The 56,552-nt window shown below is 49.7% G+C and overlaps 1 pseudogene; it reads right to left on the reverse strand.

Moving 5' to 3' along the window:
- Nucleotides 1-10,440: 10,440 nt before the first annotated feature.
- Nucleotides 10,441-52,411, reverse strand: LOC102526935 (uncharacterized; annotated as a pseudogene).
- Between the last annotated feature and the right edge of the window lie 4,141 nt (nt 52,412-56,552).

Consider the following 56,552-nt stretch of genomic DNA (forward strand, 5'->3'; position numbering starts at 1 on the left):
AATTCATGAAAAAGTAATCTCCAGGCCGAGATGATTTCACCAGAGAATTCTACCAAACAGTTAAATAAAAATTAACAAAAATTCTATACAATAGATTCTAGAAAATAGAAGAGGAGATAACAGTTCCCAGCTCACTTTATAAAGTCAACATTAACCTGACACCAAAACCAGACTAAGACAGCAAAAAAAAAAAAAATTACATTTGAGGCCATATTCCTCATGAATACTGATGGAAAAAATCCTTGGCAAAACATTAGTAGATAGAATTTAGCAATATATAGAGGTATATAGCATGACCATTTCAAGATATGCAAGGCTGTTTAAATATTTGAACATCAGTGCAATTCATTATGTTAAAACCACATTAACCATCATGTGGAAAACCCCATGGTCATATCCATTGATACAGAAAAAGCACTGGACAAAATTCAATATCCATTCATGATAAACATGCTCAGAAAACTAGGAATGGAGGGGAACCTGCCCAACTTGATGAAAAACGTCTACAGCTAACATCACACTCAATGGTAAAAGACTGAATGTTGTCCCTCTACAATCTGCAGTCAGAGCTGTCCGTCTCACTCTCCTATTTGATATAGCGCTAGAACCCCCCTAACCGGTGTGATAAGGTAAGAAAAGGAAATAAAAAGCAGGTGGATCAGACAGAAAGAAAGCTGTCCCTATTTGCAGATGATATGATAGCCTACATAGAAAATCCTGATGGAAGAAAAGATCCTGGAACGAATGAGTAAGTTCCACAGGGTCACAGGATACAAGATAAACATTAAAAGTCAATCATATTTCTTCATACTAGCTATGAGCACGTGAAGACCAAAATTAAGATACAGTAACATTTACAATCACTGAGAAAGTGAAATACTAGTGAATCTAACAAAACACATACAGAACTGTAGGCTGAAAACTACAGAGCACCAGTGAAAGAAAGCAAAGCAGACCACAGTAAATGGACATACTATCAAGGATTAGAAGATTCAACATAGTGAAGATGTCAATTCTTCCCACGTGGATGGACACAAGTTTAACATAATTCCCCTCAAATCCTAGAAGGACTTTTTTTTTTTTTGGTAGAAATACAAGTTTATTCTAAATATGAAACGGAATGGCAAAGGGACTAGAATAGGCCTTTTTCTTAAAAAGAATCAAGTGAGAGCAATCACTCTGACAGGGACTGACAGTGACTTACTATCTAAATCCAGACAATGTGGTGTTGGCACAGGGATAGATAGACACACAGATCAAGGGAACAGAACACAGAGCCCAGAAACAGCCTCACACAAGTGTGGGCAACTGATTTTTTGTTGTTGGGGGTGGTTTTCTGAGGGGGAGGTATTAAGCTTTATTTATTTCTTTATATTTGGAGGAGGTACTGGGGATTGAACCCAGGACCTCGTGCACACTAAGCATGCACTCCACCACGTGAGCTATCCCCTCCTCTGCAATGGGCAATCGATTTTTGACAAAGTGCAAACGCAATTCAATGGAAAAAGCTTGGCTTTTCAACAAACAGTGTTGGGGCCTCTGCAGAGCCATTAGCAAAAACAAATAAATAAACCTTGACCCAAACTTCACACTTAATTTTAAAGAACTAACTCAGAATGGATCCTAGGTGATCAAAAAGCACATGAAAAAATGCTCAATATCACTAATTATCAGAGAAATGCAAATCAAAACTACAGTGAGGTATCACCTCATACCAGTCAGAATGGCCATCATTCAAAAATCCACAAATGACAAATGCTGGAGAGGCTGTGGAGAAAGGGGAACCCTCCTACACTGCTGGTGGGAATGCAGTTTGGTGCAGCCACTGTGGAAAACAGTGTGGAGATTCCTTAAAAGACTAGGAATAGACTTACCATATGATCCAGGAATCCCACTCCTGGGCTTGTATCCAGAAGGAAATCTACTTCAGGATGACACCTGCACCCCAATGTTCATAGCAGCACTATTTACAATAGCCAAAACATGGAAACAGCCTAAATGTCCATCAACAGGTGACTGGATAAAGAAGATGTGGTATATTAATACAATGGAATACTACTCAGCCATAAAAACCGACAACATAACGCCATTTGCAGCAACATGGATGCTCCTGGAGAATGTCATTCTAAGTGAAGTAAGCCAGAAACAGAAAGAAAAATACCATATGAGATCGCTCATATGTAGAATCTAAAAAACAAAAACAAAAACAAACAAACAAACAAAAACAAAGCATAAATACAGGACAGAAATAGACTCATGGACAGAGAATACAGACTTGTGGTTACCGGGGGGGGGGTAGAGGGTGGGAAGGGATAGACTGGGATTTCAAAATTGTAGAATAGATAAACAAGATTACACTGTATAGCACAGGGAAATATACACAAAATGTTATGATAAATCACAGAGAAAAAAATGTGACAATGAGTGTGTATATGTCCATGAATGACTGAAAAATTGTGCTGAACACTGGAATTTGACACAACATTGTAAAATGATTATAAATCAATAAAAAATGTTAAAAAAAAGAAAAGAAAATAAACACTTGAGATGTGAGACATCATTAGCCATCAGGGAAATATAAAATAAAATCACAAAGAGATATCCCCACACATTTGTTACAACAGTAATGTTTGGGGAAAAAAAAAAAGGAGTGACAGGACCAAGTGCTGACAAGGAAGCAGAGAAAACTGGATCACGCACACACTGCTGATGGGAAGGTGAAATGGGATGGTCACTCCAGAAAACAGTTTGGCTGTTCCCTATAAAAGAGAGAACAAGTGGGGAGGCTATAGTTGTAGAGCACATGCTTAGGATGCACAAGGTCCTGGGTTCAATCCCCAGCACTTCCAGTAAATCAATCAATCAATCAATCAATCAATCAATAAACCGTTACCACACCTCAAAAAACAAAAGAAAAAAACACGACCCATTAATGGCACACCTGAGCATCAATCTGAGACAATGAAAATTTATGTCTACATAAAAATCTGTACCTGCATGTTTATAGTAGTTGTATATGTAATATACAAATTGGAAGCAACCTAAATGTCCTTCAGCAGGTGAGTGGCTGAACAAAAGTGAGCCATCCCAGCCACGCCGTGCCAGCCAGCCACGGAAAGGAAGGCGCTACCCATCCCAACAATAACCCAGAAGAACACAGGGGCATGGAGCTGAGTGACGAAATGGCCAAGTTCCCAAGGTCACACACTGTGTGATTCCATTTACACCAAATTCTCAAGTGACAAAGTTACAGGCAGGGAGAACCAGTGTTAAGGATGGCTGTGGGGAGGGAGGCGGTGTGACCCTGAGCAGGGAGAGACCTTGGTGGTGATGGAAATGTTCTGTATGTAATGTCACGTGTGGATGGTTACACGAATCCACCATGTGATGAGGTGGCACAGGACTACACACTCGGTGCTCCAATGTCCGTTTCCTAGTCTGGGTGTCACACTAGTTTTAAGATGCAACAGAAACCCCGTGGGAAACTGTGTGGAGGGTACAGGCTGCTTGATTCCACAGCTCACACGCATGCAATCAGCAGTCTATCAATTCTATCTCCAGAAAGCTGAAAAAATATTAAATAAGTAAATAAACAAAACCTAAGTCACTCCCAATCTCTGCTTGGAAATAAACCGTCAGTCTTTTGCAGTACATCCCTCCAAATTTTTCCCTAAGCAGGTACCAGCCTGGGAATGTGTTATTTTCCAATCAGAGGCTCGCACTTCCAATTCCAGATGTGCTCTGGCCTCCCCTGGGCCTGAAACCAAGCACGGAAAAGACTGCAAGCGGGAGAGAAAGAAACTGTGAAGTCTGCCTTGAGTTAATGTGCGAGTGTCTTGTGCTCCTGTGAATTCTTTCTCCCTCTAGGACCTGACACATTTGTAAATATCAAGGAAATAAAAAAAGTTGATGTTGTGTCTGTGAGACTGGGAGCTGGCTCTCCTGTGGGGAGGGCCCACGAGGCTGCCTTTAGGCAGGTATCACACACAGTCATCAGATTTCAGGGTTTTGTGCTGAGTTATTTTGTGTGGGCAGGGCTGACATCTGGGGGGCAGATGTCACCCTCGGCCCTCAGGGCGGCTCAACAGTGGGACGGGAACTCCATCAGTGGAGAATGTTAACCATGGCCAGCTCCTGGCATCTGGCATCGTAATTACAGATTTTCCCCTTTGTCATGCTTTGCTCTTCTTTCCCACAACAAACATACACTTCCTTTAAAAACAAATCCAAATCAAGTCAAGGGAAAATATTGCTAATTTTGAAGTGATACTTGGCTTTCTGAGCGTCTTTCTTGACCCGCCAAAGGGAAGGATATCGCAGGGATGCAAAAACCAGGGGCTGTGCAACCTGAAGTGAGCTGCTTAACTTCTCTGTGCTCCACTTTCCTAGTTAGCGCTCATGAGGATCTAGAAATGTTCATACTCCAAGGAAAGACACCTGGCCCAGAGGGAGTCCTCCAGCTGGCCATCATTGTCCTGAAGCAGACAAGCAGCTGAGATCAATAAGTGTTCCCAAGTCTGCAAAGCACAGAGCTGTGTCTCGGGTCTCCTGCTCTGTCCAGCAGCTTTCCAGATACCAGTGCAGACTGTCCCCAGGTGGGCAGACCTGACCTGGGTCTCGACCACAGTGAGTGACCTTCTACTCAGAAGCTTAGTGGCCAATGGTGACTGTAAGCTGGTCTGACTTATCTGGGGCTGATGGACCTTGGAGCCACCTCAGGTTAGCCTGTCACCTCAAGGTTTACAGTCTCCTCCTGCAGCAACTAAAAGCCACTGACAAAAGAGTGGCACATGCATCACTGTGATGGCAGAGAGGGGAGCCCTCGGCTGCCCCTCGCAGTGGGTGTACCTCAAGCATCCTGATTTAGCGGGGACAGAAAGTGAGTAAAAACCTACTAAACATCAAAGAAACCTTGCAGGATCCTGTAACTCTGTTCACCCTGTAAGAGTCAGAGGAGAAGACCCACCAGACTGACCATCTCAAGAGATGCTGAATAGCATTTTCTAAAATTCAACATCTCATTTTAAAAAGTGCACACACTCACTCACATGGGCTACTTTCTTGAGATAATTTGGTACCTATGACAACTTCTTAACCAAAAGCATTGCAATTAATAGTAAACCTTTGTTTTAGCTAATTAAGGCCAGAATGGAAAAGAATGCCACTCATCAGCATCACTTAATAAAGGATGTAAAAGAGAAACAAAAATGATCAGCATTTAAACATGATACTACTGTGAGCTCTGGAGTTACCCAGCTAGATAAGGATGAAATAGGAGTAGCTGGTGCCTTCCAAATGTGAGCAATGGTTCCCCTTCTAAAAAAAAAAATAAATGTGATACTACTGTAGATCAAAAAAGTCGAAGGAAGTAAAAATTTACTAGAAGCATTTTCAGTAAGGGTGATCCAACCAACATGAACTGGAATTTTATCTTCATTAAATTCAGATACTGGAAAATATATTTTTAAAGAATTCCTAGACATGTTTAAAACAAAAAGCTGGGAGAAGGGGCAGGAAAGGCCCTCTGTGGCTCTGAAACAGGAGAGCAGGAGGGAAGACACAGCACGGAGCCAAAAATACTTCAAATGTGCTGAGCCCGAGGTCGGGGTAGAGCTCAGCGGGAGAGTGCGTGCTTACCAGCAGGCACCAGGTCCCGGGTTTAAGGCCGAGCTGGGCGTTCAGGAGGCTCAGAAAACAAGAGGAGAACGATTTGGTATCAGCTATCAAAAATTAAAATATATACACCATTTAACCCAGCAATTTCACTACAAAGAAGTGGCCCAGGCTTTCCTTATAAAGTTCACTAAGATATATTTAAAAAAAAAAAAAACAACGATCTGTGTCTGCAGGTGGAGGCCACCCGGCCCGCACCGCTAGGATCTCTGATGTCTGTTACTGAGTGAAAAAACAGGGTGTTGGGACAGTCAAATAGGTTAAATCCTATTTCCCGTCACCTTCTGGCACACTGCCAGATTCTTCTGGACGGTAACACAAAATGATAAACAGTTTAGGGGATTTAATTTTTGCATTGTGTCTACATGTTATTTTATTTTTTTTAAATAGATATGTTTAGGTATTTTAAACACAAAGAGAAGGATAGAAGCAGCATTTCAAAAAAAGGAGAGAGAGCAGTGGGGAGGCACGTTCCCCACCTGCTGCTACAGGTTAATGCGGTCTTACCAGCTACAGACTCACTTTCACAGGCACTCGACTCAGAGAATTCCATCACACAAAGTGATCAGAGATGTAAATGCAATTTCGTGGGCAAAAGTGCTGTGAATTACTTACTTTGATTAAAAAAAAACCTCAGAAACAAAAACCAGAAATGACCTAAATACCAATGGAAGTTGAGTAAGTAAGTGGTCTCTCAGGCTGAAAATCTACACGGTGATTAAAGAACCCTATTTTTGAGGAATATTCAGTAAGATAAGGAAATACTGGCAAGTGAAAATAAACAAGCAGCAAACTGTGTATCATCCCATCAATTTTACTGAAAAAATGTATAAATATACACACACTTAAGAAAGACCAAAATGTTAACGATAAATTGATTGCAAGTGGTTGGATTGTAAATGAATGCTTTTCATTGTCTTCTTTGTGCAGTTTTGTATCTTTCTACACTTTTTTCCACCATAAATTCGTTTTATGATCAGAAAGGAACATTGAAGGAAGAAACAGAACAAGCGTAAGCTCGTGGGGGTCGGGGTTTACGGCAGGTGCTTGTCCCTGCACATTAAGGGGAGCAGTCCGGGAAAGCCCAGCTGGCAGTCCTGAGACCAAACCCCAACAGCCCAGGCACTGCCAGGAGGCGCCCTGCACAGCATCGCCCCCTCAGGGCCAACCCACTCTGGGCTCCCACAGCCCTGATCCAGGAGAGGCCAGAGACCAGGTGGACCCAAGAGGGACCGTGATCTGAAGCTAACCACATACATCTGCAGGTCGCTCCCCAGAACTTGAGACACGATTTCTCCAAACACGGTGCGAAGACACAAAAGGCAGGGGAACCCACTGCCCTGATCCCACCGGCTTCCCCTGCTCCATCTCCAAGGTGACCTCGATCAGGCTGTCAGGCCTGGAGATGCAGATGAAGTAAATGGAAGACAGAAACAAGAATGCTGAAACAGACTTCGTCCTAAAGCAGAGGCAGGATCTGAGACCCGCCAGGGAGAGGCAGCAGGTGGATGTGTTGCTCCCCATGCACGTGATCACTTGATGGGTCACTCACATCATCCCCCTACATGCCCAGGCTGGCCCTGTCCATGCACGGCCTCTCCAATCCATCCTTCCAGGACCACCAAGGACCTCCCGCCTCAGGTCACCTGCCTGTCACTGCCCCATCTTCACCCTGATGCCATCCCATGTTGCAGACGCTGCTACCGGCCCCATTCTGGACTCTTTCTCACTAATCACAAGGCTAGTGGCGATGAAGAGGTGCAGAGCCAGGCAGCAGAGGTCCAGGCTCCCAGCTCGGCCCCCAGCCCACGGCACCTTCCTGTGGAGGCTGCACTGTCTGCCCTGCCAGGAGAGGAAATGCCAGGCCCACAGAGGCTGTCCATGGGGCAAGGGGTCAGAGATGGAGACCAAGGCGGAGAAGACGGTGCGTGGCTGAGTCTGGATGTACTAGCCAGCTGTTATCCAGGGTGTGGGAAGGGAGTTAGCGGGGACCCTCCCAGGGCAGGGAGCTCAAATAGGGAGCCTGGAAACCACATGATAGGTGGGAGCTTGGCTTTGGACCCTGGAGTGAGGGCACAAGGTGACAGAAACAATCACTGGGGGAGCAGGCCCTGAGGTACACATGCACCCACTACCCTATAGCTCACTGTAAAGCTTCTTCCAAGGGGGGGAAGGGGCTAGCCAGTCAGAGCTGGGGTCTGGGGGCCTGTGGGAGACTGTGGGACAGAGGGGCCAAAGACGAAACCCAGGACCCCACCTCTCGTGCTCCCAGGGAGGGCGGGAAGGCCACAAAGCCAGGCAGGTGAAAGGCACGCAGGATGCGGGAATCCAGGAAGCCAAACGTGACTCCTGACACTGGTATGAAGTGGGGGAGGGAAGGGGCCCTGCACGCAGGCAGTCTGTGACCTGGGATGGGAGGGATGGAGCTGCAGGTTCCTACAGGGTCCTGGGCCACAGGGTCAGGGGAGGGGGCTGGAGACACTGGCCAGAGAAGGTGGGCCAGTGAGCCCAGGTGTGCAATTCCTCCTGGACCTCAGGAGCCGTGGGAGGAGCAGGGGCGGGTGCTGCTGGAGCTCCGAGGTCCAAGGGGGGACACTGAGGAGGCTGCCCAGCCCCAGCGAAGGAGAGACCCCTAACTGTGTGGGTTAATCAGGTCGAATCCAGGGGTCACAGGTTCCTGCCGCTGGTCAGCGTGCTCTGCCCGGGAAAAGCCCGGACCCTTAGGTCTTGTCAATCCTCCCCTGTGAGGAGTCCTGGGGGGGATCAGCTCTTGCCTCGGGCTCCAGAATGGCTCTGGACTGCCCTGGCTTCACCCGAAATTTGATGTTTTTGTTCCTTGTGGATTCTTTTGGGTTACGTTTGAATTTTTAAAATATTGCACTAATTATTATTACTGTTACTTATCCTGATCCTGCATTTTGGACGCGTTTCAATTGTGCGCCTCACTCCCCTCCCCCCGTTCCATCCCCGAGGGGTCAAGTTCAGTCAAGAGGGCTGGGGGTGGGGGCGCTGGAGGAAGAAGACAGCGATTAAATCCCTGTTTCTACTCTGGCAATATTGGCAATGAGGAAGCCTGAAAGTTGTCCTGTTACAAATTCTAGGTAAATGTATTAACCCACACATACTTTGAAACTCAGCAGTCAAGAAAGTAAGGAAAATGACCGGCGGCCAAAAGTGTCAAGACAGCAGGGATGCAGGCCAGGGAACGGGGCCACCATGGGAGCGGCCCGGGCTGCTGCAGTCTGAGGAGACCAGAGTTTCCTGAGTCCTTTAATGTTTCCCGGGCTCTCACAGAAAAGCTGGGGCCTGAGCAAGATGGGCAGGGAGGTTGAAGCCCTCTGGCTGAACCCCAGGCCCTGAGAGGCTCCATCAGCAAATATTGACCAGGGGAGACCGTGCACTGGGGAAGGCGAAAAAGCTGGCCTGTCTCAGACCCAGCTCTGTCCCGGAGGACCCCAGCAGTGTGTCTGCACCTGCCTGCCATCTGGGGCCAGCTTCCCCACCTGAGACTTCTAGAAACTGAGACCGGAGGGAAGGGGGTAGGGCACAGCCATTAAAAGAAAGACACAGCAATTAGCACCAAGAAGGTGGAAGATTCATCTCCCACTGGACCTCAAGCTTCAATCTACGCTTATTAAAATACAATCACATGATAATTGGCCCTCCCATGGGGGCCAGGACCGTTTCAAGGCTGTGAGAGGGTACGCAGTGGTCTGATTCCTGGGAATCCCCGCCCCTTCCCCAAAGTAGTTGGAATAATCCTGCCACCTGTTAGCATATGAAGTTAACCAAGCCCATAAAAACTGACAACCCCGCACCTCGTGATCACTCTCCCTTCTCATCGTGACGGCCTGCACTCTGTCTCTGAAGTGTATCTCTCTCTGAATGAATCTACCTTCACTCAGCTGTGGCTCACTCTTGAATTCTTTCCTGAGTGAAGCCAAGGACCCACACTCAGCAAGGCACATCCTAGGGACTCAACTGAGACCTGGGACACGGCCATCCTCTTGCTCCACAATTTTCCTGTATCAAAACCACAAGCATTTAGTTTAAAGCCACCGGCATGGCTGACAGAGGAAAGGCCAGTCTTCTTGAGGGAGTTCACCATCATCAGAGCTCTTAAGGGATTTCCAAATTAAGTTTTCCCAAATATGAACTCAAAAGCAAAGTCACAAAAAAAATCCCTCTATGATAAGGCACTACAAGTGAGACAGCAGGAGTTTGCTGCTTCCTGAAAAGGTTTGAAAAAGTGATGAAATTCCTTTCAAAGGCATAAAACCGACAAGGCAGAGAAAACAGGCGTGCAGAAGGTGGCAATGTAACCTCAGGAAACAGGCAATCAGTCACTGCCATGCAGACCCGTGAACACAAAATGATGGGGAAAGAGAGAATGTTTAGGAGGCACAGGCGTCAGTGGAAGGGCAGGGGCTGGAGCGCAGATTGTAATAGAAAAGAAACAGATCTGACTCCATATTAGATCTGCCTGAAATAGTCAGGAAGTCTATTCTCTAGACTCTGATCGTTTTCAGATATTAACACTCTTGCACTTACATAAAGATAACAAGTTGCAGGATAGAAAATACATTTGTTTTACTGGAGGTTTACAGGGACACCATGACCTGACCCACGCGGACAGATAACAAGAGCAAAGAATTCCTGCACCAAGAAGTCTGCAACAATCAACCACACCCCTCCCCTTTTAGCATAAAAGGAGCCTGAATTCTGAAAAGGATGGTTCTCCAGGACATTCGTCTGTCATCCTTTCGGTCTGTCAGCTTTCTGAATAAAGCCGCTACTCCTTGCCCCAACACCTCATCTCCCTATTTACCGGCCTGTCGTATGGCGAACAGAACGAGTTTGGACTTGGTAACACAACGCCAAGAGGATATGTGGAAAATGCGGTCCCAACTGGTATCTGCCGTGTCCCTGCACACTGGGGCTGACCTACCTTGTCATCGTCCTCACAGGTCATGACATTGGAGGAAGGGATCTCCGCCTTGAACATCTTCCGGCAGTGCATGAGCTGCACCAGCAGGCAGCACACGGTCTTGAACTTCATCCTTTTGGCCAGTTTTATGTCCGAGAGAATCAGCCCTGGAAATACCTGTGCAGACGTGGGGCAAAGAGAAACGCTGTGAGTGGACACACTCGTCCTGCCTGTCGGGAAGGGAGCACGAATGTGACAAGCAGGGAGGTCACAGCCACCTGCTCAAGGCCTGCTGCTCGCCAGACACAGCAGGGAGCAGAACCAGCAACCCAGTTCCAAACACACAGCTCTCAGATACCCACAAGGCCTCTGAAAGCCAGATTGATGGTGAATCCGGGGTGGATTCAGACTCGTGTGGATTCAGGGACCTCTCCCAGCTGGGTCAGCATGAGGCTGATGAATGTCACCCATGAGCCCCCGGGGGCCTTCCCGCAGACTCCCCTTTTGCCTTTTGCCTTTTTCTCTCTCTTCATCCCAAACTTCTCCAAAGGGGCTGCTCCTTGTACAGACCTCATCACCCTGCTCACCCCCAAACCGCAGCCATGCCTGACACTGGTGCTTGATTCTGCATGACGCGTAGGGTAGCATCCCTGCAGGGCACCGAGGCTCCCTCTCTGGCTCAGAACCTCCTGCATTCCTGCAGTGGCCCACAGGCCTCCCTCCTCGGCCCCTGCTCTTCGCTCCCAGGTCCCCAGTTTGACCCCCGCTGGTCACCCAAACCTCTCCCCGAGCTCTCCTCCCGGCCATGCTCACACCTGCAGTCTGCCCGCACACTGACTCCCTTTTTCAGGACTCAGCTCACCATGCCTGCCTGACCCCTCTGAGCCCCACTTCTCTCTCCTGGCCAGTGCCACTCCCGTCCACGGTCCCCATGTCACGTGAGTACCACTGCATCCCAGGGACCGAGAATGCACCAGGCAGCAAAACTCAAAAGTTTTACCTTGTATCCAACCTACTTGTGTCCTGAAGGAGCACTGGGGCCACCTGAGCCCAGCGCCCCTCACCTGAGCCCTGGAAGTGGCTCAGTCACCCTCGATCGTGTCCAGGTCACATTCCCTTGACAGAGTGACCTCCAGCGCCCCACACACGATGGTCACAAGCCTTTCTGTGTGCACAGATCTCTCAATCCATAGGGCACCCCACCCCTGACTTCCTGCAGAGGGTTCTCAAACCTGATTACAGGAGAGGCAGAGGGGAGGTGCGGGAGGATGCAGGATGGCCCAGCCCTTGAGGTCCCCAGGGCCTTGAACTCAAGTTAAGTCCCACTGCCCTCCCCTACTGCCCTCCCCACGTGCTAAGGTTGGGCCCAGGAACAAGGTTAGTGGGGACACCCTGCAGTGTGCACAGAGCTCAAGGCCTGAGAAGCAGTGATCTGAAGAGAAAAAAGGAGCCGTTAAGTCTTTGAGAAGGTGCAGCACGGGAAGGGTTCTGGAACCTACCTTTCGCCTGTGAGGGCACGATAAAAAAAGTCTCGATATTATGAGTTTTCAGAAAACTGTTCCTCTCGTGTTCATGGCCCGGCTCCACCTCACAGTCACCATTCAGGCACGCCAGGGTGGTCTTTGTGATGTGAACCTTCCTACAGAAAAGGAGGCAGAGATTTGGAAGGAACATTCAGGCAGAGGAGAGTAGGGGCCAGAGGGAGACAAGAAGCAAGTGTCAGGATTCAGTAGAGACGATGGGGAAGGAGAGGGCGGCCAGGTGAGGGGAGAAGTGAGGCCCCTCCCCAGTTGGCAGTCTGTCCCCGAAACCTGCAGGGTGGGAGGACCCGACCCAACATCAGGCCCACGCTGCCACCACACAACGGGGGGCAGGTGGGAACAGTACCCTGTGGGTGGCATTCACACTCCCCCAAGTGAGTTTTCTGGCGACAGAAGGAGAAATCCTCACCGTTAGCGCAACCTGAGCAGAAATCGATCCCATATGACCTAGACACGCAGCCTGAGCTCCCGCCCCTTAGTAAGGCCTGAGCCTAAGTCCTCGCATCTCTGCACAATCTCCTGAAATCCTTGCCAGCCTTGGGGATGGGGGAATGGGGAGGGGCAGACATGCAGGGCACCAAGGCAGGAGTGAGTGTCCCCCCATGGCTGGCTCTGAGAGCACTTGGGACTCTGTCTCCCCATCAGCCTGGCCCTGAACTGCAAAAGGGACCCAGGCACCAACAGTCTTTAGAAATGAGTGGGTGTCTGCTCATGCATTCACTGGTCCTCCCTCCCTTCTTCCTTTGCTTCCACAACAGAGATGGACGGTACTCCTGCTGCTGAGCTGAAGGGCCCACAGGGAGACAGGAATCTCAGCCATGGCGTTCAGTACAGAGCATCCCAGGCCTGGGAAAGAGGAGGAGTCTCGGGCGAGGCGGCCCTAAATGCACATAGTGGGAACGGACGGCACCCACGGTCCCACTCTGGACCCGCGGAGAAACTGGGGGCCTGGCTGGTCCTGAGCAGCAAGGACACTAAGGGGGACAGAGCCCCCTCACTAGTGAGCGCTGCCCTCACCAGGGGCGATCGCTCACCAGCACGTGCGGTGGGAGTGGAGACAGTCAGCCATGGGAGTGTACCTTCCCTGGGGAGGGAGGGTGGCGATGCCCAGTGTCTGCCACCTCCAAGGCCCCTGGCACCAGAGGCCCACTTACTTATGAGACTGTCCTGTCCACGATGGCAGGGGTGGGGAGACATGAGGCCTGGGGCGGGGAGCCCACCATATGCTGGAGCTGGTTCTGGCCTGAGGGCCCCTGAGGGTGGGGAGGAGCATTTGCTCAGGATCCAATTTCACCTGCTTCTAGGCAGCCTGGAACACGCACCCAGCACACCGGTTTGGGGAAGACCAGGAGCTGCATGTGCTTGGGGCAGCAGAGCAGGGTGTGTGGTCTCCTGCTACCAAGAAGCTGGAAGCTGTCACCATGCAAGGAGCAGACCCCTCCCTGGCCTTGGCCTCTCCAAGACAACCACCCAGGGCCTATGGCCTTGGGAAGGAGCCCATGAACTGAGTCTCAGGAGTCCCAGCATGAGAGGGTGGGGTAAAGACACAGTGGTGATTCATTCCTCCCGTGGATGGAAGGAAGTATGGAGAATAGATGGTTGGGTGGATAAAGCAAGCAAAAGAAAAAAAATCACATTACAAGTTAACGCAAGAAACAGCAATCCTAAAGCGAGGCAAAGTGAGGAAACGGTGAGAAGCCTGAGGGTGGATGTCACCTCCTGGGGGTGGATGTCATCTCCAGGGGCCTGGGGGGTCTCAGGTTACTAGAAAACCCCTATCACTGCCCCCAACCCAAGGGCGGGGCAGGACCCTGAGGGATGCACATGCCAGGTGTGCCAGGCCCCTAAAGGCACTGGGGAGGGCGGGCTCAGTAGCCCCTGTCCCCACCATCAGGCAGCTTCCCAGCAGCCCCTCCCCGGCCAGCTTCCCTCTGCTCCTCCCGCCTCCCTGCCTGGGAGACCTGCAGTGCGCTGCCTCCCTGGAAGCACCCATGCTTTTGCCCTCCTGGTGCCCTGATCCCTCTGCTGAGGCCACCGCTGGCCCCATGCACCTGACCTGGTGTCCAGTCCTCATTTTGCTGCAAAAGAGCAGTGCTGAACACAGCTGACGGCCCTTCCTCCTCCGGGGGCACACTCCTTCCGGCTGCCCATGCTCCCTCTAACCATCCCCACCTCTCCCTGCTCCCCTTCTCTCAGGGACCTGGGGCCCAGGCTTGGCCCTTCATCATCATCTCTCTTTGTCGTGATTGGCACGGAGTTTCCAGGGCGTCAGTGCCCCGAGTGCCTGTGACCCCCCCCCACACTCAACCTCCGGCCCAGACCCCTGCCCAGCCCCTGACCGACCTCTCACCTCAGTGCTGGGGAGACCTGGCCTGACAGGTGATAAAGGACCCCCAGGCTCAGGGCCCCAAGCCCAGCTCTGTGTTGATTAACACCGCCCCGCCCTGTGTCATGCTCCCCTCTTCTGCATTCCCTGTAGTGTTCCCTGTGGCCCCCCAAGAGCATGAACTCCACCAGGGCCGGGGTCTGTCTCTGCTGCCAAAGCCCACCTCCTGGAACAGCGCCTGCACACGACATGCGCTCTGTAACACCGTGCTCCTGGCTGGCGGCATTTCTTTGGTGGTGGGTGGGGGACCATCTTTTAGAGATGGGTGGGGTGGAGGAGAGAAGGGAAGAAGCAGAGAACAGGGCAGGGAGGAGGCAGCCCCTCCTGCAGGTCTGGTAGGTGGAACAAGGGAAGAGAAGCTGCAGGTCAGTCTGAACTTGAAAAAGGCGCTGGCCAGGCGAAGGGCCGGGGAAGGGGCTGCCTAGCAGTGGGAAATCTGTGCTTGTCCTGAACTGTGGAGCTGCAGGGCAGATGGAACGCACAGGACCTCAGCAGGGAGGCAGAGGAGAGAGGTGGGCAGCTCCTGTCACCACCTAGCCAGCTAAGGGTCAGGTATTTGTGCGGCACAGTGGGGCGGCAGGAGTGCTGTCAGTGGGCGGTCGCTCTGGCTGCCAGAGCGGGAGGGGCAGAGACAGTGAGAGGGTGCTTACAGCAACCCCCCAAGGCCCTGTGCTGAAGGGTGGAGGACAGGGGAGTGGGGGGCTGGCAGGAAGAGGGGTGGCAGGGAGGGGTCAGTGGCTGCGAGAGTCCCCCCACAAGGGGACGCTCAGAGGCAGCCCGGGATACAGACAAAAATGGTGTGGTTTTTGAGCCCATTTAGAAATGCTGTGGCCACTCCCATGGCTGGCTCAGCTGTGGTATTCAAGATGATTCTGAGCTCCCACCTCCCTTTTTCTGCTGTTGGATTCTAACTTCCATGCTTGCGACTACTGTGGTTCCAGTAAGCCTTCCTTTCATGTGGTTAGCAGCCGCTGTCCAGAGCGAGCACCGCTGGATCCTGGCTGTCCCCAGCCGAGCTCAGGGCCTCGGCACAGGGAAAGGGCTGTGTGTTTCAACCACCTCCTCTGAGGTCAGGCCGGGAGGGAGAGGGAAGGATGTGCCCAGAGGACACCAGGCCTGCAGGGTGAGAACAGGCCGTGGGGTGAGGGCAGGCAGCGAAGGTCAGAGAGGCCAGAGCAGAGGGCGCAGAGCTTTGCCCTGACGTTCACAGGACGTGTGCAGAAGCAGACGTGGGTGTGCGGGTGTCTAACGCTCAACTCCAGCACCTGGGAGCCACTGCTGGTCTCTGCAGTAGATGTGAGCACGTCCTGTGATCTCCTCTAAGGGGAGGAAATCAGGATGGCAGGACCTCGAGCGTGAGCCTCAGAGCCCCCTTTCCTGCAGCCACATCAATGTCCTTCGGCCCCCAGCTAGGGGAGGAAGGGGAGCTTCTGTAGTTTTTTGTTTTGTTTTGTTTTTCATACAGTATACTATGCCTCGGCTTTGTGAAAGGTTTGAAGAAAATGAGCCCAGAGAAGGCAAATGTAGTAAGAACGCATCAGAAGTGCACAGACCATTGAGAACTCATCCCCGTTCTAGGAGGAAACCTGTAACTTCCCCAGAGGGGCTCTGAAGCCACAGCACGTTCCCCTCTGAGTCTGAGAAAGAAGCCAAGTGCGACGAGGCCGTCAGCACTCCGGACAGCTCTGAGCCCGGCACACCGCCCCCGCCTCCAGTCTCCTCCTCCAGGGCCCTCTCGCCTGCTTTCTGTGGGGTTCATGGGGTCAGGTGCCTGAAATCAGCCCAGAGAAAGTCTCTTCCATGTTGGTGGGGGGCCAAGATGGCCAGGCTTCCCGGATCCCCACACAGAAGGTCGGATTAGAATCCCCTACACCTGCCCTCAGGGTCCCAGACTCACCTAGGCAGGCCGGCGGCTTCCATGACGTTGGCCAGGGTGTCACATCGTTGGACCACATATCGTACTGCCACTTGCGCAGGCCCAGGACCCCGCAGAGAACCCTGCCGGTGTGCAGCCCCACATGCATGTTCAGGTCCACCTCAGTGGCCTCGGCCACGGACCTGCAGCCAACAGACACAGGACGTGGGGATGGGTCCCCACTGTCTGCTCCCGGGACGGCACGAGGAAAGGAAAGCCGGGCCTTGTGCTGCCCCTGCTGTGAGGCCGGGCATGGTGCCCAGAGGAGAAGGAGCATGGGGGTCTCCTGACCTCATCAGCCCAACCCCTGAACTATGAACTGCTCCGGGCTGGCTCCCTGCACCTCCCTGGCCACTGGCCCTCTCACAATGCATCAGATCCCCCCTTTCCCCTCCCCACCCAGGGCAGCCCTGAAGGGAAATGAGCCCAGGGTTCCAATCCCAGGACCCCGAGCCATCTCTGTGCACCACTGCCCTGGGCAGGGTGCTCACGCCTGCTTGCTAGCCAGAGGCCCGCATGAGAGCCACGGGGAGCATCTAACAGTCCCAGAAGCCCTGGGAACAGGCAAGCTCTGACCCTGGGCCCCTGACTGAGAGGGTGGGCTGCAGACCCAGCCTGCAGGGTGGCCCAAGGCTCTGCAAACCTGCCTTGAACAACAGATGGACTCCGTGGGCTGCAAAGTGTGTCTCAGTCACTTGTGGGAGAAACAAGATAATGTGCAAACGCCAAGATCAGACTGCAGGGCTCGGCACGCACCCCACCTCCCCAGTCACTCACGACCCTGGGCTCCAGCCCCAGCTGGGGACACAGCAGCTCCAAGTCCTCCGGCGAGGCCCCGGGCGCGACCACCCTCGGAGGTGGGGGCAGCATCCCAGGAGCACTTGCGCAAGGTAATGGGAGATGGCTTTAAAGGCTCCTTGTAAAGAGATTCACCGCAGTGGTGGAGGAGGGTTGTGCTCAGAAATCCTCTCAGGGGCCCCTGAGGGCGCCCCACACGGTTCCTCCAACTCCACGACGCCCACAGTGAAGTGAAAGCAGGAGGCGCATGACACGCCTTTGGCACAGTCAGAGCTCAGGGCACGCACCACGGCCACAGTGATGCCCTCTGATGCTGTTTTCCTGTATTTTCCACTTTTCCCCCAAAAGGCAGACGTTATTTTACTTTTAAAAAGTCTGAAACAGGAAGCAGCATCGGGCCTGGCTGGTGTGCTCCAAGTAACAGAAGTGCAAGGTGGCCTTGAGGGAGGGGCGGGGGTCAGCCTCGGCGCCCCGGCCCCTCCCCAGCCTGGGCGTGTGAAGGCAGCCCTGAACGGCAGGTGTGTCAGTGGGACTCCCCAGACAGTGGTGACGTGCTGTAGCAAGAAGGCCAAGGAGGCCTAGTCGAGGGTAGGGGACACTGAAGCCCTGCGATTAGGACGTTGTCCGTGAGAAGGCAGGCAGGCCAGGAGACCAGGGTCACGCAGGGCCACACTGCCACCACCCTCCAGCAGCCCGACACAGACTACTCACCCTCAGGTCCCTCCCAGCAGCAGGTGCTCACAGTCCATCTCCACAACAGAGCAGATGCCCCGAGCCTGTGAGCTCACGGCCAAATCTCACTCCTGCTCCAAGACTCAGGGTTGATTCACATGTCCACCTTGTTCAAATATGACACAGGCCCAGCCTGGATGCTGCCTCTCAGAAGCCCTCCCAGGTCCTTCACCAACGCTGACACGCAGCACCTGTCTCCTGACTAGCCGGGTACCAGGCTGAGCACACTGGTGAGGTGGTGCCCACCCCACCCCTGAACGCCCTGCTTCTGCACACAGTGTGCAGGCGTGCGGATGGCTGCGGGCCCCTCACAAGGAGGCACAGCGAGCCTGCCGTGTGCCCCCAGCTCTGCAGTCCTTTTGTTTGGACCATCTCCCTGTGCGTCCTTTCACCACGTCTTCCTCACACAATTCCTGTAATATGACTTCTATGCTCCCAAATAGGCAACTGCACCAGCCCCAGGGAGCCCCGTCTCGCTGAACTACACCCACCTCGCTGAACCACACCCACCTCACCACGCTGCTGAGGGGCTGGGATGTGGCTCTGTGCTCCACCCACCAGCTCAGCCTCCCGCCTCCAAGTCCTCCTTCACTAAAGAGAAGGCTCCCTAACTCCTCATCCCAGTCAAGGGCTGCGAGGAGACAAGGCTGGTTAAGAAACGGGCAGGCCAGGCCCCCAGTGTTCCAGGAATAGGCACCCGCTCCAGCCAACCCTCTCTCCACAGAGCGCACCTGACCTCTGGTCACCTGCCTGCATGAAGATAAGCACACGTGATTCCTTTTCAACTGGAACTCGGCTGGCTTGGAGCCAGCCCTTTCCCCATCCACTCCTTGACCATCTTATCAGGCTAAGCTATAAAAGTCATTTCTTTTCCCTGACTAATGCACACAATGCCTGGGATCACTGTGGACCAAGAAATGCAGTCCCAACAAGATGCAAAGGAGGGGATGGCAGAGGCACAGCTTCAGAGATCAGGTGGGACTCCTCCACCCTGTAGCTCGCCACGTGGCCCTGGCTCTCCTGCATGGCTCAGGTGACCCACCTTGGACAGACAAGCCAGGACAACGCAGGCCTGCAAGGGGCCCCCCAGGACAGCAGGCAGGTCCAGGTCCCACGGGACATTCACATGATGGTGTCGATCATGTCCAGGCCCATCACCACGCAGCAGTGGGCATGGTCGGTCTTGGGCTGGGTGAGGCCGGACACGCAGTAGTAGCAGTCTCCCAGGATCTTGATGTGGCGGCAATGGTTTTCCTTTGGGCAAGAAAACAAATGGCATGTTAGTGACGTGCCTGGGGGCACCCGAGCACCTGCACCTTTGCCACCTCTAATGTACCATCAAGTTCAAGGCACGACCTGCATCGGGGCCCGGGCCACTCTCCCGCACTCAGGGCAGCCTTGGGAGGGCAGGTGGCCCCTATGGCTGTGATCAGGGTTGATGTGGGGTGCACCAGGCTGCCCCACACCTGCACTCAGCCTCTTTCCACGTGGGGATCCTGCCCTTCATTTCACCAGGCCAACCCCAACCCCAGGGAGCCAGCTCCTGTCCCCAAGGAGGGGACCCTCTCTCAAGACAGGTAGCACAGCACCCCTCTTGACGACCAACTTGATGGCCACCTGATCGCCCTTCTGGAACACTCCTCCCCACCCCAGGAAGGGCAGCCCACATCTGAGTGCCCCTGTGGCTCTGAACCACCAGTCGAGGTCCATGAGATATGTGAGCCGCTCTCCCCCAAAATCACCAGCCAGGGCCTGGGCCCTGACCTCACCACTCACAGGGAACATCTGGGGAAGGCATCCACACCACAGAAGGCCCCCTCTCACATTTACACAACAGAAGAAAACCAGGACCCACCTCCCCATCGTGCTGGGGAGAGAAGAGAAGCGTCAGACGCTCACTACCACCTGCCCTGTGCTCACGCATCGGTGTCAGCTATGACCGTGACAGTGACTGTCAGTTTTATTTCAAGGACGACATTAAAACGGCAGGTCTAGAATGTTTTGTTTTCAGCATCCCTTTACACTCTTAAATAATTGAGGGACCTCACAGAAAGTTTTCATCTAATTGGGTTATAGCCACGGATATTGACCACATAAGAAGCTACAATTGAGAAAATTTTAATGTATTAATACATTTAAAGCAACAATAGCAAATCCATTACTTTTAACACAGGTAACATATTTTATGAAAAATGATGTCATTTCCCAAAGCCACAAAAAACAGTCAGTGAAAAAGAGGCACTGCTCTCTCTTGTGCAAGTCTCCAGCATCTGTCCTCACAGGGGACAGGTGACTGTCTGGTTTCTTGTTCACTCCATCACTTCCTGAGCTTGCGGACGTCTGTGAAGGAGACCAGCCTCACGCGGCCTGACCTTGGACGTGATGAACCTCACAGCCACAAGACCGCCCAGAGCTGTGCCAACCCCACGCTGAGAACACATCCTGTCGCTCCTATTTAATTCTACTCTTCAGTTTCTTACAAAGGAGCCCAGCAGACTCCTGCAGGATTCCCCGCAGGGCTCTGGGATGCGCACCCTCAGCTCACTCCCTACAGGTGCAAACATGCCCTGCACTCCTGCAGGACACTCTCCAAGGGGGGGGGGGAGGGGGTAGGAACCAGGGCCAGTGACCCCACTGCTCTCCTGAGAGATAGCCCAGGCCACACCCTGGCATCAGAGGAAGGCGCGGCCTCCACACAGACGGTGCCCAGCTTCTCCCAGCCCTGGGCCACTCTTAATGCAGGGACACTCAGTCAAAGGGCAGACACTTCCACCTGTCACCAGGAGGGCTCTCAGAAAGCCCAGTGACTGGATCTGCTCCATCCAGAGCCCTAAAGGCTCCCTCTGCAGACAGAGAGCTGGCCTCAGCAAAGTTCAGGGTCTGGCCACTCAGCCTCCAAGTACAAGGGGCAGACACTTAACCATGAGGACGCCAGCCTCCCGGTTTGCAGAAGGGGTTTCCCCCGTACTGCACTGGTAGGCCATCCTGGGGCTGACTTGTCTTGTGACAGAGGAGTCTGGGAGTCCAGAGCCAGATGGCCAGGTGCAGAGGACCACCCTGTGGAGCCAGGGGCTGGGACCGCAGGAGGCAGCCAGCCAGCCTTCTCCAGGCCACAGTCCCCAGGCGTCCAGGACAGAGGGCAGCACTCGGCTCTCGCCCGGGGCCTCTAGATTGTCTGTCCCCACCTGTCACCATCATCACTGCCAGTACACACCAGGCAGGCCAGGGGGTGGGGGGCAGGCAGCATCTCCCCAACTCTCTGGCCCATCTTCACACTCAGGCTGCCTTCACTGGACCGAGAGCCCAGGGATAAGACGAAGGGCCACAGCGAGGGGCTGACCCCTCCCCTGGCACAGAGACCCTCGGCAGAGAGCTCACCCCCGAGACTCATCAGGCTCCCCTCTGCACAACCCCAGCTTGGCTCTGCAGTGTTCTCGGCCATCTCCAGGCCCCACGACCCTGAGGCCTGCTGTTAATCTCTGTGTGTCCCCAACAAGCCTGTCCCTGGGGCTGGGAGGTGCTCAGTATGAGGCCACTGAGCGGGCAGGGGGTGTGAGTGAGTGAACGGGCCATAAAGCCGATGGGCAGGTGGTAAGTGGCAGCACTGCCATCAGATTTGAAGGTATGTAAGAGGCCGTGGGTGGAGCTGCCCCAAACGGCCTCACCCGGGAGCCCAGCTGTCATATTTGATGCGGAGACTTGGGGCGGCCACCACCGAAAAGGGAAGTCACAGTGGGGCTGGGTGGGTGGAATGTCCAATGAGGGGCTCCTCGGGGCAGGAAGCCTTGGAAGAACAAGGTGTAAACTGCCAGGAAGGCAGCGGGTGCTCTCAGTGAGACACAAGAGTGGCCCTTACTACTCGGTGTGGCCGCTTTCCAAGGCAGCACCAGGGCATCCAGCCGGTGACATTCAGCAGGCCTCGGGCGTTCAGCAGGCTGATAGGTAGACAAGGTCCACTGCGCTCTGGGGATGCCTTCCTAAAGGGCAGCCACCCTTGGCTGGACCCGTCAACACACACAGGACTGGGCACGTAATTACAGCCCATCAGTGACATCCTGAGATGCGGTCCCTCCCGAGCCCAGCTCCACCTCAGGTCAGCTGACACAGCCCAGGACAGACTGGGGAGCTGAAATGCTAACCTGTCGCCTTGAGTTTTAATCTCAACTGTCTTGGCTTTTGTTAACAAGATTGAGAAACCAAAAAAGGTGTTTCCCATTAGTTTTAGTGTTTCAAGTTATAAAATCTTCCCTGCAAATACTGACAGCCAGCGCCTGCAGTTCCCCATCAGGGAGCATCTGTGACCCCGAACAGCTATTTCCCAGCCAAAGTGAAGAAAGAAAATGGAGGAGGGGGGCTGGGGGGCTCGCTTGGAAGGGACAGGAGTGACAGGATAGGACAACAGGGCTGTGGGAGGACCCAGGTAGGAAGGTCTCATGCTCTGCTTCCCAGGTGTGGTCTGCAGGCTCACAGGTGAACTCTGGCCCACCTGGCCCTGCCCGAGAGGACCTGAGACCCTCACACTAAAGGGCTCTGTGACCCTGCTCACCTGGCCCCAGGCCTGGGAAGAAGCAGAAGATTCAGGGGGATCAGGAAGACCCAGTGCGACTCCAGAACCCAAAGATGCCCAAACCCCTCTGAGGCCAGCTCTGAAACAGTGGGGTCCAGAGAAACCAGAGCCAAGAGGTGGACCCCCGATGCTGTGCCTGGATTCTGGGAAGACAGGTCAGCTCCTGGGGGCTGGTGGCACCCCCAGGGGAGAGGGAGGCGCAGAGAGAGCTTGAAAAGATCCAGCTTATGCCCCAGGTAACTGCATCCAGAAGCCAACTGCCCAAGTGACATTAACTTTGCAAGGCGCTGGGCTACCAGTGGGAAAACAAGAAGGGATTTTAGAAAATGTTGTTTCTAGCTGGCCTTCTCACGCGTTCAGGCAGTGTGTGTTTACTCTGCTGTGTCCACACAAAGCTGAAAAGAAAGGCACCAAAACATAAACCCCGCCCATCCCTGGAAGGTAGGAGACATAACCATTCAGCTTCAACGTGCGTACATCACTTGTGCACAGTTCCTCTGACCCCCACGTGGGCCACCCCTGCGGTAAGCATGACGGATACAAGTGCATGTGGAGATGGAGGCCCTGCGCTCCCGGGGCTTCCTGCCCACACAGAGGGACCGCACAGGAGCAACGGAGCTGGAGCCCACAGACACCTGTCCTGCAGCAGGGACCGGACAAGTCAGCTCAGTACCGGAAGTCTCTGCAGCCTCGGTCATGCCTGAGAGACGTCACCCGGCCCCACTGAGGCCCGCTCTCCAGTGATAAACACTCGCACGTCCGCATCTGCTCCTGGTGTCTAAAAGGAACGGTGCAGGGTCAACTACAAACCCAGGGCAGATGCCCACCTGCAGGAGGCAGGGGGAGGTGGGGGGTAGCTCTCTCTCCACGTGTCTTGTCTGCACTGCGGGACAGAGCAGTGCAAATATTTTATGTACTTCTGAAGAAAAATTAAATTTAAAAGAGACGCCTAAAAATCGAGACCAAAATGCAGTAAACCTAACTGTGACTGTGTTGGTAGCATGAGCACACAACAGAGAATTACTCCAAGGGACATGAAATTATGTATTTGACTGTGTATCTAATGAATTGAAATCCAAGGACAAGACAACCGAAGAAAGTACTAAAGACATCTTAAATTGCATTCAACAGTCTTACTGTGGATCGTAATACTGGCAATATTATTTTGAACCAACTGTTTATAAAAGGATAAAACAAATAGGTTATATTACTGTCATCAGGGTTTCCAACAAAAGAAAAGAGACACAAATATAAAAATCAAAGGAGTGAAGTTAAGTGAATTGGAAGCATCAGAATCTGTTTTTCTTTTTCTAGCAAATATCTCCCATTTCTGTCTCCTATGAAGTCCCCAAACCAAAGACAACCCAGATTACAGGCTGGAAAAACCATTTCCCACTGAAAGAAACTGGAGCTTCCAGAAAAGGCCACATCTGGGCGTGAGGCAGGAATGTGCTCCGAGAGGACGGGCTGTGTCACAAGCAAGCAGGAGGCGACCTCACAGCTCACCCTTCTGGAGGGTTCTAGAGCACTGATTGGTTTTCCTGAATCTTAATAAATAAATGGAAAGAATCAGCATTTACCGTTTTTGAAGATAACCCAATGGCTGATGAGTAAAGGTTCTTCACTTTCAAAGAATCACAAGTTAAGAAATGCAGAAGAAATGACAGCGTTAGGAAACCACCACTGCGTAAACCCAAGTGACTACTGACAGGCTGAGCCCTGGGGGCAGCTGCTGTGACCCCTCGGCTCCACGTTCTAGGAAGTGAGTAACCACCTGGGAACCTGTGATCCAGGGGACCAGGCGGGAGGAGGCCAGAGGAGGGGCGGGTGCTGGAGGAGAAGCCCCGCAGGCCAGGGAAGGGCCGTTAACACCAGGGAGCGAGCTCAGGACCTAAGTCAGGCAGGGAAGCCTGCTGGGTCCGGGCTTGGACGAGGTGGGAGGTGCACACGGCCAGCCTTGGGGGGAGCACCACACAGGGCAGGAGTGCCAAGAAAGAGTAGAAAGAAAAAACCAAAAACAAGAAACATATAGCAAGCATGTCAACTGAATGAGATGCATCTATTCATCCAGTTTTCTACCTTCTGTATCCTGTGATGGTCTGACATGCTGGGGGCCTTGCTGGTTGTGAAGGACCCCCCTCCTCTCCCCTTCCCAGGGCTGGCTTATTCCTGGGGACATGAAACAGCTCGTTCCTATTCCACCGACGGATCAGAGCCCACGCCTCCTCTGTGGACACTCACTCTCTGGCCACGATCCCCACCCTAATCTCCAGGGCAGGGGCCAGACAGCAGAGAATACCCTGCAGCCCAGAGCTCTCATCATCCATACTGTCCAGCCCTATGTCTGCCTTACCCCTTTTTCCCGTGGAAACCCTGATAAAGCCCAGGCCACGCTCTCCCAGTCCCCTCTGCTCCCCTGTGGCCCCGGGAGGCCTGGCGTGACCCTTCCTCTCCAGGACTGTGAGTGACAGAGTTGCCTTCTATGGCATGAGCCTCTATGTCGTCTCTTTGTCACCTGCATAAGTTAGAACCCAGCTCTGAGCAGCTCACAGGACCGGGATGTCGGCACCAAGGCATGAGCCTCTGAACCAAGCCCGGGGGGGAAGCCTCCTGAGGAGGAGGAAGGACGGCATACGGGAAGGATGGACGTGAACACACCTGAGTGTGCTTGGAACTCTGGGTAGGGAGCTCCAGCCCGCAGGCCACCTTCTGGGGTCCCTTTCAGAGGCATCCCTAATAACACAGATTAACTGAAAAATAATGCCCTCACCAACACAGGTCATAACAGCCATCTTTCAGGAACTGAAGGTTCAACACAATGGCCAGGTCCCACAATGAAGCAGATCAGCCACCCGCACTGTCCAAAATCCCATGCGTCCCTTGTGCTGTGCCATGTGACAGCCACGTCGGGGCAGAGGACTGACAGCAGTGTGACCCACTCTCACTGGGAAACAGTCCTCGAAGGATTTCTGGGGTCATGACCAGAGCTAAGGACTGTGTTCTCATCTGTCTGTCACCCCTGAGAATGGGGCCACGACTAGCCCCTGGGGCCTGGCTGATAAGAAGTCCACTGGCACTCAGGCTCATCTCTGCCGCTGACACACCGAGGACTCTCCACACTGCTCCACAGCCTCCTGGAACCAGCCAGAGGGAGGGCTGCTCTGTCTGGCCAGTTCCCTTGGCCGCTGAGAAAACTGACATCCACAGAAGGGCCTCATTCCTGACAAGTGGTGGAGCGAGTCTGAGCCCAGGACAAGTGTTGTTCCATAAAGTCAAAGGATGTGGCCAGTGCCCCAAATACACACGGACTTCAGAGCAAACACAAATCTAAAATGGATCTAAAATGGGGGAAATGTCAAAGACTCAGTGCATATCTGTGGCCCTCAGCCAGGGATCGGGGCAAATAAACCGTCAGCTCCTACGAAGACAAAGACAAACACACTGTGTTTGTCTAACTGCCCGGCAGGGACCTTTTAAAGGAAGCTGTGTTTGGATCACCTGCCTGTAATTTCCAAACCTGTGCTCATGGGGTCACCACACCCTGCACCCTGGGCACTCGGACACAAGACAGGCACGTCTCAGGTGCTCCTCAGAATAAGACGCAAGCAGATTAGCTTGCAAATGTATCTAAAACACACATGAATGCACAGAAGAAAAGAGGAAAAAAGCAATAAATTAGAAGGGAACGAGGCCATCTTAATTTTAAGCCTCCTCACAGTTACATCAACAAGAAGAGAAAAAAAATCCAAACTGAACTTTAGAGATGAGACTGTAATGTCAGGGACGAAAGCTGTACCGGATGGAGACGTGGCAGGTTATTCGGTGCAGATGCAAAGATCAGTGAACTTGACGGCACAGCCGTACAAACTGTCCAAAATGAAACGGAAAGAAAAAGACATCCGCCCACCCCACCCACAAATAACAAAAAGATATTCATCCTGATGCAGGTGGAACTGATGTCCCTAGAGGAGGGGGAGGGGCAGAAAAAGTATCTGTTAAAGGGTAATTGAGGGGTTTTCCCCCAAATACTGTGAAACTATAAGCCTACAGATGCATGAAGCTCACTAACCTGCAAGCACAAGACACATGAAGAAAACCACAGCAAGGCACATCAAAATCAAATTGCTTAAAACCAGTGACCAAGACAGAATCTTAAAAGCACACAGAAAAAAGACATATTTCATACAGAGGAACAAAGCTGACAGGAGACTGCTCGCTGACTATCATGTCAGAAACAATATAGCAGCATCTTTAAAGTTCTACGGGGAACATCTGGGCACCTAGGATTCTATATCCAGCAGAAAGAAATTCAAAAAGAAAAATAAAGGCAATATAAAGGGTTCTTTCAGAAATATAAAAGCTGAAAGAGTTCATCACCAGCAGACACACACAGTAAGAGCCGTTATAGGAAATTATTTAGACAGAAAAAAAACATGGAACTATGGCACATATAGACTACCCTGAATAAAGAACGAATGAAGACACACAGAAATGGAAGCCCAAGGAGTAGGTATGTAGTAGAAAAGAACAAATCTGACTCCATATTAGATCTGTTCCTTTGGCTTTAACCCTGTGCCCTGTTTCCTGGCTCAGTCTTGCTGGTTCTGCGCCTTTTGTAAAACAATGTTGCCTAGAGCCTGAAACAGACAGGAGAGCCTATTCTGAAGGCTCTGACCTTTAAGGATACTAACACTTTTCCATTCATATAAAGATAACAAGTTGCAGAATAGGAAATAACATTTGTTTTGTTGGAGGTTTTACAGGGACACCCTGACCTGACTGAGGTGGACGGCTGCAAGAACAAAGAATTCCAAGAAGAATTCCTGCACCTAGAAGTTTGCAACAACCAACCACACCCCCTCCCCTTTTTAGTACAAAAGGAACCTGAATTGACTTGGGGAAGATGGTTCTCCAGGACATTAGTTGGCCATCTCCTTGGTCTGCCAGATTTCCCAAATAAAGTGGTTATTCCTTGCCCCAACACCTCCTCTCCCAATTTATTGGCCTGTAGTGCAGCAAGCAGAACAACTTTAGACTTAATAACAGGTATGAAAGACTTATTTCAATCTCTTTAAAAGGGAACTGGTTGTGTAAACAAACATAGTAATATTGTAGAATGGAATTCCTAACAAGAAAAAGTGAAATGTATAGCAAGAAGTTCACAAATGCCAAAAAGGAAGTAACAAACACATGTCACGTGACATGCCTTCAGATACTGTAGGTGATGTGTGCAGTATAATAAACCCCATTAAGAAGATGGTTGTAAATTAAAGATATCCCTCCCAGGCACCAAGGCAACCACTAAAACGACAAAACAATTATAACCAGTAAGCCAACAAAGGAAGCAAAAATGGAGTCATAGAACACAGTGGACGTTAAAAGTATCAGAAACAAAAACAAGCAAAACAAAGAATGGACAAGACAAACCAAAAGCAAAAAGCAAGATGAGAGACTTAAACCTGACCACAGCAGCAGTACAGATACTCTAAACATTCCCAACTAAAATCAGAGGTTGTCAGATTAAATTAAAAAAAGGAAAATCAGGCACTTTAAACACTTTAAAAAACACAAACAAAAATAAAAGTATAGAAAATGATACACCTTCTGACAGTAATCAAAGGAAAGTTGGAGTAGCTGCATTAACATCAACGAAAAGCAGATTACCAGGATAAAGAGGGTCATTTCTTAGTGATAAGAGTTAATTCATCAAGTGGACTTTACAATCCTACATGTTTACAAATGGAGTAACAGAGCTTGAGAGTACGTGAAGCAAAACCTGATACAACTGGAAGGAGAAACAGGAAAATTTATAACTATGTCAGAGAGCTCACTATCCCCTCTCTGTAACTGAACACGTGGCCAGGGTATCAGTAAAGATACAAAAGCCATGAAGAGCCCTATCAACCAACTGGCGACCCAGGAATCCCACTCCTGGGCTTGTACCCAGAAGGAAATCTACTTCAGGATGACACCTGCACCCCAATGTTCATAGCAGCACTATTTACAATAGCCAAAACATGGAAACAACCTAAATGTCCATCAACAGGTGACTGGATAAAGAAGATGTTGTATATTTATACAATGGAATACTACTCAGCCATAAAAACCGACAACATAATGCCATTTGCAGCAACATGGATGATCCTAGAGAATGTCATTCTAAGTGAAGTAAGCCAGAAACAGAAAATACCACATGAGATCGCTCATATGTGGAATCTAAAAAACAAAAACAAACAAAAACAAAGCATAAATACAGGACAGAAATAGACTCATGGACAGAGAATACAGACTTGTGGTTACCGGGGGGGGGGGGGTAGAGGGTGGGAAGGGATAGACTGGGATTTCAAAATTGTAGAATAGATAAACAAGATTACACTGTATAGCACAGGGAAATATACACAAAATGTTATGATAAATCACAGAGAAAAAAATGTGAGAATGAGTGTGTATATGTCCATGAATGAAAAATTGTGCTGAACACTGGAATTTGACACAACACTGTAAAATGATTATGAACCAATAAAAAATGTAAAAAAAATAAAAAAATAAAAAATAAATTTGTGAAACATAAAAAAAAAAATAAATTTGTGAAACATAAAAAAAAAAAATAACTGGCCTAATTTTATTTACAGAGCATCCAGAACACAAGGATTCTACAAAAGCAGGATACACATTATTTTTAAGTGTCTATAGGTCCTTTTACACCAAAGTAGATCATATCCTAGGGCATAAATTGAAGGGGATTCAAATTTTAAAAGTATGTTCTCTAACCACAATAAAATTAAATTTGAAGTCAAACACAGAAACATCTTTGCAAAACCCTTAGAGAAATAAGCAAACAACGACAAAATCCTCATAATCCACGGGTCTAAAAAAATCAAAAGAAAAATTATAAAGTATTTAGAACTGAGTAAGAATAGAAACACAACATATCAGAAATTTGGGATACTGCTAACGCAGTACTCCAGGGGAAGTTCACAGCACTAAGCACTTACACCAGCAGAGACAAAAAGATCAAAAATCAATGACCTCAGCTTTTACCTTAAGAAATTACAGAAAGAGAAAATCAAAACCAAAATTAGCAGAAGACACTAAATACTAAAAATCAGAAAGGATATTAATAAAATAGAAATAGAGAAATATATTAATTTGCTCAAAAGCAAATTCTTTTTAAAAAAACTCAACAAAATTGATAAACCTTTAGCCAGAATGATGAGGAAAGAAAAGAAGAAACAAATGACCCAAAAGCAGGAATGGGAGAGGTGCCATCATCACAGATTCTACAAATATTAAAAGGATAACAAAGCAATAATGGGAACAACTTTGTTCTAGTAATTTTTACAACTTAGATTAAATGGACAGGTTCCTTAAAGGTTAAAAAACACCAACTACATTCAAGAAAAGATTAAATAACCTGACTAGCCCTATTTAACTAGCCCTTGTTTAAAGTAATTGAATTTGTTTTAAAAACTTCCACAAAGAAAATTCCATGCACCAATGAATTCTATCACACAGTTCTATACAAACTCTTCCCAAAAAAATTTAACAGGAGGAAATAATCCCAAACTCATTTGTATAAGATCAGCTTTACTATGATACCATATAAAGACAACATGAGAAAAAAAGCCACAGACTTATCCTTCAGACCAAAATGGAAAAAACCTATACAAAACTTTTAGCACACATAGTACACACTAACATACATATATACACAGAAGCACACTCATACCCATGTGCACACACACACACCTAACACATCTTCTACTCCACTCAACCCACCATGAGGCTCCAATGTGTGCAGCACCTGTTCTCTGGAGGTGTGCACTTCTCTTGATGAAAGTATTTTATCCAGCATCCCAAATGCTAGTATATGTCCTGGTGAACGAGCAAAGTAGTGAATAAGAAGGGAAATCTCTTACACACCAACAAACTGAACAACCTAGAAGAAATGGGTCAATTCCTAGAAACATACAACCTACCAAGGTTAAGTCAGGAAGAAATAGAAAAATCTGAACAAAACCACTATTAGGAAGGAGACTGAATCAGTAATTGAAAACCTCTCAACACAGAAAAGCCCAGGACCCGATGGTTTCACAGGTGAATTCTACCAAACACACACAGAATAATTCATACCAATTCTTCTCAAACTCTTCCAAAAAGTAGAAGAGAAGGGAACCATTCCAAACCCATTTTATAAGACCAGCATTGCCCTGATATGAAACTGGACAAGGATGTCTTAGGAGAAGAAAATTACAGGCCAATAGCCTGATGAACATAGATGCAAAAATCCTCACCAGAAAAATCTGCAAACCGAATTTAGCAATGCATTAAAAGGGTCATACAGCATTATCATTCCAGGGATGCAAGGATGGTTCAACATGCACAAATCAATCAATGTGATCAGCCTCATTAATAAAATGAAGAATAAAAATCATACAGTCATCTCAACACAAATACAGAGATACAGAACAGACATTTGATAAAATTCAATATCCTTTCACAATTAAAACTCTCAAAGTAGGTATAGAGGGAACATAACTCAACATAATAAAGGCCATGGATGACAGTCCTGTGGCTAACATCATACTCACCAGTGAAAAGCTGAAAGTGTTTCCCGTAAGATCAGGAAACAAGACAAGGATGTCCATTCTTGGCACTTTTATTTAACATAGTTTTGAAGTTCTAGCCAAAATATTTAGGCAAGAAAAAGAAATAAAAGACATCCAAATAGGAAAAAGAGAAAACTATCTCTGTTTGCAAATGACATGACATTATACACAGAAAACCCTAAAGACGCCATCAAAAAACTGTTATAACTAATACATGAATTCAGCGAAGTTGCAGGATACAAAATCAATATATAGAAATCTGTCTCATTTCTACATACTAACAATTAACTATCAGAAAGCACAATTAAGAAAACAATCCCAAACCGAAGGAGTAGGAATATCTGCAAATGATGTGACTGACACAGCCTTCATTTCCAGAATATAACAACAGTTCATACAACTCAGTAACAAAAAACAACCAACCCAATCTGAAAATGGGCAGAAGAGCCAAACAAACATTTCTCCAGTGAAGACATACAAGTGGCCAACAGGCACATGAAAAAATGCTCAATAACACTAATTCTCAGAAAAATGCAAATCAAAACTACAATGAGGTATCACCTCACACCAGTCAGAATGGCCATCATTCAGAAGTCCACAAATGATACATGCTGGAGAGGGAGTAGAGAAAAGGGAACCCTCCTACACTGCTGGTGGGAATGCAGTTTGATCCAGCCATTATGGAAAACAGTATGGAGATTCCTTAAAAAACTGAAAATAGACTTATGCTATGATCCAGCAATCCCATTCTTGGGCATTTATCTGAAGGGAACTCTAATTCAAAAAGATACCTGCACCTCAATGTTCATAGCAGCACTATTTACAATAGCTAAGACATGGAAACAACCTAAATGTCCTCTGACAGATGCCTGGATAAAGAAGCTGTGGTATATTTATATAATGGAATACTACTCGGCCATAAAAAAGAATGAAACAATGCCATTTGCAGCAACATGGATGGACCTGGAGATCATCATTTTAAGGGAAGTAAGCCAGAAAGAGAAAGAAAAATACCATATGAGATCACTTATATGTGGAATCTAAGAAAACAAAAACAAAAAATGAACTTATTTACAAAACAGAAAGAGACTCACAGACATAGAAAACAAACTTATGGTTACCAGTGGCAGAAGGGAGGCACGGTGAAGGGATACATTGGAAGTTTCTATATTTGCAGATACTAACACTATGTATAAAATAGGTAAACAACAAGGTCCTACTTTATAGCATAGGGAACTTTATTTGATATCTTATAATAGCCTGAAAGGAATATATATGTGTGTGTGTGCGTGTGTGTGTAACTGAATCACTATGCTGTACATCAGAAATTAACATAACATTGTAAACCGACTATACTTCAATAACAAGAAAGAAAGAACTCACATTTACAACTGCATCAAAAAGAATAAAATTTCTACAAATAAATTTAACAACAACAACAACAACAAAAAGGCAAATCTTCAATTTCAGGAGACACATGGAATACGGAGACACCACCCTGGGTAGTGGTGCACATGGAAAGGGGTAGTGGATGTCATAGGTGGGACAAGGGCTGATGAGACCCCACCAGGGCCAGGGTGAGGGCATGGGCCTCGAGCTCGAGGTGACACACAGCAGCTGCTTTAAAATGGAAGAAACTGGCAAAGTGACAGATGGAGTTGTACTCTAAGGAGATAAAGAAGGAAGAGGACAGGACAGGGAGCCTCCAGGTCACACATTTCATCCTGAGAACAAAGGCCCACACAGAGCCTCCCCCGGGGACAGCATCTCCACCCATGCCCTCCTACCCAGCTCAGGGAGGCCCATCTCTCCAGCCCCGGACGGGGCGGGCCCCATGTCTGCTGACAGGAGGCAGCACGAGAGGGCCGGCTGGTGGAATGCCTGCCTCTAGGAGCCCTGCATCCATAAAAGAAGAAAGTGATCAGTGGACTGCATAAAAACGAAACTCTGCCCTTCACATAGCACTGTTACAAAAATGAACAAACCGGCCAGATCAGGGAGAAAATATCTGCAAATCAGGCATCTAACAAAGGATGAGCAGAAAATCTATAAAGACTCCCTGTGCCTTCCTCAGGGGCAGGGGAGAAGTGCCACCGTGAGAGACCTGGAGCTGGGGGTGTCCCAGGGACAGCGAAGGGGAAGGCTGGTGGCACCGCTTACCAGGGAGTCACTGACTTGGCCCTGACCCCTGGGGGGCCACGATGCTGACCTCAACTGCTGGGAGGACAAGCGGACGACGGGGCAAAGAGCTCAGGCCCTCCTGTGCACATGCTCAGAGGAGAGGCCCCGGTGGGCCGAGTGGGACCCTGGTCCACAAGCTTCCTGGTGGAGGGGAGGAAGGCACGGGCCCGGGAAAGCGCTGGAGCAGCAACGAGAGCCCTCGGTCGCCAGTCACCACCCCACAGCCGGACAAGACACACATCCTGACCCAAATGCAGAAGGTCTTGGAGGCCCCAAGTGACAGCCAGGGGCACATGGAGCACAGGCCATGCTCAAGCCCTTCCTCCTCCTCTAGGATTCTCCAAAACCACCGGCATCCCTGTCCATGGGAAGGACGACAGGGAGGTGGCATTTCTTTGCGCCAACCACAGCCTCGCTCCTGGGAACAAGCACAGTGGCCGCCTGGACCAAGGCTGCCAGGGCATCTCGGATGGGCAGTTCCATGCCCAGCATGACTACATTACGGCCAGTGTGACCCCTGCCCGCTCTGCCTGCAGGTCAAGGGCAAAGGCTGTGCCCTGGTGTTCTGTGCCCTGCACAGGGGCCGGCCCGAGTCTGTGGCCCCCTGAACCCACAACGCAGCCCTGCGTGTGCATGCACACACACAGACACACGCACACAACATCCCTCAGGAATCCTGGCTGCTGCGTAAGCCAGGCCCAGCCAGGGTCCTCTCCTCACCCTGTTCGTGAGATGTTAACACTTTCTCTTAGACCTTTACCTGTCACCTCCCCTGAGATGGATTCTGACTTTGACAGAATTTGCTGCCACCTCCTTTCACAACCCTGACTTGGAGCCCCTCTACATCCACCTCGAGCAAGGCTGGATAGGCAGGTGAACTTGTCCACATGCTTATGTCCCCAGGTCCTTGCAGGACACAAGCGGGTGCTGTGGTCTGAGGAAACCCAGGCCGTCAGGGGCCCACGTGCTGCAAGTGGAGGCTGTTGACCTCTGTAGGACTTAAACGTGACCCAACCTGCGGGCTGGGCGGTGACAGAAGGGGGAACCCAAATGCAGAGGGCACCGCGAAACAGTCTAGGCCTGTGCCTGCCACAGAAACACCAGGCGGGCCGCACCTGTGAGCCACGTGCATGATTTCAGATGAGACTACCAGTCACACTGCGAGTGAAAACAGATAGGTGAGGTTAGTGTTGATAGAACGTTTCACTTAACCCAACACCTACCCAGCGCACAGCTGACTCAGTGCATTATTAATACGTCGACCAGCGCGGGGAGGGTGGAGCTCAGGGGTAGAGTGCGGGCGTAGCGTGAACAAGGTCCTGGGTTCAATCCCCAGTACCTCCAATAAAAATAAACATATTTATCTAACCCCCCCCGCAAAAAAAAAAACCCAAAAATGAAGGAAAAAAAAATACGTGGACATGGATAACATATCCCATAGTCTTCTGTGTCTAGGTCTTCACAGCCTGCCACGTATTAACGCTGGCCACACATGGAGCCCTCCTCCGCCTGTGCAGTGTCAGCCACAGCACTGGACAATGTGGGTCCAGGTGTGGCTGACAGCTTGGAAGCTTCCGGTCACTATAAATGCACCCTGCACGATCAGAGGTGAGCAGTGGGGAGGGAGGAAGGTCCTGGATGCAGCCCTCTGTCCACCTCGGTCCTGGCTCCTCGGAGCCCTGTCCTCAGCAGGACGGATGGAGCACCAGCATCCATGGGAGGTCTCTCACTACAGACTGACCGGGGCTGGCCCCTGGCCCTCAGGCTCTCCGTCGTGTTACGGTGGCTTTTGGACACACTGCTCTAACGTGCCTCCCTGTCAGCGACCTGTGGTTCCCATCATATAATCCGTACCGTAGGCCTTGGCGGGACACATTCAGGCTCATATCAAGCATGGATGATCCTTAGGGTAGAGTTAGTCGTGTGCAGTTTTTACATTAACGAGTCATGATCTTTCAGTCCCTCAGGCCGGTCTTCAGAGACTGAGAGCTCAGACCACTCACCATTAGTTGGAGCAGCACCCACGAGACCCTGGATGCTCTTAGGGGGTGATGATGGGAGGCTGTTTAGGTGACAGCCTCGCAGGGCTGCACCCAGGACACCAAAGAAACCCTCCCTGGCCTTCTGACACACGCAGAAGTAATTAACTCCCATTTCACTGTCACCTACCCCTACAGTTGTCCCACTCTCAGCTCTGCAAGATGCTGAATGCCATTTTTGAAAAACAAACTACATCTCCTACAGACAGGCCTATCTCATATCTGTGGAGCCCCTTACCTCTGGGGGCCACCCTGGTACCCAGGCAGCACACGGCACGACTGGTTAAGACTAAGACTGCGAGACTGTTAACGCCCAGACTGCACCAACATAAAAGCACGCAGAGTAACTCACTTTCTCCACTCAAGTTCCCCCTATAAACAAGACCATTAGGATTGAAGACTTCGGGTCTATGGGGAAGGAACCGCAGGTGAGACATAAAATCGTACCCCCGAGGCAGACATCCATGTTCTGAACTCCACCCTGGGAGGTTGCAGAGCCCCTCAGGGCCCCTCCTGTTCCAGTGTTCGAGGACGCTTGTGGGCAGGTGACGGCCCCACAGCGGGCACCCCAGTACCCCTGACCACCCCGTGTCTTGAAGCCGGGCCTCCCAGACCACCTGGTCCCTGCTCTCACGGGAGGACACACGATCCCAGCGGTCAGCTCCTCACAGAGCCTGACCCTGATACATGGCACATCCTAGGACTCTCATCGTAGAGACGGACGGACGATCCGCAGTGGCAATGGAAGGACATGCCTGCTCCGTCCTCATGTAAAGAACCCACCGATGTGACATTTCCCTATGAGCTACTTCAAACTGGCATTTGAATCCTGAAATGAGTTGTTTTCTTCACTTCAATATAAGCTGTAGACTATTTTTTACTCTTCCTAAGCCTTTCCTTTTCACTGTCTTTTGTAAGCGGACTGCTTATAACGTCAAAGGTAAGGCCAGGGGGAGATTCCTAACCTGGCGGTGGGGGTTGGGCATTCCAGGGCCAACGAGTCAGGGCAGAGCCAGGAGCGCGGGGACCGAACACGGAACGCTCCCTCTGAGAACAGCTCAGTCGGCCGGATGGGCATCTGGAGACAGTGCGGTACGTTAAAGTCCTACACAGGGAATGTAAAAGCCACTCCTGGGAGCTCCCTCTAACGCAAGCACATCTGGACAGACCTTCAATTGAGGCCTCTCTCCGGGACACGCACTGACATCTGCGGGTCTGCGTGGCTGTGCACCCCCCCATCCAGGGTGGAACGCGCCTGACAGGGCTGGCACCTGACCCTCCCATCGCCCTCCTCCACCACCGTGTCCAGAGCTGCCAGCAGGGGTCCTGGTCACTGTCCTAGCTCTCCCAGAAACTCATTCTTAGGCTGCTGGCCCCCAGCCCAAACAGACAGGATGGCTCCCTCTGAAGGCCTCTTCTCTCCTGGCTCAATCAGAGCACGTAAACGTGATGGAAATTCAAGACGTGTCCAAGGCGGCCCCTGAGCTGAAGATGGCCCCTCCAGGGCCACAGCAGATACCGAAGCTTTAAACCCTGGTTTAGGTCTGAGGGCCGGGGTGTGAGGCTGGGGGACCTGGATTGTGAGCCCATGCAGGGGAGCAGCACCAAAGGCAGTGACGGAGAGAACACCGGGAGGCTCTGAGCCAGCATTCACGCTAACACTGGGCAGCGACCCGACTCAGCAGCCTGGCCCTTCCCCTCCTTTCCCGGAAGCTGGCGCTGACTACGGACGCCCCATCCCTGGGCCCGCAACTTCAGCATGGCCCCCAGCAGCCCTTCTTCTGCCCTCGCCACACGGGGCAGCGATGCCCTCTGCAGCCACGGCCCCCAAACGAACCAGGAACAGTGGAGCAGAACCGCCTGGGCCTCCCCGCACCAGCTCTCTGCTCCGCTCTCCAGCACCTCTCCAGTTACTGGCCGAAGCCGCGGGCTTACTAACCGGATGAGGCCGCTGACTGACGACCTATGACAAGACCTGCTCAGGAGCCACTTCTAAACAGAACCACACTCTGCAGGTGGATGTCATCCCCTACCTGATGATCGGCGTTGTCAAACAGTTCAGCAACGGGGGTGCGGCTTCTTTCCACCACCTGCTGATGGCAGAGTCTGAGACAGAGTGAGAAAAGGGGGCGTGTTAGCAGAGCAAACCGTGAGGCAGAAGCCCCTACCCTCCTTCCCAACACACACACACACACACACACACACACACCCCAGTGATAATGCTAATGAATGCTTAATAAAATACTGTCCAGGGTGGGTAGGAAAGCTTTCATTATTGAGTTTCACAGTTTACCTGGTGTAGCTATTGTCAACATGACTTAATTTCAGCGTCACAGAGCTGGGAAGAGAGATACACCACTGACTATCCCAAGCTAGTACAAGCCAGTTCCAGGGCACCCCATCCCCTTTCACATGAATATGTGCACAGAATCCAAGCGCACCCTGACTAAAACCCTGAACTCTCACTCCAAATGAACAAACAAAACTACACTAGACATCGCCAGAACCTATTTCAGAACATACAATATACACTAAACACACCCATACAACTGCTACCTGAAACCCAAACAGACATAGAAACCACCTCTTACTGCCTTGTTTCTTATACAAATCCATACCCACCTTGAATGTGCTCGAATATAAACCCATGCACACTACACACCTGTGCACAACAAATACTCTATAGACACACAGGCCCTAAAAACCCACCAAGTGTACAATTGACTCAGGAACCACCCCCCAAAATACTGACACACAATCCCAAAGTCCTAAAATACATGTATTTCAAAATCCTCACCACACAAACCACACAGCCTCTATTTGCAAATACACACACTAAACATCTCCCGTCTCTCAGAATACACACCCCATAAGCCCCATGAACCTAAACACACACAGTCACAAACAACTCACATTACTAAATGTACGAAAGACTACCTCACAAATATTGAAAACACAGACAAGCAATTCCACCAGGTTCTTCAACCATTTCATTCCAGAAGTAACACAAAGAGAATCCCTGAATGCTTTAATACACACAAAATCCCTATGCACACACTCACAAACTATCCATCAATATACACCCATCACCCTCCGATACACACAAAACAAGAAAACAACAATATATTAGAAAGTATATTAGATTTAACCAGAAAAAAACCTAAAAGCATTTTCATACATGAAGACAGATTCCATTAGTACTTAGCTGCATAACACATCTCCAAAAAAGGTTTAAATGCAACAAAAACCAATGGTTTCCTGGGGGGAAGAGGATTCGGATGACAGGGGAAAAGAGATGGGAGGAGGACTCATGACGGCATATTCCAGTTCACACAATATCACTCTGAACCATGCAAAGGTACTACTTGTTCAAATACTATATTACAATCATTTAAAAAGTCAAAGTTAAATACTTAGCAACAATACAATATATTGAGAAACAGAAACGAGTGATTTCTCTTCTTAGACACATGGGCTGCATGATCATTTTTTGATGGACTGAGGCTTTCCAGCAGAAATGATCATTAGTAAGGCTGGTCCTGTTGGATATTGGTTGGCACAAAAGGACTGCTTCCTTACGAATGCTGTGCAGACAGAATGGAACAATCTTAATTTCAAACACTCGGTTTCATGGAGCCATAAATACCCAAGGGTCTAGCAGACTCGTAAGTTCAGAGTTTTTTCAGTCTAGTTTCTGTTCAAGTCAGTCAAGAGCCAGGAAGGAAACAGAGTGGGTTGAGGGACACAAAACTAGGTTGACGGACAAAGAAATGAAATAAAGGGAACATCGAGTAAAACCTTCGTGCTATGAGTCTAAAAAACAATTTATAAATTGCCAAAAGCCTTAAACATGAAACAAGACACTATAAACCTCTTAGGCAAAATAGTATCGGACATACATCTCAGCAATGTCCTCCTAGGAGACTCAACCAAAGCAACAGAAATAAAAGCAAAAATAAACAAAAGGGACCTAATTAAACTCACAAGCTTTTGTACAGCAAAGGAAACCATAAGCAAAACAATATGACAACTTAGATAATGGAAGAAAATATTTCAAAAAGATGAGACTAACAAGGGATTAATTTCTAGAATATATAAACAGCCCCCACAACTTAATAAGAAAAAAAACAAAACAACCCAATCCAAAAATGGGCAGAACTAAACAAGCAACTCTCCAATGAAAAAACACAAATGGCCAATAGGCACATGAAAAAATGCTCAGTATCACTAATTCTCAGAGGAACGCAAATCAACACTACACTGAGGTATCCCCTGACACCAGTCATAATGGTTGTCATTCAGAATTCCACAAACTATCAATGCTGGAGAGGCTGTGGAGAAAAGGGAACTCTCCTACACTGTTGGTGGGAATGGAGGTGGGAATGTAGTTTGCCGCAGCCATTACCAAAACAGTACCGAGATTCCTCAAAAGACTAAAGAAAGATTTACCATACGGTCCAGCAACCCCACTCCTGGGCGTATATCCAGAGGGAACTCTAATTCGAAAACATACCTGCACCCCAGTGGTCACAGCAGCACTATTTACAAGAGCCAAAATATGGAAACAACCTAAATGTCCATCGACAGATGACTGCATAAAGAAGTTGTGGTATATTTACAAAATGGAATACTACTCAGCCCTAAGAAAGAATACAATAATGCCATTTGCAGCAACATGGATGGCCCTGGAGAATGTCATTCTAAGTAAAGTAACCCAGAAAGAGAAACAAAAATACCATACACTACCACTCATATGTGGTATCTTAAAAAAAAAAAAAGACAAACAAAACTGAACTTATTTACAAATCAAACACAGACTCACAGACATAGTAAATAAACTTATGGTTACCAGGGCAGAAGGCGGTGGGAAGGGATAAATTGCAAGTCTGAGATTTGAAAATACTGAGTGGTACATATAAAATAGATAAACAAGGTTACACTGTATAGCACAGGGAACTATATTCGGTATCTTGTAGCAGGTTATGGTGAAAAAGAATGCAAATATGAATATATATATATTCATGGATGATTGAAGCATTGTGCTGTATACCAGAAAATGACACAACATTGTAACGTGACTGTACTTCAATTAAACAAAATGAATAAAATAAAGTGGATTGTTTAGAGAGCCACACACCAGTTGTGCTGCCACTCTGCCATGTGGAAGGAACTTCTGGTTCTTGCCTTCCTGCCAGAGCCCTGCATGGAAGGTAAGGTCTCCCCACACCTGCCCAGGCCCACCTGCCCTCTGCCCCTCCCCCACGACAGAATGTCCTGAGCCTCACATTCTACTGTTGAAATTCAAACTTCACCTGCCTTTGCTTGAGTTCTGAGCATCCGCTGGAGCAGTTAACTCACTCTCTGGGTCCTCGTTTGGATTTCTCTCATTGAGGCTACCAGGCAGCGCTGGTCCGTGCCCACCCCTGTGGGAATGGCTTTATGAAGAGGTAAGCCTGAATGCTGGGGATACGTTCTCAATGGCTCTGCCGTCCCTCAAATCCTTGGGGTTCACATGTGACACTTCACTGTGGGCACACAGGTGGACTAAAATAGAGGAAGGAAAGAGCCCTGGACCCCCAAGGACATCTCCCCTGGGGAGCCTGGGGAGACGGTGGAAACCAGAGATCACAAGGGGAGGAGGGCTCATTGAAGGAGGATCAAGGAGACTCAGGGGAATTGCCCTGGGTGTGGAGAAAGGACAGCAGCAGGCAGGGTGGTGCTTTGTAGAAGGGAGACAAGCCACTCTGAAACCTGTGTGTCGGGGTTAGTAGGTCTGAGCTGGTGGCACAGGGAGGGTCATGGGGAAAGCCTACCCTGTACCTTGTTCCTTAGGCACCTGACGCTTGCCCCACGATTTCCTTCTAAGGGATCTGAACCAGGGCATCCTGTATCTGATGGGGGCACGGGGAGAGAAGGCTTAGCCAGGAAACTACCTGTCTTTGTAAATAGTCTTATTAGCGCACAGCCACACCCCGTCCTTTACAAGCTCCCCACAGGCTGCCTTCACAGCTCCAACAGGGACCAGATGACTGGACACCCACAGCCAAAAATACTGCCTGCTCTTTTCAGAAAATGTTTGCAACCTGTGCCTAGAAAAAGGACAAAATTAAGATATTTTTAAAAAAACAAACAAAACAATCAGAAAATTAACTGACAACAGACCCTCACTAAGGAAAATGAAAATACATGCTTAATGTAGAAGAAAAATGACTGCAGATACAAGGTCTGAGACCTGAGAAATAAAGGGAGCAAAGACGTGTGTGACATCTGGGTAAACCCAGAAAACACACAGTCTACATAAAGCAACAATAGTAACAACCCTGCCTGTCACCAGGGGCAGAGGCGAGTGCTGAAACACAGGGCGACAGAGGATCAGCCTTTACTCGGGAGGATGGCAGAAATACTAATTCACTCTCAATTTTAAATACTCTCAATTTTAAAGTAACCAGGAGACAATTAAAAGACAGAATTGTCCTGAAAACTTAAAAAGAGGGCTCCACTTCAACCCTTGTCATGAGGTTAGCACGACCCTGATGCTTCCGTCAGGCAGCCTCTGACGCTGTTCCCGGGGTCCCTGCAGCCAGGGGTTCCCGCCCCCACGTAACCCCTTCTCCCCACATGTGGGCCGACCTAGTGACTCTAAGAGACAGAATACAGCAATGGGGATGGGGTGTCACTTCTGAATGAGCTCACACAAGACTGTGACCTGTGTCCTGCTCGCACCCTTCCTCGCCCTGCCCATGCTCACTCTCACGGGGCCAGCTGCCACGTGAGATGGTGGAGAACGGAGGGCAGCCTCAGCCAGGGGCCCAGGGGAGCCGAGGCTTCCCCAGGACAGCCTTGCAGCAAAGGCAGGCTGGTAAGAGATTCTGGGCTGGAGGCCCCCAGAGAAACTGAGACGACCTATGTATGTTATTTTAGTTGTTCTAAGTTACACGGATAACTGACGTAGTGCCAAAACCAGACACAGAGTACATAAGACAGGAACACGATGATGACTGGTCAGGAAGCCTGCGGCTTGCAGCCTAGGCTGTGCTTCCAAATTACCCGGGAGGGGAGGGATGAAGGAAAAAAAAAGAATCACCCAGGAAGCTCAGTCTGAAGTGAAGTAACGGAAAAAACAATTGTTGAGAAGGAACTTTTGTGCAGACTCTTCTGGCTGAACTCTGACCTTCCTTAACTTCCCTTAACTTCTTCCTGAGTGAGTTTTAGGTTGAGTTTAACACCTAATTCTACTCACAGCAGTAAAATATCATTCTGAAGACTAAGAACGTAAGAATGGGAACAGTAACAATAGTTGCCTGGGGAGTGAGTTTCCTGCGCTCCACACATCCAACTGCACATTCTCAAACGCTATTTCATTTCACCTTGCGGTAGCTCGCTAAGGCGTGGAATACCCCGGGCAGAGTGAGCCACAGAAAGGAGAAGGGACGTGTTCCCACGTGAGGGCTAAGACACAGAACTGCTTCCCACTCAGAACAACCCATCACTTCCATTTACGGTGCCAGTTAACACAGACTGGTGCTCTCGGCTGCGATGAAGGGACGCGCCTGTGTGACCACAGCCGGGACACTGCAAGGACAGGAGCCCGTGTACCTGATGGTGGCCACCTCTAGACAGTAAGAACATAGGTGGTTTTCACTGTATTTAATCTGAATTGTCTATAATTTCAGAAATGAGCATGCATTATCTATAATACACATAAGGTTTTTTAAGTCCGCTGAGTTTCAGATCCTGTTCTAAAACTAAGTCAAGTTCAAACAAAGAAAAACCCTCCAACAATGTGGGCCACTTTTAGTGTCTCTAGAGCACTGTCCACAGACGGCAGGAGAATGTCTCTGACGGCGGCCCCACAAGAGGAGACTGGAGGCCGGGGATGGACCGAGAGGAGGCCACCTACACCAACCACCTTTCCAGGTCACTGCTGGTGTCTGGTTCAACCTGGATTCATGGAATGCCCCCCCCCATCCTCTGTTTATCTCCATCTTTGTGGAGATCGTCCTAACTTCAAGAGCGGGGCATGAGACTCTGAACGAAGGAAACGCTGGCTCCCGGAGCAGCCCCTCCGATGTCAACTTGCATCGCACGCTGCGTTGAAGGTTGTTTGTATGCCTTCAAACAATGCCTGTTATAAATTTGTTTGTCCTCTACTGTTCTGTTCTTTTAAGCCTGCACTGAACATCAGCATGACTCCAGGCGCGGTGCTGGGCACGTGAAGATGAGGCGGAAAGAGGCATCAGCGCACAGTGACTCAGAACGGTGCCTGTGCGGGTTCCAGGTCATGCGGGTCCCCTGATGCCCAAAGCCCCCGGGCTCGCACACCCACGTTGGGCCACTGGCCCCCCAAGGCAGGCTTACTCCCCAGGAACGCCCAACTGTCTGAACCAGACGAGGAATGCCATCTGCTTTCCTCACTTATAAGCCCTAATAATGTAGAGTAAACCAGTATGATCCCCCAGGTGGGGGAATAACGCTTGTTTATGAACCTACTTAAACAGCCCATTTGTCTGTGGACTGGTCTGACTGATCTCCGGCTTCACATTTAACACTATGATGTTGGTGAAGGAACCACTTCCAACAGTGTGGTCACATGTTCTCCAACAAAGGACAAGAGATTGATGTCTTCGTTAAAAATGCCCCCAAGAACAACTCTGGAAAATTTCTATCACATCACCCACAGCAGCGTAAAAATCAAGGATTAATACTAAGGTTCAGGAACAAAGCCTTTGTTCCTCGTGGCTGTTTCTGCTCCCAGAAGTGGGGCCAGTTTCTTTGGTGAGGTAAATGTCAAGTGCACACAATGTCATCATCAGGGCTAGGGTTCCTCTTGCTTTAATTAATTCTTTTAACTCTAAGCTTGTCTGCACTTGGCAGCAGTATACATTCAGAAATGGTCCACTTTTCATTTCTTTGATTCCTCCCCTGAGATAGCACCAGGATGAGTGATTCTGGCCTATTAAGTCAGCAAGGTAAGCCACCCGAGCCGGGGGGGGGGGCTGTGAGGCTGGCAGGCACAGGGACAGCCCCCACCTACAATTAAGTGCAGGAGTCAAAGGCCCCTGACCTGCACTGTATCCCAGAACTTAACCCAGGGGGGTAACTGAAGACACACACAGCTGGAGCCGCACACACTGGCCCTTCCGTATCCCAGAAAAGCAGGCACAGCCTTCCAGCTCCAGCAGGGAATCAGCACAGGCAGCTGGTAAACATGAACAATCCCACAGCCCCACTGCACGGGACAGAGGGGTGCTTGTAATGCGTTAAGGGAAACAGACAGCAAGTTACAGAGGAGAGCTCTCCAGTTGAGGTTATAACACACACACCCCCGCCCCCCACCCCAGATGTTAGCAGCAGTCGTATGTGGTGGAAACATGGGTCACTTTTACTTTTCCCTCTTTGCTCATCTGGATTTGTGCTTCTGGGTTATCTGAAATAAGTCTTTTTCTTTCTGTTACAAAAGAACAACTTACACTCCCACCTGGCAGCCTCGGCACCACAGGACACCCATGCACGCGGCACCTTGCTCTCGAAGGTAAGGGCGTGAGAGGGGGCTTGCTGCGAGTGCTCCCCCCGGCTGTGGGGACACGACTCACAACCACAAAACCATCACGCCTAAGAACAGAGACTGTTACCTGAACCCGGTCCCACTCCACCACGGGACCACGCCAGCGACCTCGCACCACAGTTGCTTGTACTACTTTTCGGAAAGCCACCTCCTAAAACACGACAGACAGACAAAATTTGGAATGTGATATAGAAAGTCTTACCTGTAGATAATTCACATGGTACTTTTGTTTAAAGTTTTCTATTCCAACAAGTAAGGAAAAAAAAAAGAAAACTCCCCTTTCCAAGTCACGAGGCAGCCCAGGGAGGCAGCCTGGCACCGGCACCCAGGCCCATGCAGAGACCCAGCAGCCAGCGGGGCCAGTGCTTGGTGGCACCTGGTCACCTGGAGGCAGGAGGAGCCCAGCACTGGACACGGAGAGAGGAGGGCCCAGGCCCAGGGAGCATCTGCTCTGACTCGGATCTTTGCCCAGGCTCTGAGGGCTGACCAGAAAACCGAGGCTTCCCAGCCAAACTGCAAGTCTGCTGGTAGCAGGACCAGGCCACTGACATCAGTACTGCTGTCCTGACAGAGGTACCAGCCACAAAGCAGCAGCAGGGCCGGGGAGCCTCGGGGAGAGGGCCAGGGCTGGGGCAGGGTTGGGGTGACCAGTGAGGGAGGGAGTGTCGACACCATGTACTGAAAGGAACCTGGGACACCCAGGGTGAAGGTGGCGAGGAAAGGGAGCAGGTCCCAGCGTCACCCAGGGAGAGGCAGGCCAGCTGTGCCCAGGAGGACCCGGGTGCAGGGAGCACATGGTCATGTGTGCATGAGGAGTCAGGGAGACCTCAAAGACACTCAACAAAGGCAGAATGGGTGGGAGCCCTAGGTCCTTGCCAACTGGATGACTGTGCCCTCCTCTGAAGACAGGGTGGCTGGAGGGGAGGTAGCGGGCAGGGCACAGGCACCCACTGCTCGGCCTAAACCCCGATTCTGGGTCAGAGCCTGAGAACGCCAAGCCCTGAAGGCAGGAAGGGCAGTGGTGCTCCTGTCAACACAGGGGGCTGCAGAGGCGGGCTCATCCCCACACACTCCTGTGTACCTGCAGCTCCTCCCACCACCCACCCTGTCCTACCTCTGCCCTCCCCACTGCCCAGCCCCTGCCCAGCTAGTGCCCCCTGCACTGGGCATGCGGCCCCTTCCCCCAAGAGTTCTCCTATGGTTCTCTCTCTTCTGGGCCCTGAAGCACACGCTGCTAATGACTCTCCACCCTCACCAACAAAGCCCAGTCCTCAAACTTTCCAGCAGAGGTGATCCTTTCCCACCAGGACCAGAAGAGAGGCTGACACCCCCCGTGCAGAGGGCGCCCCCGCTCCCATCGCACGGCCCACGAGACACTCGCACAGTCCGCGTGGGACATGGGCTGCCTCTCGCTTTGGTTTCCCCCTACTGGGGGGCTTTTCCCCTTTCACTCCTCATCATCACCTCCACTTTGATAAGATGGTGAAAGTGATCAAACCTGTCACTTTTTATTACTGAAAAATGGTTGAAGTTAAGTTTCGTATCAATTTTGCATGCCCACATTTTCCTGCTCATCATCAGAGAGACCTTACCGTGACCGCAACCTCACTGCTGTCTCCACAGCCACCTGAGCCACGCACAGACGTAAAACGTGTGCCCCTGGCTCCTTCTGCTAGGTGTGTAGGACATACAGCCAATCCTGAAAAAATCTGTTTGGACAGTACTCCAGAACATCTAAATTTTATTAAGAATAGGCCATAATCGTATGTTCCTGTCTGACTGAAGTGCTGCACACCAGAAACTGACACAACATTGTGAACTGACTGCAACTCAATTAAAAAAAAAGAGTAGGCCATAATCTTGGACCCTTCAGGATCAGGATCCCTCAGTCCGACCTCTACACAGCCTTCTTTCTCTACACAAACACCCCATCATAATCACACAATGACTGAGCCACTTCAAGAGTATCCTGTCAAGCTGCTGGCCAGAAACTTGATGATTTCCAATAATGGGACACTCCCACTCCAAAATCAGGCACTCTGTTTCTAGAAAGTTCAAATTATTACAAACATCAATTGGTCAAAAATTTTCTGGTGACTTTCAGAAGCCCTCATTCACGGTCCTTTTCAGAGCCCACAGGAATTTCTACATATCCTGATAGAGAACCGCTATCTAAGCAGTCCGTCACCTCCGGGCCCCTCTGCTGGGTATCCCTGGGGTAGAAATCCTCTCATTATGTTTCCCTCTTGCTGCCAGTGGGGATTTGCCATAAAGTCTCGATGCCAGGCCAGCAGAGAACACTGCAAGAATGGAGGCTTAGTTTTGCAACCCGCCCCCACCCCACCTTCTGGGAGGTGGAAGACAGAGATTACAAGGGGGAAATGCAGTACCACACTATTTATCATTTTATATAAGCTCCAAAAGAGAGGAGATTTTTGACTGTTTGTCACCGATGCATTTTAAGCACCCAGAACAGAGCCCGGCACAAAGCAGGTGCTCAATGACCATTTGCCAAATGAGCTGTGTTTAGTATATCCCTACTTTAGGGATTTCTGTTGGATTACAATGTACTGGAGATGCCAATGTCACCTACAGTAAAAACTGCTACTGGAGTACCTTGCCCTAGAGTATCAGAATTCCTCGTAGAGCGTCAAACCCCACGGAAGACCCGAGTCCTGCTTCATCGTGGGTGCCCTCCAGGTCCAACATGGGGATGCAGGGGCAGAAGAGCTCTGGGATGTGGTGCAGCACCAGCAGCCGGTTCCGCAGGGCGATGATGGGGATCTCCTGCAGGCGGCCGTACTCCAGGGGGACCTGAAACAGACACCAAGGGCACAGGTGAGCCACAGTCCGGGCGGGGGGGCAGACTCTGAAAACACTGCTTTCGAAAATAAGAGAAGCAGTGTGACTTCTGAGTTTGGTTTGAAAAATCTTGTTTTTAGAATAATATTCTGGCCCATTTGCCAGGGCTAAGAAACAAACTAAGGAGAAGGCTAAAAATATACTGGCTTATAGAAGTACATTCCCTAAGGAAAATGTGCCGCCTGTATTATCAGAATGGCTGGTGTAGTTAAGATACTGAATACAGGGACACACTGACACAGAAGATGATGGCTGGTGTGAATATTAAGATTCTTCAGACTTGTTTTTACCACGATGAACCTCAGTTACTTTCAGTGGAACACCTCGGTAAACGTGTAAGTGAAAGGAAGCGTGCATGCCCTTGTACACGCGTAATTCAATACCCAGATGGTAACTCTGGCACCACCCGCGCGCCTTCTAGCCCACCTGGCCCAGCCAGTGCTGGCCTGTGCAGGGAGCTTCCGGCGCCGGCAGGTCGACCAGGCGAGAGTGTGTGCTGAGCCACAGGCCACATGGTTGACCTTCTCACCCTGAAGGGCAGCCACCAACTGAGGCCTCTGGATGGCATTTGTTGTCCCATCTCCCAGTTGTCCCTCATCATTGTCGCCCCATGTATAAACTTCACCTAACGTAGTAAATTTAGAACAAGGACTTGGAAACTAGGACCAAGGAATGCACAGCCACCACCGCCTTCCTCTACATACAGTCCTCATTCCGCCTGGGAGTTGGTGTCATCTGTGCCAGAAAGCAAGGAAGTACTCGAGGAATGACGGGAGCACTTCAGGAGCTAAAGTAGCCAAACGGGGTACAGTGTGAGCATCAAGGTGAGTATGAGCAAGAGCTTGTCCATGGCTTCCTGAGTAAATTTGGAAACCATGAGTCCGGCACAGATGAAAACAAGAAAAAATTAAATATTTGATGAGAATGAATAAAATGCTCAACGAAAAAGGAAGTCATATAGTTTCAAATATCCTCCCAAATCCTTATTAATTACATATGGTGGGAGCCCTCCTGGAATCCAGGTTCTCAGAAGTCAGCTAAGGTTCAACCTTGCAAGCGGGCCTTTCTAAAAACGGCCGTATCAGGCCTGTTCTGTTTGCCTTTCTCTGCACAGCCATGAAGCACACCATGTCCACAGGCATTAGTACAGGGGCTGAAGAACCACAGGTTCATTTTCAGAACACAGTGTAACTGCATCTCACTCCCCCACCGACCTCAGAGCTCTGTGCATCACCCGAGTGGACTCAGATCTGAAGCCCTCCAAGTTACATCGCTGGCTTCCCACCTACCATCCTTGGTGCAGCACACACAGTGCAGGGAGCCGGTGGCAATGGCAGTGACCTTCTTCCCCTGCAGCCCTTGGACCTGCCAAGGTATTCAAACGTGGTCGTCGGACCTGTGGCCCAGCCTGTGGTGATCACCTTTGCCCCTGTGCTCAAGGAAACGTGGGACACCCCACATCTGGGCAAGGCCATCCCAGTTACCACCCTGCTCCACCCTCCTGGTGCAAGCACTGGGCTGCAGGATACAAATCAAAGCCTCCTGCATGAGTGACATTTCAGCTACTACAAAAGGACGGTTAATGCAACTTCAAATGAACAGTCTGATTTTGGTAGGATTAAATGAACAGTCTCTCCTACCAAGTATAAACAGCACCGAGTTGGTCAGGGCGACAGAAAACTGTGATCCACATTCCACTTTAGCCACTCCAAGGCCCATCAGAGAGTCGATCTAGAAGGGAAAAGGTTCAACCAGACTGAGTCAATCAAGGCTGCTGCTGACTGCTCTGCCCACAGGACTGAACTAAATCTACTGAAAAACCCTGAGCACCCTCACTCCTGTGTCAAGTATTAACTACAATTTCTCCACGTAACCTGGTGCTCTCAGAAGGAGCAGTAACACCTAGCTCTGAGGGCATGCCTGCCACAATCATGTGCCCACACGAGCCACTGGGCATCCCTGGAAATGGACCCGTCAGGGCTGATGATCTCCGGTCAAAGCTTTCCCCAGAATTCTGTCTCCCAACCCAATTTCTCTTTGTGATGGGGCGGCCTCATTCTCCAGGAAGCCCTGCACTTGGCATTTGCCCTCCAGCCCTCTTAGAGGGAGCAGCAGGTACCAGGGAGGAAGGATGGCCAAGAGGACTGTGATTCTGGCCTAGAGACACTCCCTACCCTTCTGCTCAGGTTAATCCAATTAAACATGGCACTGGTCAAGCCAGTGCTGGAACACACCTGCAGCCCTGCACGCTCAGGGGCCAAATCCTTCACAGATAGCACCTGGGGGTCCTGCTGGGCTCACTCACCCACTTATCATTTCTCCCCACCTCTGCATCCTTATTATCTGTGACTGTTTCCAGACTCAAGTGCTCATATTTAATTTTAAATGTAAATGAATTACTCTCTAGTTCTCTTAATTCATTCTCTCCTTGTATTTATTTATTTATTTATTTATTTATTTATTTATTTATTTATTTCCTCCTTGTATTTGTATCATCACGGTGGTATCACTAATGGCCTCCATCCCTAACTGCCCCCTCGAGGGCCCAACAGTGTAAACCCGTAAGGTGCAAAGCCTTTGTCTAAAGCCTTCTTGGTATAAGAAAGCCCACAACAACTTTCCCAGACACGTGGAAACCCTGAGTAACCTGTAACATGGGTAAAACACCACCCATTCTAAGGGAAAGGAGCAAGCGGTGGTCAGGGTAAGCAGGCCGCCCCAAGCCCAGCCTCTGCAGGAGCAGCTGGCGAGGAGGCCCTGAAGAAGCGGGGTGTCTCCTTGTAGCTGCAGCCCCAGGGCGCAGGTGCCTCCAGGTGACATCATTTTCACCAGGCTCTGGCTCCCGACAGCGGCCACCAATACCACTTTCCATGGTGACGGAAGCGTGCTGTGTCCACACTGCCCACCACAGATGCCAGCAGCACACAGGGCTCCTGGGCATGTGAAATGTGGGCAGGACAAGTGAGGGATTGAACTGTAATTTTACTTACTCTTAAGTGATTTAAGTTTGAACTTTAATAGTCATGTGTGGCCAGCAGCTGCTGTCCCGGGCAGGACAGCTATGGGAGGAACAACTAGGCAGTCCTGGCTCAGGCTCCGGGTCTGAGGGGGCCTCGGATGGCTGCCCCCAGCCCAGGAGGGCTGCCCATGCACCGCACAGTCCTCTATCCCACAGGGCAGTCTCAGGGCCCTGACAAGAGAGAACATCACGCAGAGACACTTTCTGGTTTCCCTGCACAGCACCTCCGCTCCCAAGGCCGCAGCAAATCGGCCCGGCTGAATGGCCTGGTCATGTTCTCGACATGCAAGCTGCCAAGCAGTCAGCAAGGGACCTAAACCCAACAGTGAACTGACCCTCTGCCACCAGCCACTCACAAAGGCAAACCACAGTCGTGATCAAGTGAGTAAACTGCCCAGAGCCGCTCAACTAGAGTGAGCAAAGCAGCCTGGTCCCCACCACAGGCCTGCGGCCCCTTCTCCCGGCAGCTCCCAGGACGTCCATCTAACAAGCTTGGGCTGAGCTGGACGCGCCTTCTCGGCACCTGCTAGCCCAGCGCACGGCTGCAGACCTCTGTCAACCGCAGAGGGGGAAGGATTTGTGCTCCTTCCCTCCGACAGGTCCACACACTAAACCGCCAACAGCACTAAAAATCTCTCTGCACCTCTGGGCCTTTCACTCCCCTTGCAGTCAATTACCCACTATCTTTTCTGCAAAGAAGTTAAAGATGAAGGGAGGCCACTCCTGAGAGGCACGCACAGTGGGAGGGGCACCAGCACCGGGGACAGAGCCCATGAGCACCCTGAGAGACCCCACACCCCAGGGCACCTTCATGGGCACTTGGCAGCCGTCGCTGCCTCCTCTGCCCAGCTTGCCGTAGTCCCTGTCCCCCCACGACCAGACGGTGTCCTCATCCACGGGGCAGAGGATCTCGGTGTCTCCGCTGCCACAGGTGACGTTGACCACACGGTGGCCCTGCAGCTCCTCCACCTGCAGGGAAAAGAGATGTGAGGTTGTCCCACCACCATAGAAAGGAGGCTCTCCCCAGGGGGGGCAGCAGTGCAGGGGACTCTGTATGTGTAGGGTGCCTGTTTTAGGTCTTTGCAAAGAACAGGGAATCTTTACAATCCTGTAAGACGAAACAGAAAATGCCCTCCTCTATTTGAACTACAAGCATCTCAGCCGCAGGAGGCAGGTCTCAGTGTCCAGGGTCCCGTCCGCCACACCAGGAAAGCTGTCCCCTCATTCCGCTGCCTCACCCAACACACAGCGGGCCTTCAGAAGACAAAGCATCTGGCTGAACACCAAGTAGTTATTTACCAGTGTAGATAAAAGAGTATCTCAAATACTATCCTGTTTAAATGATCAATGAATACATACCAAGATATCGATTCCCACCGAAAATAAAACTTAACTCTGAAATTAAAGGAATCTGGAACAGTTGTGCTGCACACCAGAGACTGACACAACACTGTAAACTGACTATACTTCAATAAATAAAAATTAATTAATTAATTAATTAATTAAAAAAAAGAAAAGAATCTGGAACAGGAAATACTTTTGGTCTTTTAAGACTAATGCCCACGGCAAGCTGCCCCTCCCAGCCCCCCGAGCACATCTCCTTCTCACCAGCTTTGGCTTTAACTGATCCTCCTGTCACTGTGGCCCAGGCGGCCGTACCGGCCTTTGCCCCAGGTGCAGAGGTCCCCGGCTGCGGTGACACAGGCACTGTGGGCTCCACCGGCAGCAACGTCCACCACCTCAATTCCCCTCAGGGACTCAATGACATGAGGACGGTCACACGGGCTGCAGAAAAGACCACCAAGTATAGATGAAACAATTTACTTCTTAAATATCTTAAAATTACTAAATATCAGGCTTCTGGCTCTGCTGCCCACTTACTCACTGTACACTTCACAGCCTCCAGCCCTCAAGTCAGCTGTCAAAGCAATCAAGAAGCAGCATTCAGGCCTGAATGTGAAATCACATCATTCCCTGTCTCCTTTTATCCAGGCTGCCCTAATGCCAGAGAGGCGGCCCCTGTCTAAATCGGGGGCTGGAGACTCCAGGTAGGCTGAGTCCAGCCTAGGACCAGGTTCTGAAAGGCCAGTGGGCTGAGAATGGGTTTTAACATTTTTAAAGGTTGTCAAACTCATAGAAGCAGCATATACGACAGACTGTATGTGGCTGGCCTGAAATATTTATTATTGTCTGGTCTTTTGCAGAAACAGGTTGTCTACCGGGGCTATAAATCAACACTTCATTTAAGGAATTTTCTTGTATATAATGTGGCAGGCACTGACAACAAACTTTTCTTATGACTGAGTTTTGAAAGCTCTTTATAATGACTTTCAATATAAGACCTTCATCAGATAAACGACGACAAATATGCTTTCCCAGTCTGCAGTGTGTCCTCTCCACCTCTTAACAGTGCCTTTCATAAACTCCAATTTGTCCTATTTTTTGTCTGACTGGAACATGCTTTTGGAGTTCATGTAAAAGTCTTTGACCCAAGGTCACAAAAGTTTTCTCTTGCGTTTCCTTCTAGAAGTTTTTAGTTTTAGGTTTCACATCTGTGACTATGAGTCACTTTGAATTACTTTTGGATATGGTGCAAGATAGGAACTCAATCTTAATATAACCTTCAGATATATGCCCAGAAGTGAGATTGCTGGATCATGTGATAATTTTAAATTTTTTGAGGCCCCTCCGTAACTCTCTTCCATAGGCGCTGCACCAATTTCCATTCCCACCAGCAGCGCAGGAGGGCTCCCTCCTCTCCACCGCCTCATGGGTACTTGTTCCCTCCTGTCTTCTTGACGACAGCCTTTCTACAGGTGTGCGGTGATTGCTCACTGAGGTTTTGATTTGCATTTTCCTGATGATTAGTGATCTTGAGGACTTTTCATGTGCCTGGTGGCCATTTGTGTGTCTTCTTTGGAAAAATGCCTGTTCAGGTCCTTTGCCCATTTGTTAACTGAGTTATTTGGTTTTTGTTTGCTATTAAGTTGTATGGGTTTCTTATATATTTTGGAGAATAACCTCTGATCACTTATATGATTTGCAAAAATTTTCTCTCATCCCCTAGGCTGTCTTCTCATTCTGTTGACTGTTTCCTTTGCTGTGCAGAAGTTTTTAGTTTGATGGAGTCCCAGTTGCTTATTTTTTCTTTTGTTCCTTCTGCTTTTTAGTGTCATGTCCAAAAAATCATTACCAAGACCAATTCAAGGAGCTTTTTCCTGGTGTCCTTTTAGGAGTTTCATGGTTTTGAGTCTTAGTCTTTTAATCTATTCTGAGTTAACTTTGGGGAGTGGTGTAAGATCAAGGTCCAATTTCATTCTTTTGCATTTGAATATCCGATTTTCCCAACACTAGTGAAGAGACACAGGCCTGGTAAGCTCTGACTGGGTGAAGAATACTGGGAAGTTTATCTTACTGGGTGCTCGACATATTTGTTCACAAAAACATTCTTGAGCTTTGATCTCTACAGCATGGTTAAGTTACCTGTAAACAGTTTAATCCTTTCAAGTCTTGCTTTTTAGCTCCGTTGGTGTGATCAGAGTTAACAGCCTATGGTTCATTTCTCCCCACTTCTGCACAGCACCATTCTTACTCCTCTCCTCAGTGCCCTGGGACGTACGAGGGCTGGGGAGCAGGCGCTCCCCTCTGCTCTCTGTGAGCTCCTAGCCCTTCGGTGGCTTGTGCTTTGGCCTCTCAGATAGCCTCCTCACACACGCGGCCGTCAGTGACCTGCTCACCCCCGCAGGTCACTGGACGCACCTTACTGCCTGTTACCCGATGTCCTTAGGGCTGCGCTTTCATTCTGTCCGATGCTTCAGCTATTTCAAATACCGAGGTCCCTGTCACTCCAGCTTGGTAGGTGGTTCCCATCACTTTGTAAAAACCGGTGGGTCTGACTGCTTTAAAAAACCTGTGTGTCCCTTTCCCCTCAGTCCTGCCATTCCCTCTGTTCGGCTGTATTTACAGATTTAGTATTTGCATGTTAACAAAATGCCAGCTGTGATGCAGTGGGTGACTCAGAGTCAGCGGAAGAGGACGTGGGGTAACAGGACAAAATGAAGCTGAGCAAACTTAGTGCTCAGAAACCAAAACTCAGAACTGACTTCCCCTCAACAGAGGGGTCACGTACGCAAGCCCAGACACTGCCCCATGAACTCGTTTCTGCTAAATGAGTCACTAAGTTTGAGTAGGGAACTGCAAACGCTGTTCTGAGAAAGTGCCAATGCCCTACACAAGCATTAAAACAAACATACACAAACAAGAAAAAGAAACATAATAGTGAAAAAGATGTTTCCACACAGCATCTCCATCGCCATGGCCCAGCTTCCCCCCTTCTGCCTCACCCCGGGGTAAACGTCTCCTTGTGAGGAGAGGGCACGACAGGGTTTTCCTCCTGAGTTCACAGCTACTTTCCTAACGAATACATGCTGAGTGGATTCAGGTTAACGTCAGGGTAGGTACCGACTCTGTCCCTTCAATTCCTAGTCTGCCACCTGCACCATAGCCAGCGGCATAGAGCTAAGACAAGAAAAAGTAATATAAACACCAGACTTTTATCTAAGTATCCATATATTTTAGCGATTAATAAACCTAATCAATGCTCTAAACATTTTTACTGCAGAGAAAAGTTAACATTAAAAATCACAGGAATAGTTTAAGACTTTATTTTTGCTTTATCAAATCTTCAAAGATGGAAAAAAAATTTAACTGGCAGAAATCCCAAATATAAAAAATTTATTTAGAAATCATGGTCTTTTCCCTAGAAGCATTCCTATTTTTGTTCAGAATACCAACCGTGGTTAGTTAATACCAAGAAAAACAAAAGATTTAACTATCTACTTTATGCAAATCCCAGATGTGCGCCAAAGGGCAGGATGTGTGATTTGTCTGTCTTTGGGTCTGGCACGCTGTCTGCCAGTAATGGGTGTACAGGAAAGATCTGCAGATGACCGTAGACAGGTTAGCTCTCTTGAACAACAATAAATTGTCATATATATATATGTAATAAATACATAATGCATATGTAATATAATACATATGTATTATACATACATATGTGTGTACATATATATGTATATATAAAAACAAATGTCAGAAAAGTACTTGTGAAAACTCTGGATTAGTAATAAATGAAAAAAACAGAATTACTAATCACTGCCACTTTCCCTCAAAAGGCAAGGCAATCTGATACAGGAAACAGACAAATATTGAATATCCATTTTTCTTAAAATATTCTATGAAAATTCCACCCTTCAACTATATCTTTGAGACAACAAATTGTCCGTCAAATCATAAACCAGAAATTAAGCATTATACATGCTAACCACATAAATATAAAGGAGAGCTCTACGCAGATAAATAAGCATGCTATTTTTAAAATGTTTGAAAAGATTTATAACTTTCCACTTTTAAACTCAAATGCTATGCATTATTTTCTCAAAGTATACATCCAGTAACACATTTCAGTATTACTGACCAACTATTTAATTAAATCTACTTCAGCGCCATCCCTACGAAGTGCCGTCTGCTGACACACGTCACACAAAGTGAGAGGGGCTGCCAGGGCTTGTCCACCAGGAGCACCAGAGCAGACAGACATGCTTCTAGGCGAAGGGTCTCTCCTGCCGACTGACTCACACAGCTTTATCCTCACATTTCAAATGTATGCCTGTCTATTCAAAGATAAACATTTACACCACCTTGGTTGACCGATTCTTGCAGCTGACTTTGTAAATAAA

Source organism: Vicugna pacos, chromosome 32, assembly GCF_048564905.1.
Source record: "Vicugna pacos chromosome 32, VicPac4, whole genome shotgun sequence".
NCBI classification, from domain to species: Eukaryota; Metazoa; Chordata; class Mammalia; order Artiodactyla; family Camelidae; genus Vicugna; species Vicugna pacos.